Here is a 60948-nt window from a genome sequence, read left to right on the forward strand (position 1 = left end):
CACGACTCAATCTGAAGAAGAGCCCTCGGAGGATCAGAGTGCAGCTAGACTGGGAGAAGGGGAGAGTGTGCTTCTCTGACCCAGCTGACAACACGCAGATCTACACTTTCAAACACACCTTTTCTGAGAGGGTCTTCCCCTATTTCTGGGTTGGCTGTAAGCAGTGTCCGCTGAGGATTGAGCCATTGGAGGTCTCAGTGAAAGCTGTAGATCACACCTGAGAATGTGTTATGGAATTTTCTGTCTCTAAAAAGTGTCTTTCTTGATGAGTTTGTCATAAGAAAAAATCGAATGGATAAATAATATTTAAATATCTGCCACTCGTTGCCTTTAAATTAACACTGACATTTGATTTTCTAATGGACAAGTGTTGACATTGATTTTATTGTGAATGGAATAAATGTTAGTTTTCTGTGTGGAATAAAACTAAATAAAAATGGAATATATCAGACTTGCTGTGGTGATCTTTCTTTTATTAGAAAATACAAAGATAACTTAGTGTTTGTGTGCAGTTGTCATCAATTTCAAATAGTTGGGCTAAACCATTCCTGTAATAACAGCTTCAAATGGTATCCCCTGAAATCTACAAATGATCCTGTAAGAATATTGTTTGAAGATGACTTCCAGATCTGTTTTAGGCTTAACTATAAATGCCTTATTTAGTTACTCACCAATCAATACTTTTTTTGAGTAAAACAAAACGTGGACAGATTCATTAAGCCTGAAACACTGCACGTTAACAGGTAAAAAGTAAGTTCATGCTCTGTTTATGCATCATGCGATGCAAGTCATTTAGCTAGTAAGTCGGTGCAAATTCGAGGACAGGAGAAACGTGACCAAAGCATAGGCAAAGTCTCAAGCATTCGTATTAGTACCTTTTCATTAAATGTCTACAGGATATCTCTGTAAGCGTTTTTAGGATTCCAGCAAATTGGATTTTGGTTATGTGATGAGTGTTGCTTTTGTTAATACTATTAGGCTTTTGTTTTGTCAGAGTCTCGGAATAGGATTGGGACATTTATTTAGTCATTCATGTACCATGCTGTATGCCAACATAAACTATTTACCCTCAAAAGATATTGAAGATGACTGACCTTTCATCAATCAAAGGGAAGAAGAGGGGACTTACAACCGTGATCACAGAGGCCTCCCAAGGTCAGCTTCCTCACTCCTTCTCTACTGCTCATGGAGGTCCCTTCTGACACCAACACCAGTCTGCCAGTGTGGGACGCCATGCACTCCCAACAGGTGGACGTCGTCTGGACTGTGACACCATACAGTATCAATGTCCGCTTCACTCCTCTCCCGTCCAAGTCAGGGCAGACTACTAGTGCCAGCAATACTCCTATCTGCTCTCCTGGCAAAAGCAGCAGCACCACCAGGATCATCCAGTCGTTGTCAGGCCCATCCTCAGCCCTAAGCCAGACCCAAATGATCATCCAACCTCTACCACAACAAATGACCCCAAACAAAATCACCCCCAGTGTGCTCCTCACCTTTCCTCAAAGCACCCTCTTTCCTCAACCTGGAGCAGTCACCATCTCACCTCACAAGATCCAGAACATGACACCGGGCCCAGTCAAAACCACCTCTCTCATTCTCCCCCTGCCTGTCATCATCACCCAGCCACAGCCTGTCCACCAGCCTACCACCCCAGCCCAAACCCAAGCCATTAGCACTAATCAGCCCCCTGGTCCATCCAAGACGGCAGCCAGTCTGACCTTCCACACAAACGCCTCCGGCGACATCCAGATCTGCGACCACTTTCTCACTTTCTTCTGCAGGACGGGGAGCAAGTGCAAGCAGCACCACATGCCATACCCCTTCCACTGGCAGCTGTGGTGCGTCAACAGTCACCCGTGGGTAGACTTCACCCTGCGCGCCCAGGTTAATCTAGAGAGGGCCTACTGCAATGTCAACCGGGAGGAGATTGGAGTCAAGGAAGGGTGAGTAGTATAGGTAGTAGATGTTAATCATAAAACACTGTCCATCAATCTTCAAAATCTGAGATTTCCATGCTTGTTGTTCCTCATAGCTCCATAAGTACCGCTGAATTTTAATTACATAATAGTTTATCAATGTATAAAATATTGTGCATTTACAGAGTATATGAAGAAAAAATACAGGCACTGAGACTCATCTACACACACACACACGGGAAGTGCCAGAGATGACATCAAGGATTTAATGCCTATCTTTTTTAACGTAGCGCTACTTGCTACCACACCATAACTCTTAATGTTTTTTTTCTATGTTTGTGTCAGTACTGATTAGAGCTGGGAATTAGCAGGTACCTCACGATATGATACTTAGGTGCCAATACGATACTGGTATTGCGTTCCAATACTGTGATTCCAAACATACTGCTCACGATGTGTGCTGTAGAGGGACAAGAGAAAGCCATGAGAGAACAAGTTTTGATCAGTCATGAAAAGAAAAGTGCAAAAAAAAAATCTCTCCCTATTTAAAAGAAGATGGAGAACTATGAAGAAAAAATATTGAAATGTTGGTGCAGACACAGTGCCTTCAGAAAGTATTCATTGACATTTACATTTAAGTCATTTAGCAGACGCTCTTATCCAGAGCGACTTACAAATTGGTGCATTCACCTATAATATCCAGTAGAACAAACACTTTACAATAGTGCATCTAAATCCTTTAAAGGGGGGGGGGGGGGTTAGAAGGATTACTTTATCCTATCCCAGGTATTCCTTAAAGAGGTGGGGTTTCAGGTGTCTCCGGAAGGTGGTGATTGACTCCGCTGTCCTGGCATCGTGAGGGAGATTGTTCCACCATTGGGGTGCCAGAGCGGCAAACAGTTTTGACTGGGCTGAGCGGGAACTGTGCTTCCTCAGAGGTAAGGACTCTGAGGAAGCACAGTTGACTTATTCCACATTTTGTTGTGTTACAGCCTGATTTCAAAATGGATTCAATGATTTTTTTCTCTCACCCACCTACACACAATACCCCATAATGACAAAGTGCAAACATGTTTTGAGACATTTTTGCACATTTATTGAAAATGAAATACAGAAATATCTAATTTACGTACAGTTGAAGTCGGAAGTTTACATACTCCTTTACATAGCCAAATACATTTAAACTCAGTTTTTCACAATTCCTAACATTTAATCCTAGTAAAATGTCCCTGTTTTAGGTCAGTTAGGATCACCACTTTATTTTAAGAATGTGAAATGTCAGAATAATAGTTGAGAGAATTATTTATTTCAGCTTTATTTTTTTCATCACACTCCCAGTGGGTCAGAAGTTTACGTACGCTCAATTAGTATTTGGTAGCATTGCCTTTAAATTGTTTAACTTGGGTCAAACGTTTCGGGTAGCCTTCCACAAGCTTCCCACAATAAGTTGGGTGAATCTTGGCCCATTCCGCATGACAGAGCTGGTGTAACTGAGTCAGGTTTGTAGGCCTCCTCCAATTTTCTATGGGATTGAGGTAAGGGCTTTGTGATGGCAACTCCAATACCTTGACTTTGTTGTCCTTATTAAGCCATTTTGCCACAACTTTGGAAGTATGCTTGTGGTCATTGTCCATTTGAAAGACCCATTTGTGACCAAGCTTTAACTTCCTGACTGATGTCTTGAGATGTTGCTTCAATATAGCCACATCATATTCCTCCCTCATGATGCCATATATTTTGTGAAGTGCACCAGTCCCTCCTGCAGCACCCCCACAACATGATGCTGCCACCCCCGTGCTTCACGGTTGGGATGGTGTTCTGCGGCTTGCAAGCCTCCCCCTCCAAACATAACAATGGTCATTATGGCCAAACAGTTCTATTTTTGTTTCATCAGACCAGAGGACATTTCTCCAAAAAGTATGATCTTTGTCCCCATGTGCAGTTGCAAACCGTAGTCTGGCTTTTTTATGGCGGTTTTGGAGCAGTGGCATCTTCCTTGCTGAGCGGCCTTTCAGGTTATGTCGATATAGGACTCGTTTTACTGTGGATATAGATACTTTTGTACCTGTTTCCTCCAGCATCTTCACAAGGTCCTTTGCTGTTGTTCTGGGATTGATTTGCACTTTTCGCACCAAAGTGCGTTCATCTCTAGGAGACAGAACGAGTCTCCTTCCTGAGTGGTATGATGGCTGCATGGTCCCATGGTGTTTATACTTGCGTACTATTGTTTGTACAGATTAACGTGGTGCCGTTTGGAAATTGCTCCCAAGGATGAACCAGACTTGTGGAGGTCTACAATTTGTCTGATTTCTTTTGATGTTCCCATGATGTCAAGCAAAGAGGCACTGAGTTTGAAGGTAGGCCTTGAAATACATCCACAGGTACACCTCCAATTGACTCAAATGATGTCAATAATGGAATTGTGATACAGTGAATTATAAGTGAAATATTCTGTCTGTAAACAATTGTTAGAAAAATTCCTTGTGTCATGCACAAAGTAGATGTCCTAACCGACTTGTCTCAACTATAGTTTGTTAACAAGAAATTTGTGGAGTGGTTAAAAATACAAGTTTTAATGACTCCAACCTAAGTGTATGTAAACTTCCTACTTTAACTGTAAGTATTCACAAAAGAGTCAATACATGTTAGAATCATCTTTGGCAGCAAATTACAGCTGTGAGTCTTTCTGGACAAGTCTTTAAGAGCTTTGCCCACCTGGATTGTACAATATTTGCACATTATTATTTAAAAAATTCTTCAAGCTCTGTCAAGTTGGTTGTTGATCATTGCTGGACAGCCATTTTCAAGTCTTGCCATAGATTTCCAAGCCGATTTAAGTCAAAACTGTAACTGTGCCACTCAGGAACATTCAATGACGCCTTGGTAAGCAACTCCAGTGTATATTTGGCCTTGTATTTTAGGTTATTGTCCTGCTGAATGGTGAATTTGTCTCCCAGTGTCTGTTGGAAAGCAGACTGAACCAGATGTTCTTCTAGGATTTTGCCTGTGCTTAGCTCTATTCTGTTTCTTTTTATCCCCAAAAACTCCCTAGTCCTTGCTGATGACAAGCATACCCATAACATGATGTAACCACCACCATGCTTGAAAATATGTAGAGTGATGTGTTGTGTTGGATTTGCCTGAAACATAACCCTTTGTATTCAGGACATAAAGTTAATTTCTTTGCAACATTTTTTGCAATTTTACTTTAGTGCCTTATTGCAAACAGGATGCATGTTTTGGAATATGTTTATTCTGTATCAATCAATCAATCAATCAAATGTATTTATAAAGCCCTTCTAATATCAGCTGATGTCACAAAGTCCTTTACAGAAACCCAGCCTAAAACCACAAACAGCAAGCAATGCAGGTGTAGAAGCACGGTGGCTAGGAAAAACTCCCTAGAAAGGTCAGAACCTAGGAAGAAACCTAAAGAGGAACCAGGCTATGAGGGGTGGGCAGTCCTCTTCTGGCTGTGCCGGGTGGAGATTATAACAAAACATGGCCAAGTTGTTCAAATGTTCATAGATGACCAGCAGGGTCAAATAATAATAATCACAGTGGTTCTCGAGGGTGCAACAGGTCAGCACCTCAGAAGTAAATGTCAGTTGGCTTTTCATAGCCGATCATTGAGTATCTCTACCACTGCTGCTGTCTCTAGAGATTTGAAAACAGCAGGTCTGGGACAGGTAGCACGTCCGGTGAACAGGTCAGGGTTCCATAGACTCAGGCAGAACAGTTGAAACTGGAGCAGCAGCACGGCCAGTTGGACTGGGGGCAGCAAGGAGTCATCAGGCCAGGTAGTCCTGAGGCATGGTCCTAGGGCTCAGGTCCTCCAAAAGAAAGAAAGAAAAAAAGAAAGAGAGAAAAAGAGAGAAAGAGAGAGAGAATTAGAGAGAGCATACTTAAATTCACACAGGACACCAGATAAAACAGGAGAAATACTCCAGATATAACAGACTGACCCTAGCCCCCCGATACATAAACTACTGCAGCATTAATACTGGAGGCTGAGACAGGAGGGGTCGGGAGACACTGTGGCCCCATCTGACGATACCCACGGACAGGGCCAAACAGGCAGGACATAACCCCACCCACTTTGCCAAAGCACACCCCCCACACCACTAGAGGAATACCTTCAACCACCAACTTACCATCCTGAGACAAGGCCGAGTATAGCCCACAAAGATCTCCGCCACGGCACAACCCAAGATGGGGTTGTGAAGGAAGCCTGTTGACATTGCTTCCAGAGGCAGTTTGGAACTTGGTGGTAAGTGTTGCAACCGTGGACAGACAATTATTACGTGCTTCAGCACCCGGTGGTGCCATTCTGTGATCTTGTGTGGCCCATCACTTCCCTGAGCCGTTGCTGCACCTAGAAATTTCCACTTCACAAAAACAGCAGTTACAGTTGACCGGGGCAGCTCTAGCAGGGCAGAAATAGCAGAGTCCACTAATTTGAAGGGGTGTCCACATACTTTTGGTCATATAGTGTTACTCATAATTGGAGCCAGGAGAAATTCTCCACTATTTTTAAAACCAGTAATTATGTCCTACAGCACCAAAAGGTTGATAGTGTCATCTCAAGCCACCTGCTGGCATTTAGACCCTACAGGGGACACACCTGTGTGGGAGGGGCTAGAAAGATACTCCTGACCTGTAAAATGACTAACCACGACTAACCATGTGTTCATTATGTTGAAATGTGTTTGAAAGAGGCTGTAGTGTCACCAGTAAAATGATTGATTGAACTGCAGGTTAATGTCATAGGTCAGGTGGTAGAGCATTTCTCAGTGTCCTACTCATAATCGTGGAATCACACCATATTAGTTCTAGTTCATCAATAATAACAACTACATTCACTAAAACAACCATCTACTTGTCTTGTATAGGACAGATATCCTGCTGGATGGTCTGGAAGGCACATCCACTGAGCCTTCCCCGGCCATCTTCAGTGTAGACCCCCTGGGGGAGTTCAGCACCTGGTACCCCCCAGTGTAGACCCCTAGCTCCGCCCCAGATCAGGACTACAGCATGGTGGATGTGCCGGCCAGCACCCAGGCCTTCCAGAAGGTCCACAGCCTGTTCCACAAGAGCCTGTCAGAGACCCGGGTGAAGATAGTCAGCCTCCACCAGATCCAGAATGTCCTCCACTGTGACAAGTTCCAAAGGTGTGGATGTGGACTCCCTCTGGCCCTCTTTGATATGTATTCTTGTGAGAATAGCCATTCATTTTCCTCATCTACTGTATATGACCGTCATGTGGGAATGTGATAAAGGCCAGGGAAAAGATAGATAACATGGTGCGACATTACATCACACAACAGATCAATATAATTGTATTGATAAGGCTTTTGTATTGATAAGGCTTTTTATTTTCCTGCTCCATTTGACAATGAATAAATGTAATACTGATAAAAACAGATTGAATTCAATTTAAGATGAATACATACATTAGGTGGCATTGTTTGTATTGTAGGTACAAGGAGCACACGCGGAAGTGCGGCGACACCAAGGAAGACGGGGCTCTGGAGAGGCACCTGTTCCCCGGGACCGTCGGGGACTTCATTGAGGACATCTGCCACAACAACTTTGACCCGCGCGTCTCGGGAGTCAACGGGTTCATGTACGGCTACGGCTCCTACTTCGCCCGCGACGCCGCCTACTCCAACACATTCGCTGCGGTGTCACCTGACGCTGGGGTGCGTCACATGTTCCTGGCCAAGGTGCTGGTGGGAAAGGTGAGCGTGGGTAAGTGCAAATACCGCCGGCCGCCACCCGTCAGATCCACGAAGGAGGACTACAACCTATACGACACCTGTATGGACCAGCTGGTCAACCCCACCATCTTTGTAGTTTTTGACCGGTGCCAGTGCTACCCCGACTACCTGATCAAATACAAAGAACTGCTAGTGGTGGACGTCAATGAGTAGGTTTGCCCTGGGAGAGCTAGTGTTGCTGCCTGTAACGGTAACTGTTCACTGGATGTTCATTCCACACCAGACCGTACTGCAGCACCTTGCATTAAGAATAGATCAGTTAAAACTGTATCAAACAAAATGTTTGTGTATCCAGTCCAAAGGATAATGTTCAAAGCCTTCCAAAGACTTGGAATGTTTTTAGAATAGATGTGTTTTATGAAGTTTTACAATTACCGTTTTTACAGTAAGTTTCTACAATTTCCCATTTTAAAATGGAATTGTAAATGTAACACTAAAACAAGTTTGATATATTTTCTAAATGTTTTAATAATCGAAGCAATTGTAACACTTGGTAATGTAGAAAGAAGAAATTATAAGTTCTAGATGTTGCTTTCAAAAAGGTTCTTAATCAACTGTAAAGTCGTTATGTTATTGAAAATAAATGGGTTTACTGAATACATCAGGGGCAGTCGGTTCCGTTTATGATTAGGGAGGACAATTGTTTTTTAATGAGCATGGCCTTATTTCTATTACAGAATATTGGATGACTGTCATTCATATTCCATTCACCCAGTTTAATGTAACATCGATAGGTTTAGGCTACTACATGATACTAACATTTTCCCTGTACCCATCATGAGGTTGCTACAACCTAGCCTATGAATGACATTTTTTCCAGTACGGTGCTGTGAAAAAGTTTTTGCCGCCTTTCTATTTTTGATACTGAATGTTATCAGATCTTCAACTAAAGCCCAATATTAGATAAAAAGCTCAAATAAATTTCTAAAAGGCAACAAATTTGAAGTTTTGGAATGGCCTAGTCAAAGTCCTGACCTAATCTCAATTGTCAGAGTTAAGGTAGTTCTGCATGCAAGAGTAGGCCACAATTCCTCCACAGTGACGTGAGAGACTGATCAACAACTACAGGAAGCGTTTGGTTGGAGTCATTGCAGCTAACTGGCACAACCAGTAATTGAGCTTAAGGGGGCACTTACTGTTTCCCACAGGGGCATTGGGTGTTGCATAACTTTGTTTATTAAATAAATTAGATAAGTATGTAATTGTGTTATTTGTTCACTCAGGTTCCCTTTATCTAATATTAGGTTTTGGTTGAAGAACATTTAGTATCAAAAATATGCAAAAGTAGAGAATTAGAAAGGGGGCAAATAAATGTTTTTTACTGAATACATTCATTACTTAAACTTACAAGGGGAGTCTTGTTCACTTTACAATATCTTCATTTATTCTATTTACAGTGATATTTCTGAAATTCAATTCCCAAAAAATTGTCAGAAAGTTAAGTTATGAATGGAATGCAATTCCCCATAAGTATCTTGTAGTAAAACTGTATATTTCTCTTTTATATATTTTGTACAAACAAAACCTTTCCCTCTTTCTAACAGTACATCTTGTGAATTAACTTTGTTTCCCGACACTGTCACACATAATCAGTGTTTGTCTTGTTTGGACAGGCATCAAATGCATCCTGCAGGTTACCCAGGAATGTTCCTAATCCTCCAAGAACAAGAATCACAGTACTGGACAGAATCATCTCTATAGCACATCCATCCAGCTGAAACTTTAATCAAGGGTGACTTTTCATGGTGCAAAATAGTTCAAACCTGTGCAAAAAAATACCGTAAAAGTTATAATTTGGCATTGTGATGTAATTTTAAACTTTTCTTCAGCAACGAGCGTTGTAAAAAAAGGCCACTATTTATGCATTTTTCAGTGTACTAAAAACTCTACTTAAATAACTTTTTATGGTCACCTTTTTATATATTTTTGTACAGATTTGAACTATTTTGCACCTTAAATGTCGCCCCAAAAGTAATTTCCCACTGGGCACAGACGTCAGTTCAACATCTAGTTTTGATTTACATTTGGTTGAGTTGTGAATTCAACGTGAAATCAACCAAACATTTGACCCAGTCATTGGATTTAAAAGTTGGGTTAAAAAAGAGACGCAATTCCTTTTTGCAAATCCAATCAGTGTTCTACGTTGATTCAAAGTCATCGCCTCAAATGTTGGGGTTAAAATGACGTAGAAACATCGTGGATTCGACCAGTTCTTGCCCAGTGGGTTCTCAATGACTTCATGGTACAGTACAAGTGTAGTCTACTGAACAGAGTAACACTTCCAGTTACAGTACATATAAAATGTAGTGTTATTATTCAATCTGGTGTCATTTTAAACGGGTAGATAAGTTTGGCATATAATGTAGACTGAGTACAGGGCGACCGTTGTCACTTGGAATCCAAACGGAATATTCCTCTATTGTTTGGATTCCAGGCTAACTTTTGTATTCCACACATTGAAATAACATTTATGCTGACATTTCATGATATTTTAAAATGAACAGTATGTCCAAACATTAAGACATATCTTATATAAAACTATAATAAAATCCTTTAAATCGTGCTTGCTGGGCAACTATATTGACTTTCCATTGAGGTTTTAACTTGACATGGGGCTAAGACATCACAAAATGACATGTACAAATAAATTGCATTAAGAAATGTTCTGTTCCAAACTCCTCAGAATGCTACTGAGATACGTTAGTAAAAGTGTGTTTTTAAAACAAGAAAACAGATGAGGACACATTGGATGGACATGCATGACTTCAAGACTTTCTGATATGCAGGCAAATAAATGTGATTACGAGAAATTCATCTTCAAGAGGAAGAAAATAAAAAAGGGTTGAAATAGTTTAACGTTAGAATTATTGAACATCTTGATGCTGCAAAATGGCTGGAAACCAAAGCCACGTGATCATTTGAAGACAGTGAGGTGAATTTTAGGATATAGACCATAAAGTTTCCAGAGTTGGTCAAAAGAATCGCACAACAGTGATTGTGGAAGGCAACAGAATGTAAAATGGAATAAAATGACACTTGGAATCAACATTAAAGGCAACTTTAAAAACATCTGCTAAAAACGAACAAACTCATAAGTTCATCAGACATGTTTTGAGGCCTATAAAACAATGAAATCTGATATAAATCAAAGACAACATCTCCTGTGACCTGGTCTAGTCTGTGTTAGAAGTCCTGTCCCTAACAGGGAGTGCCCACGACAGTTTGGTCTATGATGCTTGGTGTCCTTTTTCCCTTTCAATCAATTTCAATACACATAAAATCACCAATATACAACAGCTAAAGCAACAAAAAGTAATACAAACTCAATGAAACAGAACTACAGATAAATACAAATAAAAACAAAGGCGCCTTGATGATTTGTGACAAGTTTCCCTTTGCGGACGGTAATTTCATTTTTCTGCCGATAAGGAAAATCCTATATCCTCCACCCAAATCTACTTGCTTTTGTCCTCTTTCACACACTCTTCATCCGCTCTCCAAGTCAGCGTGATTTGTGTGCCATGATTGGATGTACCACATAAGGGTGAGAGGTCATAGTTCATGATTATTTTCATAGTGGCAGACTGCTGGTGAGCTGACTGCTGACTGTACAAGGAAGGCGCTGAATCCTGTGAGGGGGAGGTGGAGGGGCGGTGTTGTGGAGTTGGCGTTGTCCTGGAGGGGGAGGGAGTGGGTTGAAAAGGCCATGGAGGGAATGGTGAGTTAGGAATCGTGATGGGGTTGGTCACTCGCAGGCCAGTTTGCTGTCGAAACTGGACAGGCCAATGGCGAAGGCTTGCAGGGCACACATGGGGTAGTTGTAGTCTAAGGTGAATACGTCCTCGGCCACTCTGCCAAACTGCATTACGATGTAGTCCGCTGAGGGAAGAGAGAAGAGATGACTCAATAATGTGAAATCATTATTCCATTCTACCCAAGTAGAGGGAGTGAGAGAGTGGAAAATAGAGAAAGTGAAAAAGAACGAGAGAGAAAGAAAGAGAGGAAAGAGTCAAGAGAAGCACTGACGGATCGACTCACGATCGTTGTCGTGGACGATCTGAAAGTTCTTGACGGAGGCCTGTGTGACGCGGCCATGGAAATTGAGCACGTAGGACTGGGTGTCGTCGTTCCACACGGGGGCCTTGTTGTGCAGCTCGATCAGGTTCTCCAGTGAATGGTTCTGCCACTTACTTAGAAGGCTGTCCTGCTCCTGGAAAAACACAAACAGGGTTGTTTTCATTAGGAACTAAACAGAAGAAATAGGACAGAAACAGGGAGTGACAACCTTGAATTATCCAATAAGAACGCTCAATTTAGTTTTCCGTTGCGTGCCCTAATGAATACGACCCAGACATCCAAACCATCTGATCTGACGTCACTCCCCAGTGACCACATCTCACAGCCTTTAGTGGGTTAGCCTCAGTTTCCATTACATGATGTTGACTTCAATACTCACTCCATTATTCAGATTGTGCTAAATTATTTTCTATTTCAAGATGTAAGAATGCCAGAGTCTTAAACCTTTTAGGGCTAGGCGTCCCGCTAGTCCAACTTCCAACGCCATATTTTGATGGCGCCCCACATCAAAATATTTTTCCACCGGCACAGGTTTCATAAATTCACAAATAGCGATTAAATATTCACTTACTTTTTGAAAAAGGTTCCTCTGATTTGTCATCCAAAGGGTCCCAGCTATAACATGTATTGTCGTTTTGTTAGATAAAATCCTTCTTTATATCCCAAAAAAGTCTGTTTAGTTGGCGCCATCGATTTGAGTAATCCACTCGTTCAACATGCAGAGAAAGGAATCCGAAAATCTACCCCTAAACTTTGTTTCAACAAATCAAAATATGTTTCTATTTACTCCTCAGATACCCTAAAATGTAATCAAACTATAACATTTCTTACAGAAAGAAGTATGTTCAATAGGAAACTGATTTTAGCAGGTGCGTCCTGTCTTCATGGCGCGCGCAAACACGAATTTCCAAGACTGTGCCCCTGTACGAAAACTGATATTTCTTATTCGTTTTTGAAATTACAAGCCTGAAACCTTGAACACAGACTGCTGACAAGCCATAGGAATTGCATCCAGGAAGACAATTTTCAGTATGACCTTGTACTTGCCATTCTATGAGGATGGTCTCTACAACAAACAAAAAAATTACGGTTGGTTTCTCTTTGGATTTTCTCCTACCCTATCTATTGTGTTATATTCTCCTACATTATTTTAACATTTCTACAAACTTCAAAGTGTTTTATTTCCAATGGTACCAATTATATGCATATCCTGGCTTCAGGGCCTGAGCAACAGGCAGTTTACTTTGGGCACGTCATTCAGGCGGAAATTTTGAAAAAAGGTGCCTAGCCCCTCAATCATGTCCTCTGACACACCCCTCTCCCTTACTGTGCATAACAAGTACAGTGAGTACAAATGTTAGGAGAAGTGATTGGAGTTGTACAGCCCATGGGGCTGATACATACACTGTTTGGACGGACGGGGACCCTCTCAAAGTTCATGTTCATGCCTGGGATGATGACGGTCATCTTGCGGGGACCTTTGAACCCCAGAACATTGGTCTCCTGCAGAGAGAACACAGGAGATCAGAATGTCACACAACCTTACAGGTTCAATTATATTTGTGTGTGTGTGTGTGTGTGTGTGTGTGTGTGTGTGTGTGTGTGTGTGTACTCACATAGCAGATGGCTGCGAGTTCCTGTCGTGTGTTGCTCTCCTCCAGCAGAGCTCCAGGGTTCTTACAGGGGTTGGTGCCTTGGTCATACACCGTGAACTTGGTCCCCATCAGGTTAGACCTGCAGGATGACCAGACCAATCACATTAGAGTCTACAATGACCCTCCAGCACTCACAATCCCACCCAATAGGGTTATCAGATGCAGCCGAGGGCTCAAAGCAATATGGAAATTGTTCATAAGCAAGGATTTAGAATTATATTTAGCAGAGTTGTGAGTAAGACGAGTGAGATATGGTCCTACCTCAGTTTCCCCATGAAGCTCTCTCCCTCGCGTGACAGGTCCGTGGCGTCCACTGAGATCAGGTAGTTGGACGTCTTGCTCTTTTTCCTCTTCCTCCCAGCCAGAAGAAACAGCTGGGTGAAACAAAGAGAGTAAACTCAGGGTGAGAGGGAAACTCACAAACCATCATTTTAATCACTGCAATCAAAACAGGTGTTACTTTTACTTTATATTCTCATACCATTTCAAATGTAGCTATTGAGGAAAAGAAAATGAAACAGGCCCGTGAATACGATTAAAAAGAAATCTATCTTGACTGTAAATCTATCTAGGTCTTGTCTCCATGTTAATCCACCATGACAGGATGTGAGGTCAAATGTACCTTCCTGCCGTCCTCTCTCTCCATGTGCATAAAGTAGGTGGGGTACAGGCCGCGGTCCATTCCCTTCTTGTCCCGGGATATGCGGCACTTAACGGTGACGCCGCGGAGGGCGGGACGCACCACAAACTCCTCCAGGTTGTCCACTTCGATCAGAGTGCTCTCCGTCGTGGGCGACCCCGGTGTTACGCACTCCTGTGAGGGGGAAAAAACACACAATGCTACGTCACAAAACATACTGGCCAATCACTGTTATAAAGGAGATACAGTCCAGGAGTAGAGGGGACAACATTCATCTGCCATCTTGTTGTTTCAGTGTCTTCATGCTTTTCTATACATCTTCAAGTGACAAGTTGATTTGCCATGTGTAATGAATACATTACAAATCTCACAAGCCATAGCCACATAGCTATGTATGTGCTCCTAATGATATGACAGGACAGAGACAACTATATGGTAGGACTCACTGTGTTGGACTTTGTGCTGGAGGCAGACGCAGGCCGGGTTGACTCTGGGTTGGGGGACAGCGAGCGTGGCCGTTCTTCATCACCGTGTAATTCATCCTCACTGGCCTCTTCGTAGTTCATACTGCCTGACAGACCTGGTCATGGGAAAAAGAATGCACTATGGGAGATGTGGCCTACAGCTTACACTCCATTGGTTGGGATCAGGAGGACCCAGGGTTCTATGCAGACAAGAGAGATCATCTCAGATGCCTAGCCAAGCTGAAAACTCCTCCATATCTCCTCAGTAATCCCATAGGTTCTTATTGCCATGACTCAAGAAGGAGAGATTTCTTTATCCTGGGACCCATTGTGATTAGCCTGCATGTAATGGATATGGGCAATGTATTTCTTCAAATGTATACAGATTTTGCTTTTGATCACATAGCCTTTGATTTGTTCCAACTAAGTCATCATACTACCCCAGTTGAAAATATGAACTGATGCAATATTTCCTGTATCGGAAAAGGCCACATATTACAATATGCAGCTAAAACGGCTCTCTAAAACATTTAGTAGTCCCCCCAACATTTGAGGAGACAACCTAACCTTAAAACAGCTGGCAGAGGATAGAAAGGAAAGCGGATGTGAAATAGTGCTGAGTAACTCTTGAGACCCATTGAGGAAGAACTTTTCTGTGTAGAACAGACGAGACTACCCAGTAACCAGGTCACGATAGAAGAGACCTGTTATGAACCTCTTGCATCCCAGCAGCCTTTATTATCCCCAGACACCACTGTTAGTCCACTTCAGAGCCCTATACATTTCCACATTGGAAAGAATACAAGACAATAGATTCTCCATCTTCATTGTGTTTTATCCATCACTGAGAGCTGGTTTCCTGGACCCAAATTAAGCCTTGTACTAAATGCACGTTAAGCATGCTTTTCAGTCCAGGAGTAATCTGTGTCCGCGAAACCGTCCCTGATAGTCCAATGTAAAGGGGTTAGTTAGGAACGAGGGAAAGCAGAAATCCTATTGAGAGATGCCAGCCAGACAGACCCAGCACGGTGTGGTCAGACAGGCCTCTGTGGGAGCTGCTCTGGACAGGTGTCAGTAATGCTGCTAATTGGATTTACCAGCCGTGACGCTGGCTGGTGCTGTGGAATATTTTAATGAGAAAGCATTTTTTAGGTGCGATAGCAGAATTCAAAGTGAGCAGGGGAAAAATGTCCTCTCTCAATGTGTTCCATTGTTGATGATACAAGAAATATAAACCGGTTTTCTTCGGTGTGTCTTGAAGCCAGAGTATGATATCTAGCACCTTACATCCAATGACTAGGTTATTATCGGTAACTATAGAATTCACTGTTGTTGTATGCTCCCTCAGTTTCACCTCTGCTCCATAGAGTTAGTGCTGCAGAGAGAGAGGAAAGGAGGGAGGGAGAGAGACAGAAACCCAACAACCTTCACTTCAGCCCTGTCACCATGGGAACGGCAGGCTGCTCTCTACTACCTGACTGGAGTAGTTTCTCCCTGGCAGACAGTGGGCGCTCTGGCCCCTCCTCCAGCCCCTCCTCCGGCCCCTCCTCTGGGCCCTCCTCCACTGCACCAACCAACTGGACCACCCTGTCGTTGGCGGGGTCAATCAGAGAGGGGGAGGGGCTGAGAGAGATGTCCCACGCCTCTGCAGACAGACACATATGTATTGGCCAACGTGGCTAGAAACAATATGTGCACAGTGGTGTTCACTCCATCTAGCCCCAGAGATGTGTCTAAATGTCAGGGTACTGCCAAACATTAAATACAGACCGCAAATGTCAGCTACATTCTAATAGTGACTCAAAGGCATCAATTAAAACAACAAAGTTTTGTAGATTCACTTTTTTTACTAAATCAGCCAAATGGAAATGTCAATACGTTCTGATAATACAACTTTTCTAAAAAGAAAGGGCTCGACGCTCAGGTTGTAAAACCAAAACTTGCAACGTGATCATTTCAACCACTTTCTCGGTCTAGCAGCACATGGAGAACTTTACCTTGGGAACTCGCTGACCAGTTTTGACTGAATAGCGTCCCCAAGTCAAATCCAAATGGAGGCAGTAGGCTATTACTAATCCTTTGCCGTTTCCATTTCAATTCATTTACACTGGGAAATAAAAATGATTGGGCAGCCAGGCACTATCTAAGGCACCTGAGGACAGGCTGGATCTCAGTAGCACTAAGCAGACCAGACATTCATTCATGATGAAGGTTTGCATTATTGAAAGGGGAGTGTCACCTGCCCTCTTGTTGCTGTCCAGAAGAAGATCCTTAAAAACTGAGGCTAATGCAGTAATATGCTGCCCTTAATCTGGGTCTCAGGTTTAACTAGGTAATACATCTCTCTCCCAGATATAGACCTGGCTATCTTGATTTAGTTTGTCATTTAGCACAGTAACAGTACAGAATGATATTGAATTAGTCTCAGGAAATGAAAGAGACTTCAACACTCTTCGTGGACCTGCCAGAAGGAGGGGAGGTGAGGTGGCATAAATAAGTACTGTGGTAGGTGGATGCTACTCTTGCCCCTTACAAAATGATCAATTTCTCACTGTCACCATCAACCTCGCCCTCCGCCGGCTCTCTAACTGCACACTGCAGCACCACAGCCCTGGGAGGAGGTAGTATCCCAGAGCAGGGTTTTAGCACTGTGCAATGGCTTTTAATGAGACCAACTGAAAGGACAGCAGCAACAATAAACCACAACCTTCAAAGTTCTTGAGACTGTCCCTGAACAACGATGTTGACCAGATATGCTCCCATTTCTCATCTGTCCTCCTTTGCTTTCTTTATCTTCTCATCCCATCCTGCATTCTCTCTCTCTCTGTCAGTTCAGCCTGTCCTCTCACTAGACTACAAAGTGCCTCTACCAGCCCAGAGGTGTGAAAGAGACACTTATATTGAGTGCCCTGTCGGTGTAGCCGTGAGGCCCGCCAGAGCAGCAGATGGGATGTGATCTCTGAAGCTGCTTGGTATTCGACCCAGAGGATTTATCAGGGTAGATGATGATGAGGATATAACTGACTGACTCGCATGTGTACACACTCTCCTAGGTCTTCTGTCTATAGCACTACTGCGTATGAGACATTGTCTGTGCTGTGTAGGCTATAGGGCTAGGACTATTTCCTGGTCACATGGTCTGACCATAACTAGGCCCCAGAGTATTTCCTGGTCAGGTAAGGTGTTCAATAAACCCCCCAGACTTACCTACTGACAGAACTCTTTATAACCCTCTACTTTAACACTCCTACCTTCTGTCCAAACTGGCTGTCCTGACTCCCTATCTGACCCCCTTCTCAAGCCCCCCCCCCCCCCCCGGGCTCACCTCGTTTCTGCAGCAGCTCGTGGATGTCCGTCTTGGGCTCCAGCAGAGTCTCCGTGTCCCCGTCCCGGTCAGGCTCCTCGGCGAGGGGAGACTGGTGCAGCGGCTGGGACAGGGACAGGGGCTGGGACTTGCTCACCGACAGAATCTGGATCTTGGTACCCAGGTCTGGGGCCTCAGAGCCCATGAAGGCAGCAGGGCCGTCGATACCTGCAGGGTGGGGCGCATTCATAGACATTTTTTTTATGTCTTGAATTACGTTAATAACTTTGTCCTGCTTGTCTGTGTGTTTGAGCATCCAGCCGTTTACTTCTCCAAGAGCTGTTCTGTATTCCTATGCTTCCATCTGTGCTTCCCTGAGGTGATTTGATTTGTACCTACTCCTTATTACTTAGCCGTCTGCTTGCAGCTGCGTTTCTCTGTAGTACCTCTACTCTATGTTCATGTCAGAGCTTAGCCTTGTGCTATGGAGTGATATGCTGCATTGAGCAGGTGGCCCTTTTCTTGCCTGAGAGTCTGAACGCTGCTCTGCCTCTCTGAATGTGACTCTCTCCCCCCCAACTGAAGGCCCCTCTGGGCATCAGAGAGAACAGCTTCCTGGGTGTCTCCTCCACTACCTTGAACAGTCGCTTCTCCACACGTCCCAAGACTGAGGGAGGCATAATTAGACACACGCACGCACGCACCACACACACACACCTCAATATATTAGTTTCCTGATTGTTTGGAGGAACATTTTATAACATTGTATCCCAGTATGTGAGACTAACATACGTTGCATGCCAATGTACATGTGATTGGTATCAGAAGTGGGATGCACCTATGTTTATAATCCTATTCTATATAAGCACTTTTCTCTAGTCTTGTATTTCCTGACTGGTCTCCTCTACCTCGATCTGGAAGGCCACTCTGCTCCTCCAGAGTGAGCTCCATGACTGGCCCTCTCCCTGCTTTCCTGGGCAACATGGGGCCTGGCCCCACCTTCTCCCACCACTCCCTCTCACTGTCGTCACCTGACGTACTGCCCTCAATCTGGACTGGAAAGTAAATGGATCATTAAAGTATTGTTCTTCATAGCCAACAACTGTCTATCTCTGACTGTGGACTCAGCACTGTTCCTGCTTCCTCAGACCCATTACTTTATCCCGATCATGTGATCTGACCCCGGAAAAACTAGCTAGTACAGTAGCTAACCCCAAGAACCAAGGCTCACCATCCATGATGACATCGCTGGTGATGCTGAGGCGTGACTCCACCAGCGGGGCCTGCTCCTCACTACGCCGGGGTCTGGAGCGCCTGGGCCGGGCCTCTGGGTTGGGCTGCACCATCAGAGGCTCCTGCCGCTTCCGCCGCTGCTTCTGCTCCAACAGCAGCCTCTGTGGATGGGGAGGATTACGACAGTGAGAGTATACCATGCAAATATTGTCTGTCCGTCCCTGCCCCAGACTGACAGCTGGACTGGGTGATAAGGCTCTAGTGATCCTCTCTCTATGGACCATACCTGTATCTGTCCAGGTATACCTGGCCTCGCTTCCCCACAGTCCATGAGGACACCATCCCTTTCCCTCATTAAAACACTCTTTAATCATAGAGGTCTGGCTGCTATGTAATGCATACCTGTAGACTGTGTACTTCCAGTCATTGCTTGAACACTAGTTAGCATTGGCTGGCGAAACTACCGCTAACTTCCTTCCTACTGGATGCGGAGAGATACAACTGGTTCATCTGGTTCATCTGACTCTGGGGAAGAATTACTTTAAACCCCCCATGACTTCCTCATCATCAAGCCAGACACTAATCTATATTCAACCTTATACAGACAGCCTTAGACCTTTTCCAGATCACTCAAAATGCTGAGAACCAGACAATCAGTAAGGACTCTGTCCTCATCAGACACTTGGGACACTTTGATCGGAAAACCACCAGTGTTGGTGTTTTGAAAGGGCTGTCTGAAGAGAGAGTGGACCAAAACGCAGCGGAGTTAGTGTTCATTATATTTAATTATAAAATGGAACACTATACAAATACAAAATAAGAAACTGACAGCCAACAGTCCTGTCACGTGAAACACTGAACAGAAACAATTACCCACAAAACCCCAACGGAAAAACATGCACTTATGTGTGACTCCCAATCAACCACAACGAACTTCAGATGTGCCTGATTGGGAGCCACACGGCCCAAAACAAAGAAATACAAAAACATAGAAAAAGAACATAGAACGCCCACCCAATGTAACACCCTGGCCTAACCAAAATAAAGAACAAAAAAACCCTCTCTATGGCCAGGGCGTTACATGTTTTGAAAAACAGAGTTATCTTAAGCAATACGACAAAACTAATGAGCAAAAAAACACGTGGCTTGCCAGCTTCGTTTCAGGGGTGTCAAACAAGATGCATGTTCCTATGGTAACCGTGTCAGAGTGTCCTTGATAGACTCCACATTCTTTGTTGTTGTCATTTCACCACTCCCACTGTTGTTGGGGGAGAGGACAGAACATGATGGCCATTCAATGTGAATCTCAAAATGGAACCCCAGATGGCTTTGGAAACAACACACACAAGTGTCATGACCTGACCTTGCAAATCATTCAGCCACAGTAAAATGTCCTGTTTTCTTCCTTCAGTATCTTTGACACTAAATTGGCAGGCAGAATATGCAACTCGCATAGAAACAGAACAGGTGAGGTAAGGTTGGCTAGGCTATATTTATCTCATAGTAAAGGTCACAGAATAATGGACCTTTGTATCCTAGCAATACCACTAGAGGAAATGGGACATAAGAGAGTTAGCTACTCAGTGAAGGAACCTTCAGCAACAAATCCATTGAAATCAATTTAGAAAAACCTGTTACATGCGTCCTGGACAAGTAAGCCTAGACTGTTGTAAAAGATGCTATGAGACAAAGTAACAGAGTGCTTAAAATACAGTGGAAACTATTCAAACGACTTTAGTAAACCTAGAGTTGGAAATGCTGCTTCCTGTGGAACCCTATAACTCTGTGCTGTGCTGGCTGAGGCTCTTTTCAGTACGGGGACAGAGAGACTGGGGACAGGGGACAGTGACAAGGCAGTGGGATCATTAGAGCTGACATTGTCACAGCCATCACAAACGCTCTGGGAAACTAGGGACAACAGTGACGAGGGTTGGCCCCCTTTAGATCTCTGGCTAGACAATACACAGCACAATGTCTCTATGAATATAAAAAAGCTTCTCACTAGAGAAATGGTCAATTTCCATGAATTATGGTGACATTCATCAGTTGGCCCTGCAGTCCTGGTCTCTGGTCAAAGCAGGCGATGGGTTACGTAACTGCCTCAATTAGTGGGGAGCATCAAAACAACAAGTGGTGTTTAGTGACGAACTGGGCTGGAAAGAGACGTGAGGTCCTTGTCTCTCTGAAGCCTCATTGTGCTGATTATCCACCACTACAGAAAGGTTTTATTACTCTGGGCTAACGCAACACACACATTCAGGGTCAATGCAACACAGGCGCACACACACAAAAGCACAGACACGCACGCTCGTACCTACACACACACACACGCACGCACACACACACACACTACCATGGCCTGCTTCTATTTGACACCTGAAAAATAATATTCATTAAATACCAAGACTTTGTCTTTGATTAAAATGCAAATAAGACCAGATGAAAGGCCTCTGGGAGTTTAATGGTTTCAGCTTGGAGTCTGATGGTTTACATTTCAAACAGGCTTTGTTTTAAAAGGGACATTTCGGGCTTTTGGCAATGAAGCCCTTTATTTACTTCCCCGGAGTCAGATGAACTCATAAATAGCATTTGTATGTCTCTGCATCCAGTATGAAGGAAGTTAGAGGTAGTTTTGCGAGCCAATGCTAACTAGCGTTAGCCCAATGACTGGATGTCTATGGCATCGACTAGCATGCTAGCAAGTACAAGAGACTTCCAGTCATTGCGTTAACACTAGTTATCAATTGCGATAACGCTAGTTAGAAACTTCCTTCAAACTGCACACAGAGACATACAAATTGTATCTACGAGTTCATCTGACTCTGGGAAAGTAGATACAATCCCAAAGTATCCCTTTAAGAGGGGAACAGGGCTCGCCTCTTCATTTTCTTCTAAGACTAAAAATAGCGGACAAATGAATAAAACATCTGAATAGATTATCATAATGAAACAGACTGTTAATTTGGACACAGGATACAGATTCCATGTAAACAAGAAACACAAGCCACACAATGCTTCACGATGAGATCCTACTTAAAAATGTTATCAACAGCCACACATCTGACCCAGGATCTGATTAAACTTTGAAGCCCTTTTGTCTAGTTTTTTTTCTGTCTTCCCTCTTTGCTCTGGGCAGCCGTAGTCGTCCTGTGTAAACTGGTCAGCAGTAGTTGTCCTGTGTAAACTGGTCAGCAGTAGTCGTCCTGTGTAAACTGGTCAGCAGTAGTCGTCCTGTGTAAACTGGCCAGCAGTAGTCGTCCTGTGTAAACTGGCCAGCAGTAGTCTTCCTGTGTAAACTGGCCAGCAGTAGTCTTCCTGTGTAAACTGGTCAGCAGTAGTCTTCCTGTGTAAACTGGCCAGCAGTAGTCTTCCTGTGTAAACTGGTCAACAGTAGTCGTCCTGTGTAAACTGGTCAGCAGTAGTCGTCCTGTGTAAACTGGTCAGCAGTAGTCGTCCTGTGTAAACTGGTCAGCAGTAGTCATCCTGTGTAAACTGGTCAGTAGTAGTCTTCCTGTGTAAACTGGTCAGCAGTAGTCGTCCTGTGTAAACTGGTCAGCAGTAGTCGTCCTGTGTAAACTGGTCAGCAGTAGTCGTCCTGTGTAAACGGTCAGTAGTAGTCGTCCTGTGTAAACTGGTCAGCAGTAGTCGTCCTGTGTAAACTGGTCAGCAGTAGTCGTCCTGTGTAAACTGGTCAGCAGTAGTCTTCCTGTGTAAACTGGTCAGCAGTAGTCGTCCTGTGTAAACTGGTCAGCAGTAGTCGTCCTGTGTAAACTGGTCAGCAGTAGTCGTCCTGTGTAAACTGGTCAGCAGTAGTCGTCCTGTGTAAACTGGTCAGCAGTAGTCTTCCTGTGTAAACTGGTCAGCAGTAGTCTTCCTGTGTAAACTGGTCAGCAGTAGTCGTCCTGTGTAAACTGGTCAGCAGTAGTCGTCCTGTGTAAACTGGCCAGCAGTAGTCTTCCTGTGTAAACTGGTCAGCAGTAGTCTTCCTGTGTAAACTGGTCAGCAGTAGTCTTCCTGTGTAAACTGGCCAGCAGTAGTCATCCTGTGTAAACTGGTCAGCAGTAGTCGTCCTGTGTAAACTGGCTAGCAGTAGTCTTCCTGTGTAAACTGGCCAGCAGTAGTCGTCCTGTGTAAACTGGTCAGCAGTAGTCGTCCTGTGTAAACTGGTCAGCAGTAGTCTTCCTGTGTAAACTGGCCAGCAGTAGTCATCCTGTGTAAACTGGTCAGCAGTAGACTTCCTGTGTAAACTGGCAAGCAGTAGTCTTCCTGTGTAAACTGGTCAGCAGTAGTATTCCTGTGTAAACTGGTCAGCAGTAGTTGTCCTGTGTAAACTGGTCAGCAGTAGTTGTCCTGTGTTAACTGGTCAGCAGTAGTCGTCCTGTGTAAACTGGTCAGCAGTAGTCGTCCTGTGTAAACTGTCTGGGAAATGCTAGCCATATTCGTGTAAGCTGTTTTTCTCTCACTGGTCTTATATTGATCTGTAACTAAGATGCTATTGCTGCTGGAATCTTAGCAATGGCCACTCCTGGATTTCACTAATAATAAAGTTTTTACAGAACGGTTACCTCACAAGAACTGAGGGCAGTAGAGCAGACACTGAACTGTCTCACTCGCTGACAGAACTCATCAGTGGCAATGACACTTCACTTCACTGAATTAACCCTATCCAAACTGAACAGAACTCAAACCTAGTTCCTAGTTTGCTTGGACTACACTCTTAGCACCTTTTTTTCTATCTAGAACGTTGAACAGTTATATGGCTGTCCCCATAGGAGAACCTTTAAATAACCCTTTTTGGTTCCAGGTAGAACTCCTTTGGTTCCAGGTATAGAAGGAACCCTTCTGGGTTCCTTGTAGAACCCTTTCTACAGAGGATTCTACATGGAACCCAAAAACCAAAAAAAGGGTTCTCCTATGGGGACAGTCGTAGAACCCTTTTGGAACCCTTTTCTAAGAGTGTATAACCAGAACATAGAGTATGGCTGGAAAATGAGGAATATTTAGGCTACTCATTGTTCAACTATTTGCATTTTCAAACAGTAACATAAAGAGTTTAAATAATCTGTTGAATTGGCTATTAGTTCCCAGTACACCACCATTCCACAGATCATACCTCTAAATGATTAAATATCAGAATATTTTTTGAAAAACTGGAGAAAAGAACGTAGGCTACTAGAAACAAAACTGCCCTACAATTAAAACAATCCATTGTATTATTGTCCATTTAAACAAAAGACTTAAGATAGGATATGAGAAAAGGATATGACTCAATATACTGTTTCATTCACCGTCCTGAGGCTGCGGCAGAAAGACAATGTACAGACCTAAAACAAGACACAGGAGGTTAATGAAAATAGCAGACTAGGAGATATCCCACATCCACGGAAGTGTGTCCCACCAGAGACAGGCTATAACGATATCACCAGGATGAGCTGAAATCAAATGCTCACACACATGCACAGTACACATACGCAAGCACGTACATATGCAAACACAAACACACACACACACACCCACAGAAATATACACACCAAAATACACACGCGCAAGCATGTACCTGTGCACACACAACTTCCCATGTTACTCTCAGATCAAAATAGTCAACCCTGAATGACATAAACAGAACAGAGAATAAGAGGTGCTAACCCACCCTGTCCATTAGTGTCCGGAGTGAGACAGAGAGTAACAGTGAAGTGCAGAAGTTTCTCTGTGGAGCTCAGGGTTCCATGCTCTGTGAGACCCCGTCACATCTAAACTCTCCCCCACCGAGCAGCACTCTTGCCGGGCATGCCTCTGTCTCCCTGCCCTCCACTACCCCTGGATCCTGGATCAGGCTTTCAGATCAGACAACTAACACAAGGATAACCACGCAACACCAGCTCCCCTCTCACTCTGAGTCCGTGTCTCCTCCTCAGCGTGTGTGTGAGAGAGTGTGTGTGAGAGAGAACTAGAGTGTATGTGCGTGTGTCTGGGTGGCCACTGTCACTAACCGAATCAGCGGTTGTAAGCACCCCGGGGCAGAGTGAGGAAGAGAGAGAGAATGAGTGAGATGGAGAAAGGGAGGGAGGGGGATAGAGGTGCTGCGAGTGTCAGACAGCAATAGAGTAAGAGCTATTTTTTGGGGGGGGGTCTGTGTGTGTGGGTTGGTTTTTCTATCCTTGTGGGGACCTAAAATCCCCACAAGGATAGTAAAACAAGGAAAATACACCCTTGTGGGGACATTTCTCATGTCCTCATAAGGACAAAGGCCTTAAACTTTAGAAGCCTTTTTAAAACTCAAATGCACTGCAAATTCCCAGCAACAAATGTGATCAAATTCAGATCCTACATCTGCAGGCATACAGCGCACTACACAGACTCGGTCGACTGAAACCTTCCTACGGTTATTCCCTACATAGTGCACTACTTTGTTAGGCTCTGGTCAGAAGTAGTGCACTATGTTGGGAACAGGGTGCCATTTGGGACGCATCTATCGAGTCAGTCTATGTGCCTACCAATCATCTCATCAATCTTTTACTCCATTGTGTGACTGTTGCTGTTTCACTTTAAAGCAGCGTGGGTGGTGATAAGGATACTGCAGGCAGGAGGGATTGTAAGGAACAATCATCAGACACGCAGACCAGGAAGAGCTGTTCGCTGAGAAAGGAGCAGATTGGTGCTTTATCTCTACAATGAGTGCTAAAACAATTCACTTCCGGACAAATACTTTTCTTTCTACTAATTGGACAAATTGTACTTCCTTCGAAAATAAAAGAGTTCAAAGACACCCTGTTTTCCCTCGGTTTCATGACAATCAGCCTTACTGTGCTGATGGTCGGAAATTCATAGCCTGAGTGACACCGGAGGCAGAAAACCAGGTCATTTATACACTCACTGCCAGTCAAATGTTCAAGCTTGACAGGCTCACAGCAATAAGCATAGACTGAGACCTCAAAAACAATTCTGACAAATAACATGAAAAGACACCAAAAACAACCAAAACATCAAACGCAAAATGCCTCTAGATATATAAGATATGGAGTAGTCTGGTCATTTCTGCATCATAAATAGAATACTCATGACATATACCCTGAACAAGTCTATTGGAGCAGTAGTGTCTATATGGGAGCCGTAGTGTCTATAGGGTTGCCATGATGCTGAACAGGTGCTGTATGTGGCGTAACTAGTTTCATGTGTTTAATAAGGTTAGTCATTACCTGCTTTTCCAGCTTCTGCTGCCTGAGGCTGGTGCTGTCATCATCAAGGGCACTGAGAAGAGACGAAAGACAAAATGGTTACTATCCACTCATAACTCTTATCTGACTGAGACATAATACAATTGGTTCTGTGGTTAATATGAATCCATTATCTGGGTCTCATCTGTTATCTGTTATTTTTCCAATAAGACAATTTGCTACAGTGGTCACTAATGAATGCACCCCCGGTCGAGTTTGGGTGGTATGCAGATTTTCATACCGTTTCTGTGCCATACCGGGGTATTTGTAATTACCGGAAGCGCACACAAGGGGCCTTATTTCTTTTTAAAAAAGGTATTGAAAATCATACCATCGGTATATACCCAGGTATATGGTATATCACCCAAGCCTACCCGGTTGTCACTTACAATGACACCAATGATTTTCAATGGAATTCCACCAGGGGGCATCGCTGCTGTGAATAATAATTGCGGACAACGCACTGAAATCTCCTGGCAGAGCTAGAATTGAACATTACCAAGGTGTTCGCTTGAAAAAGCAGTTACACTGCTGCGCATAACTAAGACTGTCATACAGGATTACTGTCATACCTTAGGCTATAACTGTTTGAGCTTAGCCTGACTGCATGATCTGTAAAAAAAAATGTAGTTGTTAATAGATATCATTTTGTCCAGGAGTTGTTCATGACCACGTAGGCTAACTTGACCGAGAAAAGCTTAAGGCTCTAGCTACAAAACTCCTCACTTTCCTGGTGAAGTCCAAAATTATACTGTATCAGGACTGTATAATGCAATAGAACGCATCAGACAGCAGCACCACTGTGCTACAAAGCAACAGCAAGTCTAGATCTAAAACACAGTTCTCCACAGAGTCCTGTCTCTGGCCGTCAGAGTGGTGGCTGTTGTTTGGGACTACTTTTCCTGGACTCCTGTGAAAAGGCCTGCTGGGTACATGTTGCTAAGCTATAGTGGAGAAGGAGAAGAAGGTGGGAGTAGCAGTGGGAGTCTATTCAGAGGCACAGAGCGAGTTAGAGGAACCCACCGCTACTCTACCCAGCCACAGCCATAACCTACAAGACACTCTCACTGACAGACATAACCTACAAGACACTCTCACTGACAGACATAACCTACAAGACACTCTCACTGACAGACATAACCTTCAAGACACTCTCACTGACAGACATAACCTACAAGACACTCTCACTGAGAGACATAACCTACAAGACACTCTCACTGACAGACATAACCTACAAGACACTCTCACTGACAGACATAACCTACAAGACACTCTCACTGAGAGACATAACCTACAAGACACTCTCACTGACAGACATAACCTACAAGACACTCTCACTGACAGACATAACCTACAAGACACTCTCACTGAGAGACATAACCTACAAGACACTCTCACTGACAGACATAACCTACAAGACACTCTCACTGACAGACATAACCTACAAGACACTCTCACTGAGAGACATAACCTACAAGACACTCTCACTGACAGACATAACCTACAAGACACACTCACTGACAGACATAACCTACAAGACACTCTCACTGACAGACATAACCTACAAGACACTCACTGACAGACATAACCTACAAGACACTCTCACTGACAGACATAATCTACAACACTCTCACTGACAGACATAACCTACAAGACACTCTCACTGACAGACATAACCTACAAGACACACTCACTGACAGACATAACCTACAAGACACTCACTGACAGACATAACCTACAAGACTCTCACTGACAGACATAACCTACAAGACACTCTCACTGCAAGAGCACAGCCTTGGGGGGGTGATGGAGGATGGGGGGAGTGTGTGATGGAGGATGGGGGGAGGGTGTGATGAGGATTGTGGGAGGGGGGAGGGGGGGAGGGTGTGATGGAGGATGGGGAAGTGTGTGATGGAGGATGGGGGAGTGTGTGATGGAGGATGGGGGAGTGCGTGATGGAGAATGGGGGAGTGTGTGATGGAGGATGGGGGAGTGCGTGATGGAGAATGGGGGAGTGTGTGATGGAGGATGGGGGAGTGTGTGATAGAGGATGGGGGAGTGTGTGATGGAGGATGGGGGAGTGCGTGATGGAGAATGGGGGAGTGTGTGATGGAGGATGGGGGAGTGTGTGATGGAGGATGGGGGAGTGCGTGATGGAGAATGGGGGAGTGTGTGATGGAGGATGGGGGAGTGTGTGATGGAGGATGGGGGAGTGTGTGATGGAGGATGGGGGAGTGCGTGATGGAGAATGGGGGAGTGCGTGATGGAGGATGGGGGAGTGTGTGATGGAGGATGGTTGAAGATTGGGAGAACAAAAAAAACAAGGTTCTGCAACATGCTGCTGAAATCTCAGAACAATTTAACATCTCTGGGCTTCACTAATTTCTCTGTCAGTCCACATGCTCATAATATCTGTTGCTGTCAAACAGCCTGGGCTGTACTATACCCTTTACATCTCCCATTCAGACAAAACGTGTTACAGGAGTAGGACAAGAAGAACTTCATTAAGCACAACTATCTACAGTAAATAACAATCTCTCCATACCACTGATTTACTCTCGCTCTCCCTCTGAGCAGTAAATCTCATACTTCTGGTGTCTGGGATACGATCTGTGACACATCATTCTGCTGGAGGATATAAGGGCCTCGTTACGTCATCAGCACCGCTTCTGACGGACAGTCACCAAATGCCAAGAGGAATAGAAAGCAGAACGATCATCTGCTGAGAGGCATACATCATCCGTCTATTACGTGAACTCAGATTATTACAGACAACAACACCGATGACTTGGCCACGTCCTCTGACATCCTCAGAATGATGAAATAAAATCAATAAGCTGAGTAAGTAAGTCAACTATTACAGATTCAAATTCCACATTCTGTGGAAATAACAATTGTTGCCAATGTCATCAAACCAATGAGTTTTGAACCAGACTTTGCAAGTTGCTTGTCTATTCATTCAACAACAACCCCTGTTTGGTCAGCTTAACATGAATGATCAGTCATCTCAGAGGCTGCAGAGCACTCCGTTTCAGTGTACTGATTGTTACAGCCCTCTTCAAGTCTAATGAGCCCAGTGCAGCGCTATCCATACGGCGTGCAGATCTGTCCACAGGGAATCCATTACATGGCCCTAAGGTGTTGGTGACAGTAGTGACGAGTGAAGGATGATGGGAGGTGTTAATTACACATCCGGGATGGTCATTACACTCGTAAACAAAAAAGGTGCTATCTAGAACCTTAAAGGGTTCTAAGGCTGTCCCCATAGGAGAACCCTTTTTGGTTCCATGTAGAACCCTTTCTACAGACGGTTCTACATGGAACCAAAAAGGGTGCTACCTGGAACCAAAACAGGTTCTACCTAGAATCACAAAAGGTTCTCCTATGGGGACAGCCGAAGAACCCTTTTAGAACTGTTTTTTCTAAGAGTGTAGGGTGGCCAGAGGAGGGCCAGGGGGAGGAGCGGAAGAGGAGCAGGGGACTATTTCTTTTCAACAGCTGTCCAGCTTCGTACCTGGGTGGAGACGCAATGGGAATACTCTCCACTGGGGAAAGGCTGGAGACTTGGTGTATATGGTTACTACCAAAGGGTGTTTGACCTCTTTTGGACAACTGACCTATTGGAGCTTACTATGAATACAAAAATTATACTTTGACCATGAAATGGCTAGTTGATGGAAGCTGTGGGTGCCTGGGTGGATGGTTAATTATAGGTATTCTAATGGATGGGTGATAAAGATGTAAGATTTTAATTTGAGCCAGTTTGCTACAGCAGGAGAATAATGTGGAAGCAACAGGAAATGTGAATTATTATGTAGATTATAATTAATGGACAAGTTTCAAAGTGGAAATTACAAACTTCAGAAGCCTTTATAAACCTCAAATACACTCCAAGTTTTACATTTCCTGCATTGCAGGAAAGTTCTCCTGCAACAGGGTGATCAAATTAAGATCCAACATCTGTGCTACTTACCTCGCTGTTGAGGTAGAGGAGAAACTGGCGGAGCTGGAGGGTCTTCAGGGCCATGGGGTTTTCGAACAGGAACACAGAACACAGAGAAGAATAGAGTTAGCAAGAGATCAGTGATAACAAAAAGAACAATGCTAAAACGGGATGCTTTGGTACTGTTCTAATACTCTGTGTCAACGCTGGTGTAGTCCTTCAGTTTGATAAGCACATGATCTTTCTAGCTTTCAGGGAAATGTAAATTGATCCTCAGTCCATAACACATATCAAGCAATCTATTTTTCATTCATCTAAAATAGGCCTATCTGAGCTAACAGACATAGGACAGTACAGTAGTACTACGAATGAACACCTATATGACCGTGGCGTGGTCACAGTCCCCCAGACAGTGAATGAACATTGATCAGGTGCTGTGTATTTGCTTGATCAGCCACAGGGTATCATATTTCTATACTTTAATCTGGGAATATACGGTGTCCTCCACCTCTATCAAACTTGGAGGACACGTCTTTCTGTCCACTTCACAGGCATCTACGCGGTAATCAATGTTCCATGCCTATGTCCCGAAGAAAGCACCAGTTAGCCTTGAGCTAGGCCCATATACAAGCTAATTCTAGGGCTATAATACCTCTTTTGCTAATTGGCCTGGACCCTTTACTGTCGACACGGAGCCCCGCCGATCCATCCCGACTGGTCTGCCGACTTAATCGCCCGATGTAGTCTCAACAGGCTATTCCGTTATAATGTCGCGAAGAACCATTTGCTAGCCCTGGCTCGCTAGCTTTCTGAATGCCGTGTCTCCCTCTCGCCTAGCTTAGTAGTGTCTACCCAAACGGCTCCCTGACTCACCTATTGCTGCTCATTGGACCCTATGATCACTCGGCAACACAGCTGATGCCCCCTGGACTGTTTCAATAACAAGGTACCTCATTTTGTTTATCTGTCGGCCCCAGCCTCAAACTCCTGTCCTGTATGTACCGAACTGACCCGCTCTGCCCATTCATCGCCATTTACCCGTTGTTGTCTTAGCTCTCCCGATCAACACCTGTGATTGCTTTATGCCTCTCTCTAATGTCAATATGCCTTGTCTGCTGCTGTCTCGGCTAGTTCTTCTTATCTATTCTACCACGCCCAGAAATCTGCTCCTTTTATTCTCTGTTCCTAACGCACTAAACGACCAATTCTTATAGCCTTTAGCCATACCCTTATCCTACTCCTCCTCCTCTGTTCCTCTGGTGATGTAGAGGTTAACCCAGGCCCTGTAGCCCCCAGTTCCGCACCTATTCACCATGCGCTGTCATTTGTTTACTTCTGTAACCGTAAAAGCCTTGGTTTCATGGATGTTAACATCAGAAGCCTCCTCCCTAAGTTTGTTTTATTCACTGCATTAGCACAGTGCGCCAACCCGGATGTCCTAGCCGTGTCTGAATCCTGGCTTGGGAAGGCCAGAAAAATGCTGAAATTTCCTTCCCCAACTACAACATTTTCCGCCAAGATAGAACTGCCAAAGGGGGCGGAGTTACAATCTACTGCAGAGATAGTCTGCAGAGTTCTGTCATGCTATCCAGTTTGAGCTTCTACTTTAAAAATCCACCTTTCCAGAAATAAGTCTCTCAACGTTGCCGCTTGTTATAGACCCGCCTCAGCCCCCAGCTGTGCCCTGGACACCATATGTGAATTGATTGCTCCCCATTTATCTTCAGAGTTCGTACTGTTAGGTGACCTAAAATGGGATATGCTTAACACCCCTACAATCTAAGCTAAATGCCCTCAATTTCACACAAATTATCAAGGAACCTACCAGGTACAACCCTAAATCCGTAAACACGGCACCCTCATAGATTTCATCCTGACCAGCACACCTCTGCTGTCTTCAACCAGGATCTCAGCGATCACTGCCTCATTGCCTGCGTCCGTAATGGGTCCGCGGTCAAACGACCACTCCTCATCACTGTCAAACGCTCCCTAAAACACTTCAGCGAGCAAGCCTTTCTAATCGACCTGGCCCGGGTATCCTGGAGGGATATTGACCTCATCCCGTCAGTAGAGGATGCCTATTTATTCTTTAAAAGTGCATTTCTCACCATCTTAACTAAGCATGCCCTATTCAAAAACCATAGAACTAAGAACAGATATAGCCCTTGGTTCACTCCAGACTGCCAAGTTAACAAACAGATTGCCGACCATTTAAAATCACACCGTACCTTCTCCGCTATGCAATCTGGTTTCCGAGCTGGTCATGGATGCACCTCAGCCACGCTCAAGTTCCTAAACGATATCATCACCGTCATCGATAAAAGACAGTACTGTGCAGCCGTCTTCATCGACCTGGCCAAGGCTTTCGACTCTGTCAATCAGCACATTCTTATTGGCAGACTCAACAGCCTTGGTTTCTCAAATGACTGCCTCGCCTGGTTCACCAACTACTTCTCAGACAGAGTTCAGTGTATCAAATCGGAGGGCCTGTTGTCCGGACCTCTGGCAGTCTCTATGGGGGTACCACAGGGTTCAATTCTCCCGACTCTTTTGTCTGTATACATTAATGATGTTGCTCTTGCTGCTGGTGATTCTCTGATCCACCTCTACTCAGACGACACCATTCTGTATACTTCTGGCCCTTCTTTGGACAGGTAACAAACCTCCAGACGAGCTTCAATGCCATACAACACTCCTTCTGTGGCCTCCAACTGCTCTTAAATGCTAGTAAAACTAAATGCATGCTCTTCAACCGATCGCTGCCCGCACCCGCCCGCCTGCCCGACTAGCATCACTACTCTGGACAGTTCTGACTTAGAATATGTGGACAACTACAAATAACTTGGTGTCTGGTTAGACTGTAAACTCTCCTTCCAGACTCACATTAAGCATCTCCAATCCAAATTTAATCTTGAATCGGCTTCCTATTTCACAACAAAGCCTCCTTCACTTACGCTGCTAAACATACCCTCGTAAAACTGACTATCCTACCGATCCTTGACTTCGGCGATGTCATTTACAAAATAGCCTCCAACACTCTACTCAGCAAATTGGATGCAGTCTATCACAGTGCCATCCGTTTTGTCACCAAAGCCCCATATACTACCCACCACTGTGACCTGTATGCTCTCGTTGGCTGGGTCTCGCTTCATATTCGTCGCCAAACCCAGTGGCTCCAGGTCATCTGTAAGTCTTTGCTAGGTAAAGTCCCACCTTATCTCAGCTCACTGGTCACCATAGCAACACCCACCCGTAGCACGCGCTCCAGCAGGTATATTTCCCTGGTCATCCCCAAAGCCAACACTTACTTTGGCCGCCTTTCCTTCCAGTTCTCTGCTGCCAATGACTGGAACGAATTGCAAAAATCACTGAAGCTGGAGTCTTATATCTCCCTCACTAACTTTAAACATCAGCTGTCAGAGCAGCTTACCGATCATTGCACCTGTACACAGCCATCTGTAAATAGCCCACCCAACTACCTCATCCCCATATTGTTATTTAGTTTTTGCTCTTTTGCACCCCAGTAGCTCTACTTGCACATCATCATCTGCACATCTTTCACTCCAGTGTTAATGCTAAATTGTAATTATTTCGCCACTACTTGCCTTACCTCCCTAATCTTACTACATTTGCACACACTGTATATAGATTTTTATATTGTGTTATTGACTGTGCGTTTGTTTATCCCATGTGTGACTCTGTGTTGTTGTTTTTGTCGCACTGCTTTGCTCCATCTTGGCCAGGTCGCAGTTGTAAATGAGAACTTGTTCTCAACTGGCCTACCTGGTTAAATAAAGGTGAAATAAATAACACTGAGCTGTAAAAGACTTACTGAGTGACAAGCAAACAAAACGCAGCCCAATAATAGCCTATTACGTTGTCACGAACAAGTTTTAGGATACCCTTCATGTCATCGCATTGTCCTCGGTCTGTTGGTGAAAAGGCTTGAGAATAGGATGAGACTACTGCATTCAGATGACAATATGATGCAGTTCCAAGCGTCTCTGGCATTTAGCATAAAATTAGAGACTTTATTATCAGACGAGAGACAACAGATAAGCGTATTAACAAACTGCAAAAAACGGATTCTCATTAATATACTTCACAGCTTTGGACTAATTTAAATCATGTTTTAAAGTTCATTGAATAAAGTAAATGTAATTTCCCCTTTGGCAAATTTCCGGGGTTAAAAAGAAAGACTGAACAAGACGAAGTCTAATTAAACTTCTATTTCCCCAGAGGTTGGACAGAATGGCTTCAGTTCCAGTTCAGCGAGTGAAATCACAAGAGAGAGGGATTATTCAAAACAGGGTGATGACATGGGTGAGATTAGGCAGCTTTTGATTCCCTGGCAGTCAGATCAGCTCTGCGTCAAGTTAAAGCTAGAATATGGGATTCGTTTTTTGTGTGAAACGGCAGCCCTGCTATATACCAAGAATTGAAATGACCATTAAAACAGATTTCCAGATCGCAGACTGTGCCTTTAAGGAAGCCAGACGAAAAGACACCAGCTGAATAAATGATCAACACATGGTGAGGTATAGAGCCTGAACAACACTGTTTAACTAGGCGTAGGATATTATAGGACTCATACAAGCTAAACGACAGTCTTTTCAACACAAGCAACTTCAATTAAATTCTTTCATGTCAGCTTCTTGGTCAAATATTATTCTTAGCACATCCTTAGAACAAACACCTGTCAAACAAAACCTCACAATATAACATGTTAAAAAGAAACTAGTTACAGTACAAGTGGTGGAGCGCTGAATAAGTAACGACGATGCAGCAGACGAAACGTGAGTGTGGGAGAGATACTTAGAGATCTTTCTTTTTTTTATTAGCCCGGTTGACACTGCATTTGGCCGGTGACACTTTGCTTCTTGGAATTCCAATATCTTTCAAACTTGACTGCTGACATACAAAACATTTTGGGGCTGTATCAACAGCGAACTAATGAAAAAAGTGGTTTGCCTTTAACAGCAGGTAAGACATTCTGCCCAAGGAGAACAGAGGTGTGGGTAAGAGGTAGGAGCAGTGGGAACAAGAGGAGATGCTCCAAGCCTGTCTGCAACAGGCACAACTAACACCTGACTCACAGGACACAGACCCCTCTCAGTTCCTCTATCATATTACAGTACACATTTATCAGAAATCAAGCACACAGTGTGTGTGTGTGTGTGTGTGTGTGTGTGTGTGTGTGTGTGTGTGTGTGTGTGTGTGTGTGTGTGTGTGTGTGTACAATATGATAATGTCTATGCGTGAGCGTGTGCCTACGTAGGCCTGCTGAATACCTGTAGGACCAGCGGCTGTAGACAGGCTGGGAGACACCACTCTTTACACTGTCCATGATGCTGTATCAGCCAGTCTAGGTGTATGATAGTCAGTCCAGCAGAAGCTCTGGTAATGTATGGTACTCCCAACCCGGTCCAGAGTCAGTCTGAAGGTCTACCTGAAGCTCCAACTACAACCCTGCTACCCTGCAGCCTGGAGGGAGTCCCATCCCGGGGAGTGACAGCGCCACACAGCTGAGGGTGAGGTCTCTGAGTAGCAGCAGTTGCCATGACGCCACACTTGAGGCTAGCCTCTGAACACAACACAGTGAACGCACAGGGATTTGTTAGGGGAGTCTAAATGTGGCGTGAGTTCATGCCAAGACAAAATACCGGGTATATCCCTAAACTTGGTCCTCTGACTTAGTTATATGTCTGTCTTTCTTCAGTTTATAAGATGTATCCGATATATAGACTGATATGTCCAGCTTTAGCACGTGGCCTGACTGTCGGAATAGCTAAAAATGCTTTCAGCAGAACTCCACAGACGCCATTTCCTCTGACTCAGAGGGAGATATTGCACAGATCAAAACCGCAGACCATTGACAAAAAAACTGAATTTAACACCAATTGGGAAGGTTTAGGTTCTGTGGGCTTTAGCCTAGGCCTAGTATCTTAAGTAAAAATTTTCCAACACTTTTATTTGGACAGAAAATGCCAGAACATGGAATTTGCTTAGTCATAGCAAAATGAACCAAACCCTTTCTTGTCAATGTGAAACCACATTGTTCTGGTTTTCTGCCTTTCTACATAGGCATTCCTTATACGCTTGAATCCGTGTAATTAAAGCGGTTTCTGGATGATAACCACAGTTACTCCCAATTACCGGAAGTATAAACAAACAACCCTCTCATTCCTAAAACTGGCAAGAAGTGGGGGACCTTGATCCTGTTGCTAGGAGACCACAGGACCTTTAAGTCATATCGTCTTCTGTTAGTGTGCGTGTGTTTGCGTGCGCGTGACTGTGAAGGGAAAATGGCATTCTCCTCAGCTGAGGGCAATCTGGGGAATGATTCACCTGAGAGTAATTAGACACTGTCAAAACAAATGATGGAAACAAGAGTTAAGTGTCGACTGGTAAGCACTTGAAGCACCGCCTTACGTCCATATAACAATGATGAAAACCCAAAGACCGGAACTACAGAAGCTCGTTATCTCATTGAGTCACGGCAGGTTCTTTGGTCTACACGCAGAATCTGCCCACGGGAGATTAGGTAGGCTAAAATGGAGTAGCCTACATGATTCAGTTGAGAACCAGCCTACCTATTGCAAATACCCGATTTTTTTCCCTCTGTCTGTCAGTCCCTGACTCAACTGGGTGGATTGTCCAAGCCACTGCGGAGGCATGTGTTCGGAATGTGCTGGAAAACAGGAAGTAAATTGCAACCCATTTTCTACCCTTCGACCCCCATTTTCTTGCCCACAGGTCTTGTACAGTTAGATACTTGAGGTCCAGCTGGTTTGTTATAGGTCTGCTGAGCCATTGTGAAATAGGGATACAACCACACCTTTATGGAAAGGGAATTCCTGTAAAAGCTGATTTAAGCTGAAGACACATTGAATTAAACCAGGAACAATTTTCCTACAGCAGACGGAATGGTAACTGATTTTGAGTGAGACTGTGAGTGCATGATTATCTTTCGTCACTGACCATGATAATCGTGTGCACTATACCTTATAGACACCCTGATTTTCATTTGTCCATCCATGCACTTGTTCAGTACAGTTTCATGTGCTGCATTTGTCCCTCTACTCTCCGGTTTGTGGTATCAGCCTCAAATACTGCTGTGTTAAGGTCACTTTCCACCTCTGTTCAGCTCTTAAAACAGACACTCGCATCCTCTGCCAATTGAGTCACCCAAGCATGAAACCCACAGCAGAGAGAGAAGAGAGCCCTTACAGAGAGAGAGAGAAGGATAGGATACTGGAAAGGGCTTGAGAGATAGGTTAGATGTTTTACATGCCAGGATTTAAAACTCCCATGTTTCCTCTCTGAACAGACCTTGCAGCTGTGCCATCTGTGTGAACGGCAGCTGGACACAAACAAATAGTGTCTGGGTGGTTGGGGGGCTTGGACATGGTGGCGAACCAGGCCTGGTGTGTTGTTTTTGCCTGCCAAACCCAGGCTCTAGGTTTCCGTTAGCCGGTAAATGACAGCTTCACTCCCAAAATAAAATAAAAAGACGCGAAATAAAATTGTGACCGGACAAATTGTCCTGAAAAAAAAATCTATTGCAAAATAATGCTTTTTATTTATTGATGAAGATACCAGTCGATGTGCTCCAACTTCATAGGCAAATACACTTCATTAGGTTAATAAATCCTCAAGCTGCTGCTTGGAAATTAGTTTCAGTGTGCGTTTCTATTTTTACTCATGCAAAAAGATGCGAGGTCCTCACAAGGGACTTCAGCTAAGTGTTCCCTGACTGGGCAAAATTGGCGAAGATTATGTTGATGATCCCTGTTTCCAGTGTGCCTGTCGAGAGGGGATTCTTTCTCCAAATCAGAGTAAAGACGGCCTCAAGATCTGCTCCAAGGAGTTGGACAGTTTTGACTTCCCAACAGCAGCAGCAGCTCAAGTTGAGCAGGCCAAGGTCCGCCGCAAACGCAAGTAAATTAGAGGCACATTATTATATGTTTGACAAGCCCAGTCCTAGCAATTCTGCTGCCGCCCTAGGCAAGATCACCATGTATAGTAGGCCAGGCCAATATAGATTTGGAATGGATTGATAGACCAGAGTAGATTAATGATGTGTATCGTGCACTATTGGTGCATTTCTGTTGAGCTTATTCAGTGGCACTTAGAAACTAAACATTGAGCTTTGGAAACAAGTGCTTTTATAAATGCATGGCGCGGGCCTCGTTTCACAGGAGCATTGTAAAATAAGCTTTCTATTATTGAACCAGCTATAACAATTTTTTTTATTCACATATGAAATTTGATTGTCCAACATCAGTTTGATCATTTCTTCATTTTGTGGACGCCTAGAGTGGCCTCTTTCCACTGCTGTGGTGCTGAATCGCAGCTGGAATTGGGAGCGAGGCGGGCTGGCCCTGGAGTTCATAGACAGCCATGTTTTGTTATTTATTAGGCTTAACTAAAATCTTTATGCCTAGGCTAAATTAAATTAGAGAGGCCTAGATTGTATTTGAAACCAGCTGTGGTTTGTTATTTATTAATTCAAATGTTCATACAAATAGGCTATAGGACAGGTTGTTTGCAAATGATATTATACAAATATTATACTTTGAAGTTGTGTTTTATTACTGTGTAGGCGACTTGTTCTTCTAGGCTAAATGTTTTTTCTTTTTTTTATGATATTCATTTACAATTTATAGCAGGGATGAAGACGCATTGGGCAATGTTTTGCTTTTCGATAAAACCTGTCATGTTGATATAAGAACATCATTGTACTTTATTTTATTAAAACGTTACAGGCCAATTCCTATTCTGTTAAGATGAATTACAATAATCTAAAATGTGCTTTTGAGCACCATGGGAGGACACCCTATGTTATGCACCCAATGCATATGGATGTCCGGTAAATTTGTCAAACATCCGGTAAATTAAAATCTTGCCGGTCACAGTGTCCGGCGCCAAATTTTCCAAACGGAAACCCTGCCCAGGCTACATGTCTGTTCTTTACACTAATCCTCTACACATATCCTCTGAAAGACTACACAAGCAGATTATTTGATGTAATCACAGTCCACATTGCAGCATTTCAACAGGAAAGGGTGGGAACTGCCCTCTGATTATATTCTCCTCTCAGGGGAAAAATTAACCTATGGATTTCACACTTTTTCTGCAGAGCTTACAGTAACCTCCTACGCACACAGCACCATGCTCTGCTCTCAGGGCACCTCTGGTCAGCACAGTCCTAATGCACTGACATCAAACAGACATCAATAGGAGTGCTGGGGGACCATAGGGGGAGTTGATTTCCCTCAGACAAACCATTACATTAAGCACAGTGCCCTCAGTTCTGAAACTGATTGAGAAGCTAGTGTAAGACGAGGCAGGGAGAGGCATGCTCCAACACGTCATGTCAGTGTTTCCCCTGTATTCATAAAACGTTTTCAGTGTAAACTTACACAACTAAAACCAGATATAAAGTATGCAGAAAAGATAATGAGGGTATATATTTTTAAATAAGATCATCTTTGAGAACTAGCTAACAACCACCAGAATAAAAACTGGCATGGGGCCCCTATTGATTTTGTATTGTTTGAGTCACTCAGATAGCATAAGAACACAGCATAAGAACACAGCATAAGCCATGGCAAAATGTGTAGAATTGCATGACATTTGCTTAAAAGTAGCTGTCCAGTGTTTCCAGATATGAAATATGACCTATAACGAATTACAATGAGTAAAATAGCTTTCCTTCCCAAAAAAAGCTTTTCTGTGTTGGAATGGTTTAGGCGTACCCCAACAACAGAATGGTGTGGGCGTATACCGATCATTAAAAATATTAATACGAGTAGATCGCTGATTGGCCAGCTCAATCTCCTTAGGAGTATTACATCATACTCCATGAGGAAAAAGCAAGCATTTTTTATTAAACGGTCTGTTTGAGATGCAAGTTTGAAGTGTTTATTCTCCAATTTATGCTTTGGCCACAAATATGAGTATAGGACGAGTCTATAACATTATTTGGATATGAGTTAACAGAATATTAACTTTAAAAGTGAGATTTTCACTGGACAGTTACTTTAAACTGCACATTTTCTCTCAGTCCCATGGCAAAATGTGTAGAATTGTAGGAAAGGATTAGCAAGTTACTAGAGTAACGTCAGCACAAATATGGAAAACATCAGATCATGATGTGATCCATATCCGATAGAAATTTAATTTGGTGTTAACAGGTTACCCTCGCTAGCTAACGCTACTTTAATTTGCTCATCAAAAGAACCTTCGATACTTTTTTAACTAACTGCTGTTGCATCGAAAGTCTTGCTTGCTTAGTTGTAGCCCATCAACTCGGGTAGAAAGTTGTCAGCACCTGATTCGTCATCAGCTCAACAGTATAACTGTCATTTAGCCATTATAGCTAACCATCTTTTTCTGCCCCAGGTGGGAAAATGTCGATGTGGCTGTAATTTATGTATTGGCCACAAATACAAGTATAGGACAAGTCAACAACATTATTTGGGAGTTAACAACATATAAACTTTTTAAAGTGAGATTTTCTCTGGCCAGTTACTTTAAAACTGCTAATGCTCTCTCATCCCCATGGCAAAATGTTTAGAATAGCATGAAACTAGCTGTAAAACTGTAAAATGTTCTATCTGCCCCATGGCAAAATGTGTAGAATTGCAGGAAATTAGCTTTCAAACTGCAACATTTTGTCTCAGCGTCCAAGAGGGCCTCTAAAATGTTCGGTGGAAATCCTAGAGGAAACACTGCATTTCTTGTGTCAACATGTTTGCCTATTAATTTTCCTGAGCCATTTTCCACAGAGTGCATTGATGTCACAAAGGGAATAGCCAATAATATTGTTTGTTGTGGGTCCAATGGTATTGCAACATTCGTGGGCACGCTTTAAAAACCAAAGACTGTGGAATTCTTTATTGCCTCCAGATAGTCACATAACATTCAGCCATCCTACATTCCAATCCACAATCATATGGGGGTGGAGTGTCATTATTTTGACCAGGAATGCACAGCATATGGAAAACGTTTGCTAGTGAAATAAGCAGTAAGAATCCCTAAATGAAACTCAACTTCACAGGGTAAAATGAGGTTGCGAAAGCAATGCAATGGATTTTATTTGTGGGTGGTAGTATAACACCTTAAGCTGCTCAAAAGAACAGTGTTTGTCATAATAGCAGGGTCATAAACAGTATAAAGTCAGTTGTCATTTTAATGACAAGCTGCCACGACTGTGTTTATGACAGCTGATTCTGTTATGCCGAAGGGTTCAGGTAGTGTTAAATAATAATCATGCTCTGACTGACATATCATTTGTCTATTGCCTCCATGTAGCCTATCACATCATTAACCACGAACTGAACCATCCAACACCCTAATCAACATCGGATTGTCCCCATGTTGGCCACAATTCCATACCATCATCATGCTATGACATTAGCTTGATTCACCTGCTTTTGTTGATGTTGTTCATCCTGTCACTTCTTCCGTTTCGGGAGACTTTGGTAGTGACCGTGCCGAGTGATGTTGCCAAGATTGCCCCCCTCATAGGTCCTAATGCTGTATTTTTTTAGCAAGCTACCCACATTTCTGCGGTGCCGTCTCCAAGGACAATGGCGCAAGCTCCTATGACAAAGCCACAGTAACTCGAGAAATCGAGTGTAATATATTCCCCATCTGATGGCTTTCGTGACGCAATAATGTAACGTTAGCAACCCAACATATTCAAGGCTTGAGCCTTTCCAGATGTTTATAACGTCGTTATAGCTTCGTTGTCAACATGCATGTTCATACAATTTTGACATTTTTCAGATGGAACGTTATAGCTAGCTAGCAAGTTAAAATAAAAAGGATTGTCATTTTCAAACACATTCCTGTTACAAAAAAAATATCAAAAAGTTTACGAGCAATCCATGAAGAATTGTGTGCTTTCTGCTTTACCGTTAACAAGCACGCTAGCTAGCTAACAATCGATGGAGTTTTCCTAGCTACAATTCACTGACCACCTCACGCTTCCTTTTCGTGATAAAACGATGCCCAGATGTTTAATGATAAGCGTTTTAACTCTGCTAGATTCCTGTATATAATAGTTAGCGACATTTCAAGTTATGGAAAATATGTATTTGTTTGTGCTTGGTATTATCTTCCATGATTGATTTACCACTCAGCGTGCTCGGCTATCTTCAGGCAAGCAAGAAACGTTAGCTAGCTAGCCTAACATTATCCAAACTAGCATCATAGTCTTCTCGAGCAACAGTGCCTTCTGAAAAAGTTAAGTGACAGACTAGTCTCGCGTAGCACCCACGCTTTGCCCATGCAATTTGGACACTGTATGTCTACATAATATCATGGGCAAAGAACTATATATATTTTACTTACCTTATGCTGTAGTAACTCATGTTTATCCACGGTTGCTATGGATCCCAGCTGGTGGTGGCCTCCCCGTGCAGCAGACAACTTTCCTTGACACGCTTGGAAAATTGTTCCCCACAGCCCTAGTTACCGCACATGACTACAACGGACTATCCTATTGGATGGCAGGTTATATAGACTTGAGTGATTGGACAGGTTTCTTTGGTTTCTTTGTTACCACAAATGTTGCTAGTAAATAGACCCCTCTATTTATACCAAAGTTACTAGCTAGTGTTGTAACACTCACACCACAAAAATTCATTATGCATTTATGTTAAATTGAAAAACAACCAATTTTTTTAAAGATTTAATGTGGACCCAGGGTACAAAGAAAACAAGAACCTAGACAGAGCCACATCCATAATGGGCTGAACTACCAACTGCACATGGACAACATGCCAAGTTACCCCGAGCAGCAAAACAATTGAGTGGACTCGATAATATCCCGTGCAGCAAATCAATTGAGTGGACTCAATAATATTATAGTCATTGCAGCATATCACTTTCAATCAGTGGACTAATTTATTAATGTGGTGTAAACTACAATTCAGTGTTAATTGCAGAACATGATAGTAAAATGATGTCAACATTTACAGTTATGTTGATTAGATGTTAATTGGTGCCTCTGCACTTGAAAGATAACCTTGGTCCCTCAGCAACCTCATCAGCCCTTTCCTCCTCCTCCATGTAACCTTGACTCCATAGTCCCTCTCTGGGGTGTCTGTTGCTAAAATCTCTGAAGTCACAGTATGTGGCGGGGTCATCGGCTGTGACGCAGGCAACAGGAGGCGAAGAAAGGAGGAACTTCCATCATGGTGTATCTCTGGAGTCTCTACATCAGGTGGGGAGAATAAATTGTCCGTGCCAGGGGTGTGGTGTGTTGCTGAGGCAGGAGTCCGAGCAGAGCATGACGCTGTGCTCTTGCCATGTCTGGCAACATTGGCAGCTGACGTTCTAAGGACCCCCACACATCTGCTGGTGGTTGATGCTGCATCTTCCGGTGTTACCTCTGACAACCGTCTCCTCTCAGCTGTCCCTTTCCTGAGAGAAGTTATCTGTGTTGGTGTCTCCGTTTCATCTTGGTTACTTAGGTAACCTGTACTTAGAGAACCGACCTTATGCACTTGCAAGCCCTGCTGCTCCTCATGGGCCCCAAGAACAGATTCTACAGCTTTCTTTCTACGTGCATGCTTTTGATGGAGAGGTTGGGCTGTTGACCTTCTCTGAAAGGATAAGGCTTGGAACTTGCAAACACTACCTTTTCTGGATAAGTGAGAACTCCTGTCAAGAATGCTTGTTGCTGAGAGGCACTTCTTCCTCCCTCGCCTTCTTCTGGGTGCAGGGGAGGGTAGCTGATCAAACTGTGGACTCACCTGAAATTGAGTGAGCGAGAGAGACATCTTTGAAAATGTTTATCATACATTATTTATAGTCTATGGTTTGAAAGGACAACATCCAGAAGATAGTAAATAATTACATTAAAAACATGATTATCATCATACACATTAACAGTTATCATAAACTGTGATTACCCAAGAACTACAGGCTGTACAGCTGTTCTGTTGCCGCTCCTCAACTAGAAATGACTTGGGATTGAGTGCGCCTCTCACTTGATGAGGCACGTTGTGGTATCTGGCGTCATCAAGTGGTGGCTCAAAAAACAACAGCGACGGCTTCTGTGATTTTGGCAAAGATTTCTTTCTTGTTTTACGGGGCATCAGAGATCATGGCTGAGGAACTGATGGGATCAAGAGAAGGTTAAACATATGGTGACGTATTAAAGGAATGCAGTATGAAACAGATGTGGCATATAAGAAACCTTATAACGCTATAGCTTGCTTTGGGTTAAGTAGCTAGTTAGCTACAACAACAAAAAATAACAAGAGTGAAGTACCCTTCCATGAACACATGGAAGAGTACTTACGCCTTCGTATATCACACGACGTACCTGGGTGTAAACTGCATGTCAGAAGTAGCTAGCTATCAATGTTTTGAAGAAATAATGTCAGAATCAGAAAGGGCAAACATTTTGCATTTGCTTCGCTGTCCTCCTCAAGTCTTGCCGTTAACATAATGGTTAACGCCGATTGGTTTTCACATCAACTGGGTTCAGCTCATTGGATATGCAAAGACCACATGACCGGAATCGCAAATACTGCGCCAAAATTCAAAATCCCATTCCCTTTCACACTGAATGAAAGGAGATTGAGATCTACAAACTACCTGTCAACTTTCATTTTCGATTATTGTCATTGTTTAATTAAGGAGTCAAATAACCCAGAACAAAAGCGCATTGCATCACTATAATATGAAGGTTTGTTATTTTCAACTTGGTTAAAGTTGCTAGCTAGCTGGCTAATTAACTGGACTAACGTTAGCTGGCAAACTAAACGCGCTAACTATTACCGCTAACTAACTACAAGCTAGTTTGGGGAATATGTTTCTACCTTCTTTGTATGTTAGCTAGCTAACTAAACCCGTGGATTAGCAACTAGCTAATTTAGCTAACACCATCATGTTCTAGAAGACTGCGTCATAACCATAGCTGATATTTGAAAGACTGGTATTTCTATTCTAAAATCGTTAGCTAACTAGCTATAGTAACAATTAGCTGGCTGCTTTATTTTTAATTGATACAATCAAATATATTTTAGTATAGTTAGGTTAGCAAGTTACTAGAGTAACGCCAGCGCAAATATGGAAAACATCAGTTCATGATGTGATCCATACCCGATATACATTTAATTCGGCGTTGTTACCAACGCTACTTTAATTTGCCCATCAAAAGAACCTTGGATCATTTTTTAACTAACAGCTTTTGCATCGACAGTCTTGCTTGCTTAGTTGCAGCATATCAACTCAGGTAGAAAGTTGTCCACACCTGATTCGTCATCAGATCAGTTTAACTATCATTTAGCCATTTATAGCTAACTAGCTCAAACCTGCCCAGCTTTTTCTGCCCCAGGGAAAATGTCGTTTTGGCTATAACGTTACATTCTAACTTTAACGTTACCTGTTATCTCTTCAGACTTCAAGTGAAGTCAAAGGGCCAGCCTCTGTAATCTGAGCAGAATGAGACAGAGCCCAAGAAGGCCCCTGATCCTTAGGAGGAGGAAGCTTCCTTTTCAGCTAAATGAACCAGCAATTGATGAGCCTGATGGACTACGACACAAGCAAGCATCCACATCCAAACCCTCAGGTGGCCAGTGTTTTCCTGATGGCATCCGTATCATGGACCATCCCACTATGCCTGGCACACAAGTGGTTGTCATCCCCAAAACTGCAGACCTTCAGAGTGTAATTGGGGCCCTCACTGCCAAGGGGAAGGAGTGTGGCTCTCAAGGACCAAACAAATTCATCCTTCTAAGTGGTGGTGGCTGTATCGAGGATGTTGCAGATTCTTCCTGTCAACCTAGCTATATGAGCGGTCGCAGTTCTGGTAGGAGTAGCATTGCCCTTGTCACACAGCCAGAGAAGGCAACAACAATGGACTGCCTAAAGGATACTAAGACTTTGACTACAATTAAACCATGTATGTTTATTTGCTTTCATTATTTTGGGTTAAATGACCCTCTACTTTTCAGGTGTTGTTTAACTGTTTGATGATGAACATTGTTGATGCGCACAGTTTTTATTATTTCACAGTGAATAGGGACCTTGATTGCAGTCCTCTAGATGACAGCCTTACTAACATCCAGTGGCTTGGGAGGATGAATACAGACGGTCTTGAACCAGATCCTGCTAAGAAAGCTGCCAACAAAGAGAATCATGACGCTTGCCAACAGATTCTCCAGGTTTGGCTCCTCTTTTAGCATCTTGGTGTGATTGTCACCGGCAACGTGTTATACGTTTATCTAGAATGTTTCAAGTGTTGCACTCAAGTGTGATATTAGTTCTGCGTGCTTGCTGCATTTGTTGAGTCTTAAAAGAGTAGTATCTAAATAGGCCAAACAAAACCAACCTCTCTTTTGTTCTGTTTTGCACACAGTCACAAAGTGAGCGACTGGAAGCACACAGGGTTGTCAAAGACCCCTTGACAGAGAGACCACCCTACTCGTACATGGCAATGATTCAGTTTGCAATCAACAGTAAGAAGAGCAGGAGGATGACATTGAAAGAGATCTACACTTGGATTGAGGATCACTTTCCATATTTCAGAAAGGTGGCCAAGCCAGGCTGGAAGGTAAACATCCACAATAAGCCCTTGGTCACAGATAAAGATTTTATTGGTGCCACTGTAGTAGTTGGGGACAAGATCATGTTACAATAGAAGCAGAAAAATACCCCTTAATCGCCCAACAAAAACTTGTATAATTGCCAATGGCATATGCCACATCCTCTTAGTTTATTGTCTATGCTCCTCTGCCAGAATTCCATCCGCCACAATCTCTCCCTGCATGACATGTTCATCCGTGAGACAACACAAGATGGCAAGATCTCCTACTGGACCATCCGCCCAGAGGCCAATCGCTGCCTTACTCTTGACCAGGTTTACAAGGTTGGCATGTTACCCACTTTTCTGTTCTAAGTCGTATTTTGTCGCTGGCCAATTACAACTATGGGACTCCACAAAAGGACAAATGCCTGCAAATAACGGTCTTCACTCTGAAATCTACTTTTTGATTATTATCTCTATGATAACTCTGTCCCTTTTGACCAATTTTCCACCCCACCCCCACAGACTGAGTCTGATCCAACTTCCATCTCGTCTCGGACCATGCAGGTCTGTGAACAACATGTAAGATTGTTTTACCCTTTTCATCTGTGGCAGTCAGTCAGGGAGGACTTGACAGTCGGAGAGAGGACAGGACATGCTTTCCATCTGCTCTTGTTTAGCTCATTAAGCTGACAATTCATTTCAGGGGAGATGCAAGGTGTAGGCAGAGTGAGACAGACATCACAGGACCACCGTACATAGTAACTTCTCCTACACAGGTCTAACTCATGCCGTCTTCATACGTTGTCTTTGAGAAGAGAAAGGGACCATTTCAATTAGAATAGTTGTGTTGGGAATAAGAAGTTAACATCTCAATTGTTTCCCGCAGCAACAAAAGAGAATTGCTCCTGAAATCAAGAAAACATCTGCCGGTGTCCCTGGTGAGTGAGGGAAAGACGGGGGAAACAAGCAGCTGGACAATTACCAAACCTTTGACAGTTGGAAATTATTGATGTGTTGCCTCATTATTTTTTTCTGCCATCCATATGTTCAGAGAGGAAGATGAAGCCCCTTCTTCCTCGTGCAGACTCCTACCTGGTCCCCATCCAGCTGCCTTTCACCCAGTCACTCTTCCTGTCCTCGTCCACACGGCTCCCCCTCTCTGCCCCCCAGCAGAAATCTAGCTCCTCAGGAGGGGGCAAGAGGGTCCGTATAGCTCCCAAGGTAAAGTCTCACCATATCTTTTTTTTATTGTGAAGTGGCGGGAGGTTACTTGATTCCCTATAATTATTAAATGAATACATGTTGTGACTGTGTTTGGCAGGTTACGTACAGTGATGCCTCCACAGTGATGCTGTATGCTCCTCCAATTGAGGAGATTAAGGAGGAGCAGGTCTGTGTGCCCCTGACCTCCGTTACCCCTAGGGCCGTTCTGACCAACACCAGAAAGGAAGTCAGCAGTTCCCGTCGCAAGCAGCGCCTCGTCCTGCCTTCCAACGAGGAGCCCGTGCTCCTCTTCCCCGACAGCACCTTCTTCGACTCGGGCCTGGCCTCCGACGGCTCCGCCTTACAGGACGCTGAGCTCGACCCCCGGCCGGAGCCTGACAGCCCCTGCAGGGAGTTCTCTTTCAAGACCCCCATCAAGAGCAGCCACCCAGCCTCCTCCACCCCCAGCAAGCCACCCACTGTGCTGTTAGAGCCCTGGAGGGTGACCCCGCTGGGCAAGGAGAGAGGCGGCATGCTGGACTTCAGCCCCATCCGCACCCCCGGCCCCAGCTTCACCCCGCACCGCCATGACCACACCCCCTTCAGCTTTAGTAGCACTCCCTTTAAGGACCTGCCCTTGTTCAACTCCCCTCGCGAGCTGCTCACCTCTGCACGCTCCACATCCGCGGCTGGCCCCACCGGCACCTGCTCCCCAGGGCCAGAGCGTCTGCAGGGCTGCTCCAGAGAGCTCCAGATCGGGGGTCCCTCCACAGCCAACCACTCCCTTACGGAGGGCTTGGTCCTGGACACCATGAACGACAGCCTGAGCAAGATCTTGGTGGACATCAGCTTCTCTGGCCTGGAGGATGATGATCTGGGTATGGGGAACATCAGCTGGTCTCAGCTCATCCCTGAACTCAAGTAGCCACTGCTGAGCAGAGAACGCAACCCTTTCAAAGTTCTTTGCTAGATGAGGATGCCATAGTGTCATCATTACCCAAGCTGCTCACATTGTCTTCCAATCTGTAAATGTGGGAGTTTTCTTTCTAACTTAGATTTTTCCTTTGTCATTGGTTGCTTTTGTCACTACTAACCAGTCTTTTTTCTCTTGCTTGGTTGTTTCATGCCACAAGCTTAAGTGACCATATTTTGATTACAATTGACTGTCTCCCACGATAGTCTTGAAGGAACTTCTAGAGAACCGAAAAGTATGCCTGAGTTGTATGTTGATGTATGTAGCCTATGTAGAATATGTATGTTTAATTTGCACATTTTGTAATATGTTTTTCTCTTTAAAATGTACATTTATACATAGATAAATCATCAAACTATCCAGTGAGACCGACACTACCATGCTAGAATATAAGATGTGGTGCCTCCTCTGAAAGTGAGCAAGTCTCCATTTGATTGGACCTCTGAAACGACCTAACATGATGTGCAGATGATCAATCACCAATGAGAGAAAGTCATAAACAACGACTGTCTACACCCAAAGGAGATGCCATTTTTGATGAACCAAGTCAACACTTATTCTAGTGCACTTTTGTAACTTATTCTAGGTATGACACAATGTCCAATCTGCTTTGTGAACTTTTAAAGAGTGGTAGTAGTTTCTCACTCACTATGTAAAAGCATAAAGTAGTATGGTGATGTCTTCTATTCTTGTCTTACTCCGTCTGTAGAAGGGAAATATATTTGAATTTAAAAAATGTATGTTTGAATTGTCATTGGAAGTTTTTTGGCTAGAAGATTAAACATTTAATGCATGAGTTTATTATGGTTTTATTTTGATCAAAGGGTTATAGTTGTTACTTTATGGTAAAGGAAGACTGCATCATTTGCATATGACCAATTCTGAACGATGTATGGCTTTTTATAGTTATTCTCGGTTCGTTTGTTAGCTGTGCTTGTGGTGGACACATTCAGGTTAAAGTTTGAGGAGCATCCTGTTTGCTAGTGTTTAATATCATGGCATGGGATTGCTGGTAATTGATTTGGCTTTGTATTTTTACAGTATTGGTGTCTTGGAAACTAGTTAATGTTTAAAGTGCCTTTTTTCTTTTTGGGTGGGTGGGCTGACTACAGTGAAACCTGGTGACTTTGCTGCTCCTTTTCACATTGGTTGGGTTTAGATGTCTTAACTTGAACTAGATTCACACAGTCCTGGGTTTCTTGTCCCATATTGTAACTGAATGTATGATAAACTGGAAGGGGCATGAACACCACATAATATGCAAGAACCTTTACATTCTGGCTCAGTATTTATTACATGACTGGTACAACAGACCCCAGAACAAGGTTTGGGGGAAAATTGACATGGGTAACTTTTGGGATGTTTAAGAAAAGCATGTCTGTTTTATGAATCCTATGTAAATGGAATAAATTAATACGTCACAATTTCTCTTTTTGTTTTGAGTACCAACTACCAGTATGTCAACATTTGCTTATGATCGTCATTTTAAATGTAAATAATCAACACAAAACATCTATCTCGTATTCAAAGCGTAAAAAGTACACTTCATTAATGCAAGTAAACAAAAACAGTCATTGGGTTTTTTTTCAGCAGAACTAACTTTCCATGCAATGAATGCTGTGGAGTTAATGGCTCATTATTTTCCAAATCTAACAAACATGCCTTGGTATTCACATCCATATACACTATGGAGGGCACAGCAATGGGTGTCCGTCCGTCTGGTCAGTGTGTGTGTGAGTAAAGAGGCGTCTTTAGTAGGTCTGGACTTCCTGCTGAGCCACCTCCAGCAGTATCTGAAGCTGCTTACTGAGGTAGTCTGGAGAATAGAGAGACAGTCCTGTCGGTGACTCGCAACAGCCATAACTATCCCACAGAACAGCACACTCACCTGACATTTCTGCTATCAGTAATTCAGTATGATTTATATTATTTATTTATTTGACCTTTATTTAACCAGGTAGGCTAGTTGAGAACAAGTTCTCATTTGCAACTGCGACCTGGCCAAGATAAAGCATAGCAATTCAACACATACGACAACACAGAGTTACACATGGAATAAACAAAACATACAGTCAATAATGTGCAAATGAGGTAAGTTAAGGCAATAAATAGGCCATGGTGGCGAAGTAATTACAATATAGCAATTAAACACTGGAATGGTAGATGTGCAGAAGATGAATGCAAGTAGAGATACTGGGGTGCAAAGGAGCAAGATAAATAAATACAGCATGGGGATGAGGTAGGTAGATAGATGGGCTGTTTACAGATGGGCTATGTACAGGTGCAGTGATCTGTGAGCTGCTCTGACAGCTGGTGCTTAAAGCTAGTGAGGGAGATATGAGTCTCCAGCTTCAGAGATTTTTGCTGTTCGTTCCAGTCATTGGCAGCAGAGAACTGGAAGGAAAGACGACCAAAGGAGGAATTGGCTTTGGGGGTGACCTGTGAGATATACCTGCTGGAGCGTGTGCAATGAGTGGGTGCTGCTATGGTGACCAGTGAGCTGAGATAAGGCGGGGCTTTACCTAGCAGAGACTTGTAGATAACCTGTAGCCAGTGGGTTTGGCGACGAGTATGAAGCGAGGGCCAACCAACGAGAGCGTACAGGTCGCAATGGTGGGTAGTGTATGTGGCTTTGGTGACAAAACGGATGGCACTGTGATAGACTGCATCCAGTTTGTTGAGTAGAGTGTTGGAGGCTATTTTATAGATGACATCACAGAAGTCGAGGATCGGTAGGATGGTCAGTTTTACGAGGGTATGTTTGGCAGCATGAGTGAAGGATGCTTTGTTGCGATATAGGAAGCCGATTCTAGATTTAATTTTGGATTGGAGATGCTTAATATGAGTCTGGAAGGAGAGTTTACAGTCTAACCAGACACCCAGATATTTGTAGTCCACGTTTTCTAAGTCAGAGCTGCCCAGAGTAGTGATGCTGGACGGGCGATCAGGTGAGGGCAGTGATCGATTGAATAGCATGCATTTAGTTTTACTTGCATTTAGTTTTACTTGCAGTTGGAGGCCACGGAAGGAGAGTTGTATGGCATTGAAGCTCGTCTGGAGGTTAGTTAACACAGGGTCCAAAGAGGGGCCAGAAGTATACAGAATGGTGTCGTCTGCGTAGAGGTGGATCAGAGAATCACCAGCAGCAAGAGCAACATCATTGATGTATACAGAGTAGAGAGTCAGCCTGAGAATTGAACCCTGTGACACCCCCATAGAGACTGCCAGAGGTCCGGACAACAGGCCCTCCGATTTGACACACTGAACTCTATCAGAGAAGTAGTTGGTAAACCAGGTGAGTCAATCATTTGAGAAACCAAGGCTGTCTAGTCTGCCAATAAGAATGTGGTGATTGACAGAGTCGAAAGCCTTGGCCAGGTCGATGAATACGGCTGCACAGTAAAGTCTCTTATCGATGGCGGTTATGATGATGTTTAGGACCTTGAGCGTGGCTGAGGTGCACCCATGACCAGCTCTGAAACCAGATTGCATCGCGGAGAAGGTACGGTGAGATTCGAAATGGTTGGTAATCTGTTTGTTAACTTGGCTTTCGAAGACCTTAGAAAGACAGGGTAGGATAGATCGATCTGTAGCAATTTGGGTCTAGAGTGTCACCCCCTTTGAAGAGAGGGATGACCGCGGCAGCTTTCCAATCTTTTGGAATCTCAGACGATACGAAAGAGAGGTTGAACAGGCTAGTAATAGGGGTTGCAACAATTTTGGCAGATAATTTTAGAAAGAGAGGGTCCAGATTGTGTAGCCCGGCTGATTTGTATGGGTCCAGATTTTGCAGCTCTTTCAGAACATCAGCTATCTGGATTTGGGTGAAGGAGAAATGGTGGGGGCATTGGCGGGTTGCTGTGAAGGGTGCCGGGAAGTTGACCAGGGTAGGTGTAGCCAGGTGGAAAGCATGGCCAGCCGTAGAGAAATGCTTATTGAAATTCTCAATTATAGTGGATTTATCGGTGGTAACAGTGTTTCCTAGCCTCAGAGCAGTGGGCAGCTGGGAGGAGGTACTCTTATTCTCCATGGACTTTACAGTGTCCCAGAACTTTTTTGAGTTGGTACTACAGGATGCAAATTTCTGTTTGAAAAAGCTAGCCTTAGCTTTTCTAACTGCCTGTGTATATTTGTTCCTAACTTCCCTGAAAAGTGGCATATCACGGGGGCTATTCGATCCTAATGCAGAACGCCACAGGATGTTTTTGTGCTGGTCAAGTGCAGACAGGTCTGGAGTGAACCAAGGACTATATCTATTCCTAGTTCTAAATGTTTTGAGTGGGGCATGCTTATTTAAGATGGTGAGGAAGGCACTTTTAAAGAATAGCCAGGCATCATCTCCTGACAGGATGAGGTCAATGTCATTCCAGGATACCCCGATGACAACGACATTATAGTGGCATGATAAGGATGTGACTCACTGAAGCTCTTTCTCCATCGGGTGGGCAGGCGTGAGCGGTGCACGGTCAGGTAGTAGACAGGGACTCCAGACAGGGTGAGAGCACAGCTGCCCCCTGTGTTCCAGGGGTCTGAGTACAGAGACAGCCCAACGATGAAGAAGCACACCACTGTGAAGGTGACTGCAATGGCCAGCGGCACCTAGTAGACATAGAATAAAATTATGAGCTGATCATAGGAATAAAACTGTAGGTAAACAGTCAAGAAACAGCCAACTAGTAAGTACCAAACAAGTGACATTAGTTAATTATAGTAGTCATAGCAACCTTGAAGGGTCTTGGGTGGAGGGGGAAGCGGTAGCGATGGATGAGCATCCCCATGGTCGCCATGGCAATGAAGAGCCACCGGGAAAAGGAGGCAAAGTTGATCAGCTGGAAGATCTCTCCTCTGGCCACCATCACTACCACCATCGGATACTGCAGGAAGGACAACACAAACATCTCAACTGGACCATGAAAGCAAAGCATAGGCCTACCTCATCAACCCAATACAGATGTCTGTAAAGAGACTCTAATTGGATTGGCAAGGTAGACTATGGGCAGTAGTAGTAGACTATACCAGCAGCAGAACAGCAGGCAGAGGCGTGTTTCTATGGATGTGGATCATTGAGAAGAGGACTGGCCAGTGTCCCTCCCTGGCCCCCACAAACAGCATCCTGCAACACGGACAGACAGACAGACGTCTCGTGAATAGAACCAGCCAAGCGTACATCAAGGTGTACGTTTCTGAATTACGAGAGTGCAGCATTATTACCTGGGTGCTCCAAAGAAGCCACCGTTCAGCGCCCCAAGACAGGATACAGCTACCAGTACAGGAATCACAGAGGCCAAGCCGTGAAGCGCACGATTGGCAAACGTCTGCGATAAACAGACAGCATATATGAGGCTGACATGCAGTTCATTTCACATGCAGTTATTTTCCTTCTCTTAGATTTGACCATCTGATGCCACAGTACTGACCACAGCCACAGCGTCAGACACAAGAAGCTCCTCTGCTGTCATCATGGTGTAATAGGCCACGTTGACAAGAACGTAGCACACAGTCACCGTCACCATGGAGAAGATGATTGCCAGTGGGATGTTTCTGACAAAATATAGCAGACAAACAAAGACTTGAGGTAACATGATTTTTTTGTGTGGAAATAATTAGTCAATCACATTGTTTTTTTAATGTAAAATACCTATTTGGGTTAATGACCTCCTCTGTGACAAAATTCAGATAAAACCTGCAAAGAAAGTAAAAGATGTCCATTTATCAGTTAACAGTTCTTTATGGACAACACAACAATGGTATGATATGGGATTTTCTTGTGCATTGCTTACCATCCACCATAGGCATATAGACCAGAATAAAAGGCCAATGGTAGCTTATCTAGTGTTAATGTAGCAATCTCAAAGCCATTCTGAAAGTTCTCTGTCTGTCCTGGGGAGGGGAGAGAGGAAAACGAGTTAGCAGGGTTTGATTGAATAGGGTCCTGTGTATATTGTGTACATGGTGTATCATGTTACTCTACCAAAACCACTACCCCACCTCTGGCTAATGCCATGATGCCAGGAACGATGATTAGGATCAGGGCAAACATCTTGATGAATGTCAGTGTGACCTGGGTGCGAGAGGCCAGGGTCACACTCCAGCAGTTTATCGCCACCACAAATGCTACAGGGAGAGGGGGTAGATAAACCTTGTTGAAATAGTATTCCATAGTAATCAAACAATTCACACAGTCTTATCGATTGTATTTTATCACTCACTCACTCCAAGGATGCTGACCAGTTTAATCAGTGCTGTGGGAGGAGCACAAGGGCTGAAAAAGGGATCCACCATATAGCGTCCGAACGCCAGGGACACGTAGGATGCTACAGCTGGCCTTTACAGTCCACATGGAGTACAGTAAAGCTATTAGAAAAACGTGTAGTAAACTATACTGTCTCCTAAACTATTCTAAGAGTGTATGCAAAGAGACACAGAGATACAGGCTGCTGACCTGATGAATAAAAACTCTGCCCAGAGACGCAGGAACGCAGGCAAGGGTCCTAATGTCTCCAGCAGATAGGTGTAGTGGCCCCCAGACTTTGTAAATGTGGTTCCCAGCTCAGCATAACACAAGGCCCCTGGACAAAGGACAGAGACAGATGACACATCTCCCACAGGGCATAGACGTCAGTTCAACGTAAAGTTTTGACTTACATTGAGTGGTCAACTAACGTGAATTCAACATGAAATCACAAAAAACAATTCACCATGTCATTGGATTCAGGTGAAAAGTTGAGTGAAAAAAATACTAAATTCCCTTACGTTGATGACTTTTTTCAAATACAGTCAGTTTTCCACATTGACTCAACGTCATCACATTGAATTTGTTGGTTGAAATGATGTGGAAATAATGTGGACTCAACAAGTTTTTGCTCAGTGGGCTGGGATATTTTCTATTGTATAACTATCTCTATACATTCAGGAAACATATTTTTTTTAATATTCATTATTCAGTGCATATCACTAGTTATAGCTGTGCTTATAACTGTGGTATAATAAAGTTAAAAACTGGGGGAATACCTGGGAAAGGTCAGCCATACATCCACCCCATGCTTTCAGCCCATGCTACCCTTTTGATCTGTTTATTTGGTCAGCAACAAAATTCTAAGCAACAAGTGATCAAATTAAAATATGTACTATTCATTAAGGCTGTTTATAGGGTAATAGCCTATTATTTGGTCAGCAACAAAATTCTAAGCAACAAGTGATCAAATTAAGATCTGTACTATTCATTAAGGCTGTTTATAGGGTAATATATTCATTAAGGCTGTTTATAGGGTAATAGCCTATTACCCTATAAACAGCCTTAATGAATAGTACAGATCTTAATTTGATCACTTGTTGCTTAGAATTTTGTTGCTTAGAATCTGTGCAGGAAATTCAAATTTGTAGTGTATTTGAGGTTTAAAAAGGCTTCTAAAGTTTGTAATTTCCACTGAAATTTCCATTTCAGACTTGATTTGTTCTAATAAAAAATGCATCAACCCCTACAAAAATGGCCATTAATTATAATCCACATAATAATTCACATTTCCTGTTGCAGGCTCATTTTCCTGCTGTAGCAAACTGGCTCAAATTAAGATCCTACATCTGTATATTAAACCATCAGTTTAATAGTAAACACTTGGACATCTATGCAAGGACTTGAATGATAATACATATACTTGAATGATAATACATTTTTTAAATTATGTTAATGGTACAAATAATAGTGGAGGCATGTACGTCAATAACCTGTACAGGGAACTGTTATTACCTTAATTAATTAAGATATGTCAAAGTTACTTTATACAGTTGAAGTCAGAAGTTTACATACACTTAGGTTGGAGTCATTAAAACTCGTTTTTCAACCACTCCACAAATTTTTTGTAAACAAACTATAGTTTTGGCAAGTCGGTTAGGACATCTACTTTGTGTATGACACAAGTAATTCTTCCAACAATTGTTTACAGACAGATTATTTCACTTATAATTCACTGTATCACAATTCCAGTGGGTCAGAAGTTTACATACACTAAGTTGACTGTGCCTTTAAACAGCTTGGAAAATTCCAGAAAATGATGTTATGGCTTTAGAAGCTTCTGATAGGCTAATTGACATCATTTGAGTCAATTGGAGGTGAACCTGTGGATATATTTCAAGGCCTACCTTCCAACTCAGTGCCTCTTTGCTTGACATCATTGGAAAATCAAAAGAAATCGGCCAAGACGTCAGAAAAATAATTGTAGACCTCCACAAGTCTGGTTCATCCTTGGGAGCTATTTCCAAACACCTGAAGGTACCACATTCATCTGTACAAACAATAGTACGCAAGTATAAACACCATGGAACCACGCAGCCATCATACCGCTGTCACGACTTCCTCCAAAGTCGGTCCCTCACCTTGTTCGGGCGACGTTCGGCGGTCAACGTCACCGGTCTTCTAGCCATCGCCGATCCACCTTTCATTTTCCATTTGTTTTGTCTTGTCTTCCCACACACCTGGTTTGAATTCCATCAATTACATGTTGTGTATTTAACACTCTGTTCCCCCCATGTCCTTGTCCAGTATTGTTTATTGTAAGTGCTTGTGCACGTTATGTCTGGTGTGCGTCGGGTTTTGTACCCATTTATTGATTGTTCTGTTTTCCGGTGGGTTTTCATTATTAAACTGCGCCGTTGGAAACACAGTTTTTGCTCTCCTGCGTCTGACGTCTCTGCAGTACGCACCCCTTACAGAATACCGGACCAAACTTATGGAGTCAGCAGGAGCAGGTACCCCGGGTATAGGGGTGGAGGAGCGTGTCCGGGAGCACGCAGCAATGCTCCACCATCTTGGCACCGCCACGGACCGCTTTGTCCAGACAATGGACCGCTGGGAGAGACAGGGAGTTCTCCCAGCGCCTCCACCAGCACAGCCGGGGTCTCCATTACACGCCCCTCCTTCTCCTGGTCCCAGTGGGATTCGTCTCTCCCTTCCCCAGGAATACAATGGGACGGCTGCGAACTGCCAGGGGTTCCTCTTGCAGCTGGACTTATACCTGTCAACCGTCCACCCGGCTCCTTCGGGCCGTGAGAGTGTGTCCGCCCTCGTCTCGTGCCTCACCGGGAAAGCCCTGGAGTGGGCCAACGCCGTGTGGAGAGAGGGTTAAATACACAACATGTAATTGATGGAATTGAAACCAGGTGTGTGGGAAGACAAGACAAAACAAATGGAAAATGAAAGGTGGATCGGCGATGGCTAGAAGACCGGTGACGTCGACCGCCGAACGTCGCCCGAACGTCGCCCGCAAAGGACCATGTGAAGATGCTGGAGGAAACAGGTAGAAAAGTATCTATGTCCACAGTAAAACGAGTCCTATATCGACATAACCTGAAAGGCCGCTCAGAAAGGAAGAAGCCACTGCTCCAAAACGTCCATAAAAAAAGCCAGACTACGGGTTGCAACTGCACATGGGGACAAAGATTGTACTTTTTGGAGAAATGTCCTCTGGTCTGATGAAACAAAAATAGAACTGTTTGGCCATAATGACCATCATTATGTTTGGAGGAAAAGGGGTGAGACTTGCAAGCCAAAGAACACCGTCCCAACTGTGAAGCACAGGGGTGGCAGCATCATGTTGTGGGGGTGCTGCAGGAGGGAATGGTGCATTTCACCAAATAGATGGCATCATGAGGGAGGAAAGTTTTGTTGATATATTGAAACAACATCTCAAGACATCAGTCAGGAAGTTAAAGCTTGGTCGCAAATGGGTCTTCCAAATGGACAATGACACCAAGCATACTTCCAAAGTTGTAGCAAAATGGCTTAAGGACAACAAAGTCAAGGTATTGGAGTTGCCATCACAAAGCCCTGACCTTAATCCTATAGAAAATGTGTGAGCAGAACTGAAAAAGCATGTGTGAGCAAGGAGGCCTACAAACCTGACTCAGTTACACCAGCTCTGTCAGGAGGAATGGGCCAAAATTCACCCAACCTATTGTGGGAATCTTGTGGAAGGCTACCCGAAAGGTTTGACCCAAGTTAAACAATTTAAAGGCAATTCTACCAAATACTAATTGAGTGTATGTAAACATCTGACCCACTGGGAATGTGATGAAAGAAATCAAAGCTGAAATAAATCATTCTCTCTACTATTATTCTGACATTTCACATTCTTAAAATAAATTGGTGATCCTAACTGATCTAAGACAGCGCATTTTTACTAGGATTTAATGTCTGCAATTGTGAAAAACTGAGTTGAAATGTATTTGTACGTTAACTTCCAACTTCAACTGTATGTGCAAAGGTTGATTGCATGTGCAAATACCAGAGGATTGTGGACCTTGGCCAGATCATTCAGCTAAGTGAATACATCCAGCACAGTTTACTGCCAAATAATATACAACGAGTACTAGATTACACCTCTGAGGTAGCCTAAACTTCCATTAGGGAAGTGAATGTTGTGTGCTGTCTGTGTATTATAGGGGTTGTGCTGTCAAATGCATGATTTACCTGTGTTTTATATATATTTCCACACTATGAGGTTGGAATAATACTGTGAAAATTATGATAATACCCTTTTAATGTAAGAGCTGTTTGAAAAGACTGCCTGAAATTTCAGCTTGTTTTGCCCTGCCTGGCTACATCACCAGGCAGTGTAAGTTAATAGACCAATAACAATAATATACCTCTCTGCCAATAACAGCTAGTTTTCAGGTTACATATCCCTCCCATTAGGCTCCTCCAATTAGGCTCCTCATTCAGACCTTTCCCATACAGTCCTAGCAAAGTTGCTTAATTGTTACCCAGAAATGTTTTAATATTGAGATAAAAACGGCTGCATTGGACCTTTAACAATACTGAATCAGCCTGATGTGTGAATATCTAATAAAAATGTTTCAAGACAGATATTGTGTTAGCAACTGCCACTCTCAAACATCACAATTATGCTCCTCTTGTTCTTATAGGTACCCACTAACTCTTTTAAAATGACAGTTGGTGCTTACCGAAGGTCGAGAGGACCCCACACAGTGCCCAAACCACCAGTGACAGCCCCACACTACCACTGTTCATCAGAACCCCTTTTGGTGCAATGAAGATGCCGCTGCCCACCACGGTACCGATGATGAAGGAGATAGCCGGAAGCAGACCTATGGTCCTCCTCAGGTGGATCACTTCATCTTCTTTCTTCTCCTTCACCTCATCCCTCTCTTCCTTCGACTGAATTCCATCTATGCCCATGCCTCAGCAGCCTTGAAGGTGTGAACACACACCTTGTTTAGATATCCAGCCTTACACCAACAAGTTCCAGTGAATAAATCAAATACCAAAAATTACTTTTAAGCAGCAAAAATCCTTTCACATTACAGTTTAAAGAAAACACAGAAGTAGTCCATTTAAGTGAACAAAAAAGTATTCTCTCTTTATGAACACAAAAGTATAGTCATTCCCTTTATGGATAAACTATCAAATTAATATATCTCTCTTCTTACACTGAAACTGCTTGTATTTATCCAATGAAGATTGATGTATGTAGAGGATGAGCATAGAAGACGAGACAAGCTAAGAGACGAGACAAGCCGAGTGGAGCTGTATGAGCTGAACGGGCAGACGAGTTTAACCCTCACACTTGCATAAGGCCCTCTCCCCTGAACTTGTTTTTTACCCCCTCATTGGCTCTTGCAAATCAGCACAGTCAGTAACCATAGAAACTCACCAATCCTGCACAAGCAGGAAACAAAGCCAGTAGTCTTCCCAAGCTTCAACAACATGAGTAATTAAGGCAGTTTAGATGGGTCAAAGCCATGGTGCATTCATTGTACTGAGTATGAGTGTGTATGTGTTTGTGTGTGTGTGTATGTGTGCGTGCATGCGTGTGTGTGTGTGTGTGCGCACATGCACTAAAGTTTTTGTTGGTCTTTGCGTGTGTGTGCCGGTGTGTGTAAAGTTTTGCTTGTGTGCACAGCTTTAAACACGGAATACCATGGGGAGAGAACCCAAACACCCCTTGTAGAGGCAGCTGTACAGATAACAGG

General features: G+C 43.6%; 5 protein-coding genes across 14 annotated transcripts in view; 2 read left to right on the forward strand and 3 right to left on the reverse strand.

Moving 5' to 3' along the window:
• LOC115199014 (tripartite motif-containing protein 35) overlaps positions 1-451 on the forward strand; it is a 5690-nt gene extending 5239 nt beyond the window's left edge. For both annotated transcript variants that reach the window (XM_029761503.1, XM_029761502.1), the window contains one exon: positions 1-451. This exon is cut by the window's left edge and continues 324 nt beyond it. In XM_029761503.1, coding sequence (XP_029617363.1) covers positions 1-221 — 221 coding nt within the window. In that variant the 3' untranslated portion in view covers positions 222-451.
• An 8545-nt stretch (positions 452-8996) lies between these two features.
• On the reverse strand, positions 8997-42712 carry LOC115199017 (tubby-related protein 3). 5 transcript variants are annotated; one of them, XM_029761508.1, is made up of 13 exons: positions 42593-42712; positions 30260-30301; positions 26269-26320; positions 19071-19233; positions 17861-18067; positions 16010-16180; positions 14518-14651; positions 14054-14245; positions 13693-13805; positions 13393-13510; positions 13181-13279; positions 11738-11909; positions 8997-11578 (listed from the first exon to the last, which is right to left on the reverse strand). In XM_029761508.1, the coding sequence occupies exons 1-13, from the start codon at positions 42610-42612 to the stop codon at positions 11445-11447; spliced, it is 1617 nt and encodes a 538-aa protein (XP_029617368.1). In that variant the 5' UTR covers positions 42613-42712; the 3' UTR covers positions 8997-11444. The 5 variants fall into 5 exon arrangements, with proteins under 5 accessions (XP_029617368.1, XP_029617367.1, XP_029617369.1 ...); XM_029761507.1 differs by lacking the exon at positions 42593-42712 and adding an exon at positions 41665-42219; XM_029761509.1 differs by lacking the exons at positions 16010-16180; positions 42593-42712 and adding an exon at positions 41665-42001.
• A 207-nt stretch (positions 42713-42919) lies between these two features.
• Positions 42920-44694, reverse strand: rhno1 (RAD9-HUS1-RAD1 interacting nuclear orphan 1). The gene is made up of 3 exons (XM_029761516.1): positions 44574-44694; positions 44158-44363; positions 42920-43998 (listed from the first exon to the last, which is right to left on the reverse strand). The coding sequence occupies exons 2-3, from the start codon at positions 44341-44343 to the stop codon at positions 43231-43233; spliced, it is 954 nt and encodes a 317-aa protein (XP_029617376.1). The 5' UTR covers positions 44344-44363; positions 44574-44694; the 3' UTR covers positions 42920-43230.
• Positions 44306-50384, forward strand: foxm1 (forkhead box M1). 3 transcript variants are annotated; one of them, XM_029761505.1, is made up of 9 exons: positions 44306-44394; positions 45654-46157; positions 46271-46419; positions 46614-46808; positions 46995-47123; positions 47307-47363; positions 47671-47722; positions 47836-48005; positions 48106-50384. In XM_029761505.1, the coding sequence occupies exons 2-9, from the start codon at positions 45698-45700 to the stop codon at positions 48910-48912; spliced, it is 2019 nt and encodes a 672-aa protein (XP_029617365.1). In that variant the 5' UTR covers positions 44306-44394; positions 45654-45697; the 3' UTR covers positions 48913-50384. The 3 variants fall into 3 exon arrangements, with proteins under 3 accessions (XP_029617365.1, XP_029617364.1, XP_029617366.1); XM_029761504.1 differs by lacking the exon at positions 44306-44394 and adding an exon at positions 44769-44939; XM_029761506.1 differs by lacking the exon at positions 44306-44394 and adding an exon at positions 44769-44939 and having other exon boundaries at positions 47307-47348.
• Positions 50234-60730, reverse strand: si:ch73-352p4.8 (cystine/glutamate transporter). Of its 3 annotated transcripts, none has more exons than XM_029761515.1 (13): positions 60630-60730; positions 59920-60165; positions 55403-55529; positions 55170-55285; positions 54949-55074; positions 54741-54840; positions 54599-54643; positions 54378-54501; positions 54172-54275; positions 53977-54073; positions 53685-53834; positions 53382-53559; positions 50234-50776 (listed from the first exon to the last, which is right to left on the reverse strand). In XM_029761515.1, exons 2-13 carry the CDS (start codon positions 60152-60154, stop codon positions 50712-50714), a joined length of 1467 nt encoding a protein of 488 aa, XP_029617375.1. In that variant the 5' UTR covers positions 60155-60165; positions 60630-60730; the 3' UTR covers positions 50234-50711. The 3 variants fall into 3 exon arrangements, with proteins under 3 accessions (XP_029617375.1, XP_029617374.1, XP_029617373.1); XM_029761514.1 differs by lacking the exon at positions 60630-60730 and adding an exon at positions 60406-60534 and having other exon boundaries at positions 59920-60186; XM_029761513.1 differs by lacking the exon at positions 60630-60730 and adding an exon at positions 60406-60533.
• Positions 60731-60948: the final 218 nt, after the last annotated feature.

The sequence above is a fragment of the Salmo trutta genome, chromosome 8, assembly GCF_901001165.1.
Source record: "Salmo trutta chromosome 8, fSalTru1.1, whole genome shotgun sequence".
Lineage (NCBI taxonomy): Eukaryota > Metazoa > Chordata > Actinopteri > Salmoniformes > Salmonidae > Salmo > Salmo trutta.

Bases quoted from the DNA above. Each gene is read 5' to 3' on its own strand.
- LOC115199017 (XM_029761507.1), bottom strand. From the start codon at position 41,762: ATGAGGGGGGCAATCTTGGCAACATCACTCGGCACGGTCACTACCAAA. The intron at 14,246-14,517 runs GTGAGTCCTACC...TCCCCCTCACAG, and splicing joins CCAGCACAAAGTCCAACACA to GAGTGCGTAACACCGGGGTC. The intron at 13,806-14,053 runs GTACATTTGACC...TGTTTCACCCAG, and splicing joins AGAGAGAGGACGGCAGGAAG to CTGTTTCTTCTGGCTGGGAG.
- rhno1 (XM_029761516.1), bottom strand. From the start codon at position 44,343: ATGCCCCGTAAAACAAGAAAGAAATCTTTGCCAAAATCACAGAAGCCG. The intron at 43,999-44,157 runs GTAATCACAGTT...ACTCAATTTCAG, and splicing joins GTACAGCCTGTAGTTCTTGG to GTGAGTCCACAGTTTGATCA.
- foxm1 (XM_029761505.1), top strand. From the start codon at position 45,698: ATGAGACAGAGCCCAAGAAGGCCCCTGATCCTTAGGAGGAGGAAGCTT. The intron at 46,158-46,270 runs GTATGTTTATTT...ATTATTTCACAG, and splicing joins TTTGACTACAATTAAACCAT to TGAATAGGGACCTTGATTGC. The intron at 48,006-48,105 runs GTAAAGTCTCAC...TGTGTTTGGCAG, and splicing joins GGGTCCGTATAGCTCCCAAG to GTTACGTACAGTGATGCCTC.
- si:ch73-352p4.8 (XM_029761515.1), bottom strand. From the start codon at position 60,154: ATGGGCATAGATGGAATTCAGTCGAAGGAAGAGAGGGATGAGGTGAAG. The intron at 55,530-59,919 runs GTAAGCACCAAC...TCCTTTGTCCAG, and splicing joins TGGGGTCCTCTCGACCTTCG to GGGCCTTGTGTTATGCTGAG. The intron at 50,777-53,381 runs GTGAGTCACATC...TCTATTCTCCAG, and splicing joins CCGATGGAGAAAGAGCTTCA to ACTACCTCAGTAAGCAGCTT.